The following is a 67,103-nucleotide window of genomic DNA, read 5'->3' on the forward strand; positions in this document are numbered from 1 at the left end:
ACGTTTTTCAAGGACGTGTATGTCTGCAATGAAGGTCACAGTGACCAAAACGCTTAACGCGTGACCGCACTATATCAAAGAGCGGACGTGTAGCACTTCAATTGATTCCTATACTTTTCATCCGTTATAGTATATTTGCCAGTACAGCGGTCATCGAAGTGGGACACCCACCCAGGACAACCATTTGCATAAAATTTGAGGGCCATCCGTTTGACACCTTACGTTCGAAGTGGTGTCAAATGACTTGGCATGTTCCTGAGGATAAACATAACAATTGCAGTGAAGCCAAAAATATGTGTGGGATTCTCAACGACGACCTTTCCGCCCCCCAAGCCGTGTATTCCGACGACCTTCGGACGGCCATTACGGCCGAACCGTTTGTGGCGGGTGGTTCGGGATGATTTCAAACGATTAGATGTGTTGTGATGCACACGTTTATTAAGTTTATTAACTGAGATAACGAGGAAATATACGTGATATGGCGAAGGTGGCTGTAAATCGCAATAGCAACGCAAAATCCACTAAGTAGATGGCGCTGCTTGTGTCTTAGAAGAGATGTTTCCTGGAAGGAAACTAGCGCGGATGGTTGGATTTGGTCTTCTCCACGTTTGCTGAGCACACCAATGTAAACACTTGAAGGTGCCGCAGATTACGCTCTTCTGTCAAACACTGAGGCAGTGTTGGTGGAGAATTTTTTTTTTGTAAGCCGTGGCGCTCGCAAAGGTTGCCCACTCTCCCTGCTTTTGTTTGTCCTGGCATTGCAGCCATTCCTCTTCATTGTACATCGCCATCCTCGTATTAGAGGTTTGCCTTTGCCAGCTTGCGAGATGGTTTGTGTCACAGCATACGCTAATGACATCACACTGTATCTGGGGCGTGAATGGGCCTTCTTTAGGTCTTCTGTCTGTTGGGAGTATACTCCTCGTTGTCTGGGGCTGCTTTGAATTACTCCAGATGCAGTTAGTTTTGGGATCCTCATGGTAACGTATGTCCTCAGCGATCCCCTTACAATGTGTCGCCATCGCGCACTTGTGCGTTCACTCCCGGATACCCTTAGAGCGTGTGGGGGCAGCGGGCTTGGTCTCAAAGGAGATGCCCTCGACTCGGCGTGGCAAGCTCAGCCAGACACCAGCTACCAAGTTTCAAGGTAGGTGGCTCCTTGGGGCCCAGCTTTCGCTGGTCGCGAGCCGGAGAATGGGTCGGAGCTGAAAGGTTCACAAGCAAAACAAATCTATACAGCAAAAAGATAATACAAAGGATTTTCTAATCACTCGTAAAAACACAAAATTATTCTCCAATAGAAGAAAACGCATCTCAAGTAGCACAAGAGAGCTTACAATACAAGAGAGATATTTCACCTAAAGTGCACTAATACATAAGAGAGGGAAACACAAAACAATAAGCTTCAGAGAAGCGCGCCCGCACGACTCCCGTGTCAAGACGACTCGCCCAGCCAAAGGCCAACGAGGCAGCTTGCGCCAGCCTCCTGTGGGACGGCCACGTCGGATTTTTCGGTCGTCGGACTGTCGCGGTGCCCGGTGAACAAAGTCTGTTGAAAATGAAAATTGGTTTTTGGGGAAAGGAAATGGTGCAGTATCTGTCTCACATATCGACGGACACCCTAACCGCACCGTAAGGGAAGGGATAAAGGAGGGATTGAAAGAAGGAAGGAAGTGGTGCCGTAGTGGTGGGCTCCGGAATAATTTCGACCACCTGGAGATCTTTAACGTGCACTGACATCGCACAGAACACGGGCGCCTTAGCGTTTTGCTTGCATAAAAACGCAGTCGGCGCGGTAGGGTTCGATCCTGGGAACTCCGGATCAGTAGCCGAGCGCACTAACCACTGAGCCACCTGGGCGGGTCGAGTGAAAGAAGAAAGGAAGAAAGAGAGGAAGAGGGCGCCTTAGCTTTTGGGATTTTCCATGATTACATAATTGCAATTGGTAGGTTGATTTGCTAAGTCTATTAAAATTCTTCGGGCTCTTCTTTTTTCACCAAAATGCTTTCTGTTACTTTACTTTAAATATTCTCCTCATTTTTATTGATACATTTATCAAAATTCACGCTTGCTGCAAAAATTTTGTTGTAATCTCTGATGAAAATTTTCTTGCTTATGTCACTACACGTTTGCCAATACGCCCATGCTTTACAATAGCTTTACAAGAGAATGCGCAGCTCAATACCATTGATGAGCTGGTGCAGCAGCACCGTGAAGCGCGCAGCCTTAAGGCCAGTCTATCGCACTCCACGCATGCACTGATGACTTATGCAACGTCCCACTCCATTCTTCCCCCTGGAAGTTTGTATAGCTCAGCGACAAGCCAACAGATAATCGCCGGCCAACATCTGCTCATTCGGCATCGTTGCTTCGCCAGAAATTTGAGGAATAAGATGCTTGTCTGCCTGAAGGATCCATTGTTGTCTACGTAGACGCAAGCATACAAGACTGCAAAGCAACAACAGCTATCTACTGCCCGTGCAGACCTGCCCTAAATCAAACCTCTTGGTTTCAGCTTACGGAACCCCCTTCGTCCTTTTGTGCTGAGCTCGTCGCAGTTCAATAATCACTCTGCTCTATGGCCGACATAACTATGCTCCCTGCGGCCCGCGTTGTCATCCGCACTGACGCCCTTCAAGTTGTCCGGTTGCTACGACGTGTTAGCCGCTATCCAACGATATGTCAGGACATCCACCGGCTCGCGGCACGCATCCCGCAGCCAGTACGTATTGAATGGGTCCCACGGCATCTGCTGACCTATCAAAGCCAGGCAGATTTAGCGACCCGCCTTGCGAATAAAAACTCGTCACCGCCTCGGCTTCTTCATTTGGACAATTTTACCCTCCTTTCATCAAGGAAGGAACTCCTCCGGCGCGGCACACGTGCTCTCATCCCTCCGTGTGCGGTAGCCCTCCCCCGCGGTCTTACCCGTGCAGAGGAGGTTGCGCTTAGGAGGATCCGGGTCGGGGTTGCCCTCACACCAGCCATCACTCGGAAGTGGCCTCAGTACCGAGAATTGCTTCCTCGGCCAGGGTGTCCGATATGTAAACACGAGGACATTGAGGCCGACATTCATCACTTATTGTGGGACTGCCCAGCTCTCAAGCCTACAAGGATCCGGCACCTGATGGTAGCAGGTCTTTCACCAAGCAGCCCTGCTTCATACATTGCCTGGACGCAGGGACCGTTTCATCGTTCTCTACTGGACTTCATCAAATCAGCTAACCTTCTTCCATTCATTTAATCTCTACTGCATCATTCATCACACCTTCACCCATCATTGATGGCCTGGGGCAATAAACTTTGCTTTAAAAAAGTATGCCCATCAGGGTATGGACCATTCCTTAAGAGGACGAAGAAGAAGTTTCACCTCGATGGAGGTGAAGCGCTAAGGCGCCCGTGGGCTGTGCGATGTCAGTGCACGTTAAAGATCCCCAGGCGGTCGAAATTATTCCGGAGCCCTCCACTACGGCACCTATTTCTCTCTTTCTTCTTTCACTCCCTCCTTTATTCCTTCCCTTACGGCGTGGTTCAGGTGTCCAACGATATATGAGACAGATACTGCGCCATTTCCTTTCCACCAAAAAACCAATTATTATTATTACGTCACTTTTTTAAATGCTATCGCAAAAACAAGTCGCATGCTTTAACTGCAGCCTCTATAGATTTAAACCCTCGAATATCGCGGAGCTCTCAGAAAGTGATGCTCTTGTCGTTTAAACGGCGGAACGGGCTAACAGACAGCACTGAACGTCTTTATATAGACACGCGCCAGTCTGTTCGCCCTTCCCACCAAGGCAGGCGCGCACATACAAACAGTATTAACTGCACAATTTCCTTCCCATTCTTGCGCCGGTCGAGCGTCGCCATTGGTGAGGCGTGTAGACTGGTTTCCACAGAATTCTAGTCTCCTCTTTCCGACCCACCCTCGCCGGCGTGCGAGCGAAGTGCAGGAGGAATAAACTTTATTAGGCTTCTTTGTCGTCGGTAGCCCACTTTAGCCCCGGTGGCCTCCATGTAGGAGCGACCTCGAGGATCCAATCTGCGATGTTGTCTTGCGTATGATCTTTTTTCAGCTGTCAGCTGAGGGGTATGTAAGTTGCTTTCGGGGGGTAGATTTCCCTCGCATCCCCAGAAAATATTGTCATTATCTGCGGTAAGTTTTTTGTCGCAAATTTGGCAAATAGGGTTAACTTCACCATTTGTAATTAGGGCCAATCGATATGGGCTCAGAAGACTTCGTCAGAGCATCTCGAAGAGGCCTTACCCTAACCAGGGCTTGTGCCCTGGTAATCTCTGGGTGTGTGCGTGGGTAAAGACGTCGGTTTTCTCTATATATGTTTGCAAAATCGTTGTATGTAGTGGGTGGCTCCGCCGGCGGCTCATTCGTGCAGATGGCCCGGTTGGTTAGCGCTCGGGCATATTCGTCCACCTTATCGTTTCCTGAGCAGCCTTAGTGGGCCGGCACCGATACAAGGTTGTTGGTGGATGGAGATGTGCAGTTTTAAAATAGTGACGCGGTGAGTTTACCCACTCTGCCCTTTTGATAGCCGATGATCGCGTATTTTGAGTCACTGACTGTCTTGTTGCGGTGATCCTTAATAGCCAGTGCTATGGCTGCCTCTTCTGCGTATTTGATGGAGGGGGCATGAATTGTCGCTACGTTGATAATTTTGAAATGAGGCGTAATCACACAGACCGTGTACAGTACTCACGGATCGAAATAGGACATTCGGAGCGCGTGGCCGTCGCTGCATGCAGCGCCGCCCGTGGATGCTCATAGAACCAAGGTGGTGCATTGTGGTATAACGCGAGGGGGAGAACATCCACAAAGCAGAATTGTTCCTTCCGGTCGCCAACGAGCCGGCCTGTTGTTTACCTGCCTGCGTGGCGCTGCAAGGCTTGCGCGCCTTCGTGTGCCGACCGAAATGGTTCGGCGGTGCGCACTGCCCGTTTTGCGGCTTCGTCTGCTTGCGCATCTGCGCGGGCAGACGACGCTCTCGTTACATGCGCTTTGGAGATGCGACACGCATGCTGTGCATACGACACACGGGATTCGGCTACGAGATTGCGCCTTACATGCCTTCGTAGATATGATAAACATCGGCACAAAAGAATAACTTATTTCGTGCGAACACCTGTGGAGTAGCCGACGAGAAACTGCCTTCTTTACTTCAGCCTCAAAATGAAAACTCCCGGCATTGTTGTTCGTACTGACGTCAGCAGAAGGCGAGCCACAGGGAGTTATATATGCCGAACACAAGCCGCGCCTCCGTTTCAGACACGAGCAGCAATGCCAGTCGTACCCATCTGGGAACGGTTGCAGATTGTGACTGTCTGCAGCAGGTTTACCGCAGCAACATATCGCCGATATGACCGGACGCTCCCGCTCGTCGGTGAGCAGGATTGTGCGGGGTTTCAGGACGGATGCTGTCTTGACAAATCTGCCCAGAGGAAACCGACGCAGGTGATGACCGACTCTGACGACGAGCGTATAGTTGAAGCAGCGACACGAAACCCGAGGATGACGGCGAAAGAAACACAAAACGACCTGGGGCTCGCAGCCAGCACACTAGTACGCGAGCGCCTTCACATGGGTGGCCTTTCTAGTTGTGTGGCGGCGATTAAGCCCTTCATCTCTTCAGAAAACAGGATTAAAAGCTAGGCTGCTGTTTGCAGAGGAGCATCGGTCCTGGACAGTGGAAGAGTGGCAGAATATCATTTTTACAGACGACAGCACGTTTTACGTCAAAATGAAACCAGCGGCAGCGAGCGTGGAGGACACGAAACACGAGGTAGGTGAACTCCTTCACAAATTCGGGGGTTACACAGCTTCTCTAAAAAAATCCGCCAACGTTTATCTTTCTTTACATTCCCGTAGCGCATGATATATGGTATCGATGGTATGTGGCGGGTAGGTATGTGGTTTCATTAAAAACTGGGTTTTATATTCCATGCGCTCCGCTACCGCGAAGAGAGAGCGCACGGCCAAAAACATTTCACCAGCGCCTTGTTTCGTGCGTTGGACACAAGCATTTCGTAGAAGTTAATTAACTAATTAATTAATATTTCATTCATACACCGGAGTGTACAGGAGGCCAAGGTAAAAGCCATTCTACGACGGATTGAGGGGTCCCTGGCCCCCAAATGCAGTGGCAGCGGAAAGCATAAACACATCAACAAAAAAAGATTACAGCCTTATGCTACTTGTATGTGAGCATTCTCAAACATAGAAAGATTATACAGGGATTATACAGAGAAATTATAAACACAGAGATTATACAGATTATACAGAGAGTATCTATGAAGTACATACATGTATGCACAAAAAACAAGAATAGAAACATCCATGATGACAATCAGTCAATGAATGATCACTAAAGGCAGTGCATTCTGCCAACATTCAAGAGCAGGACCCCATATCGTAGCGGTTATCAATCGCAGTGAGGTAAAATAATGTCTTGTGTTCTTTCCGCTTCCTTCACCCAGGTTCGACGCCCCCAATCGGCATCGTGTAGCAAGCAGTGGTCGATTTAGCGTCAACGTGTAGGGGTGTATTTCTAAAGACGGCTTGGGCCTGCTTGTACGCCTGGACGGCCACTTTAATGCCGCAGCATATTTAGACCTCCTCGATACCGTCCTTATGCCGTACGCCCTGGATGACCCGTTTAAGAACGGCTTGTTTTACTTCCAGCACGACCGTAGCCCAGTTCACACCGCAGCACCTGTGACTCGCCTGCTGGAAGACAGGTATGTGATGGTGTTGAACTGGCCTCCGCAAGGTGCGGACATGAATATCATTGAGAATGTATGGGCTGAAATAAAGAAGGCCCTGTCTCGTCGGCCGCCTCACAGGTGTTCTTCGGACAACCCCTGGGCGGCTGTTCAAGAAGAACGGGAGAAGCTTGCGCGTTCTTCCTTGGCCGATAGCCTCTAATAATAATTAATAATTTGTTTTTGCGGAAAGAAAATGGCACAGTATCTGTCTCATATATCGTTGGACACCTGAACCGCGCCGTAAGAGAAGGTATAAAGGAGGGAGTGAAAGAAGAAAGGAAGAAAGAGGTGCCGTAGTGGAGGGCTCCGGAATAATTTCGACCACCTGGGGACCTTTAACGTGCACTGACATCACACAGCACACGAGCGCCTTAAGCGTTTTTCCTCCATAAAAACGCAGCCACCGTGGTCGGGTTCGAACCCGGGAACTCCGGATCAGTAGGCGAGCGCCCTAACCACTGAGCCACCGCGGCGGGTAACCGATAGCCTCTACGAAAGCTTGCCACGCAGAATGGCCGCCGTATTCGCTGCTAGGGGCGAACCAACAAAATACTGAGACTTCGTTTAAATGTTGCACGAGGACAGGCCTGTGACTGCTTCTTTCCTTTTTTTTGTCGTTACAAAACGGACGGAATAAAGGGACTGGAAAATGTTGTCTCAGATCGACAACAATTTGAGCTGAAATACGTTAAAAGACCGCGGGCAAAGTGGGTGAGGAAACAGACGCGGTTAATGACATCCTAGTCGAAATCAAGAAGAACAAATGGGATTGGGCAGGGAATGTAATGCGAAGGCAAGATAACCGCTGGTCCTTAAGGCTAACGGAGTGGATTCCAAGAGATGGCGAGCGTAGCAGGGGGTGGCAGAAAGTTTGGTGGCCTGATGAGATTAAGAAATTTGCACGCATAGGGTAAGCACAACTGGCAAAGGACAGGGTTAATTTGAGAGACATGGGAGAGGCATTTGACCTGCAGTGGGAGCAGATAGGCTTGAGATGATGATGATGATGATGACCTATTACTTATTGCATCCACATGTTCAAAGTCAATATTGCCGGAACAACAGTGTCAAGTCGCCAAAATTTGCGGTGATAGAGAGAAAAAGAATCCTTTAATGAAGACAGCACCGTTTGGGAAGCGAAGTTCTCAACAAATGCGTATACTGAAGAAAATAGGGGTGCTAATCCACTTTTTCAGTTATTTCAGCAAGTAGAATGTCTCTGAGTTAGTGTGTCAAACCTGCATCGTACCGTAGCGCCCTGGCATTGACTCATGGTAGGTAGGTAGGCCTCAGACGTTGATTTTGACTCATGGGCTTCACGCAAGCTTCGTCAGAGCGAACGACTTGCACCGTCTTCTTTCTCTCCAGCGTACCGTGCCCCGTGGCACGGCTGATGCTAGCGCGTGATCGGTGAAGAAATAGTTGGCGACCGGAGGCGCTGCAGCCTCCAAGAGGCCCGCGTTTCACCGCAAACGTTCTCTGCCTTTCCTCTCACCCCAAGCCCGCCACCCTGAAGCACTGAGGCTGCGTGGGACTGCCGACTTCCAGGCCTGCCTCCATCTCACAGTCGCTTTTTCAACGCTGTTTCTTCGTTTCTGTTCCACCTCAGATAAGGCAAATGGCTCCTCCAGTATTTTGTACATTTAGGGCTTGCTATGGCCACCGCCATCTTAAGGCGGCTCTGCGGTCATGTCAGGCTTGTTTTCTAAATGTCCACTGTGCCCGCGTTACATTTCGCTTTAAATCACCAAAACTAGTAGAATCTGTTCTTTTTTTTAATTACATATGTACAATGGTTTCACCAAGACCCTTTGATCAGGAGTATATGTATGCAAAGCTGAGCTAATCTTATTTTCACGTCTATCTGTGTTTGTCTTCGGTTGCAGAAGACTCGTCAAGATACGGACGTCCCATGGTACCCAACGCTGCCCCCTCTCCGTATGAATTGACTTTGCCGGGTAAGCATGAACATGAGCGAAGATTAACGTAACGAAAAGTAAGCAGCAAGCAATAACACAGCGCAAGACGTTGTTTGTCGGTAAACCAAAAGACAAAATCTGGAGGAATGTTTAAAGGCTTGTCTTGTACACACTGTGCCGCGACGAAGCCATGACGTTTGACTTATACGTAACCACAGCCTTAACGTGTGCTCTTTTTCTATTTATATCGCAGCCGCTGCATACGGCGAACTAGAGTGTAAGTACTATGACAACAGCCTAATGGGATAAGAATCGTAGATTTGTGGGCAGCCTGTCTCCTCAGTTTCCTAGCCATCATCTGTGCTTGTACCTTTGAACGCGAAAATCAATATAGTGCATAAACAACTCAAAATAAGAACTTGTGCCCGGCGTGCCACTGAAATAACGTCGCCATTTTGCGGCTAGCGTTTACTTGATGGCGACAAAAAGCGCCAGCTGTTTTTGTTTGTGCAACGCAGCTCGCGTTAAAGGAACAGCTTCCAAACGTTTGTGTTACTTTGGAAACCCAAACACTGTTTTTCCAAATTTCAGATGACGAAACTGAGTAAGTCATGGCTCAGTTTTTGATATCTGAGCACACCGTGATCTCTGAACTTCCCTGACAAAAGCATTTCAGTGCGAGACCGCAGATACATCCACATACACTTGCTTCACTTGATGTCCTTTGTGCCGCTTACATTGCCTACACACTTGATGGGAACATCTGCCACCTGGGACGACCACACGCCGGGCCTCTTCGCATAGCGGCTATGGGAGGAAGATGAAACAGCAGACTTCAGTGCAGCGTACAATGCTCAAATATAGAGCTGAATAACACAAACCTAGATATTCTGGATGAGCCCGTATTATCAAAGGGAAAATGTTTTGACCTGAATAACACAAACCTAGACATTCTGGACGAGCCCGTATTTTCAAAGGGAAAATGTTTAGAGCCGAGTAACACAAACCTAGACATTCTGGACGAGCCCGTATTTTCAAAGAGAAAATGTTCAGAGCTGAATAAAGCGAACCTAGAAATTCTCGTCGAGTCCGTATATTCAAAGGTAAAATGTTTAGAGCTGAATAACACAAACCTAGATATTCGGGACGAGCCCGTATTTTCAAAGGGTAAATGTTTATGAACGTAATGTGTTCATATGGGCCGTCGCGGTGGCTGAGTGGTTATGGCGCTCGGCTGCCGGCCCGAAAGATGCGGGTTCGATCCCGGCTGCGGCGGTTGAATTTCGATCGAAGCGAAATTCTAGAGGCCCGTGTGCTGTGCTATGTCAGTGCACGTAAAAGAACCCCAGGTGATCGAAATTTCCGGAGCCCTTCACTGCGGCATCCCTCATAGCCTGAGTCGGTTTGGGATGTTAAAAAAATGCGTTCATATATCATAAGACTGTACCATAATTATCAAAATACCTGCACATCCCTCCTCGGGACGCTTGTAGATATCTGCTATGCACTAAAAAACGCACCTTCTTTGCCTTCTATGATATTCTTAACTGTACGGTGCGTGAGAAGGACAAAGTTTGAAATATTTTGCCATGCATCGGAATGTTAGACCATTCTCATCAATGCGTCCACAATAGTGTCTTACAATATTCCGCTCTTTCCTCGCAAATATTGTCAAAAGGCACACGACCTACTTTCCACGGCATTTTTAACTATTCGGCGCGTGCGCAGGATCAACTTTAGAAGAAAGTGTTTACTACGCATTGGAAGGGCCGACCATGGCCATCAGTTTGTTCATAGCAGTATCTTACAGTATTCTACAGTTGTCTCACAATTAAAAGTGGTGTCCAAGAAACTTGCACTTGATAGCAAGCGTGGTGGTCGTCATTCCTGTCCTTCCGACGGGCTGGTGCGCTGCACATTGCTGTATTCCTGACGTGTTCATGCACAAGTGTTACACAGTGCCGCAAGCCTTACGTAGTTTGTCCTGGTAGTTCATTTTGTTGGGGTGTTCCCGCGGGACCTAAAGCCACAGTTGGACGCTAACTGCGCAGGGACTTCGACGCCAAAGCGAGGATCAAAGTCATGGTCTTCTGCCTGCTTCTTGTTGGAGTTGTCGCTCTGGCCATCTTCGTCTACGCAGGAACTATGGGCGCTGGTGAGAACTATATGAGTGTCATCGGAAATGAAAAAGCCTTGTTTAGCTGTGCATCCTACCTTGAACGCCACCTCCAAGATGCCGTGGAGGTTGGCACATTTTTAACAGCCAAAAGCGGGATCACTACGTATTGCAGTTTAGAGCGAGTATAGAATTGTTCAAATCTCCGAGTGATAATAATAATAATAATAATAATAATAATAATAATAATAATAATAATAATAATAATAATAATAATAATAATAATAATAATAATAATAATAATAATTGGTTTTGTGGGGAAAGAGAATGGCAAAATATCTGTCTCATATATCGTTGGACACCTGAACTGCGCTGTAAAGGAAGGGATAAAGGATGGAGTGAAAGAAGAAAGGAAAAACGAGGTGCCGTAGTGGAAGGCTCCAGAATAATTTCGACCACCTGGGGATCTTTAACGTGCACTGACATCGCACAGCACACGGGCGCCTTAGCGTTTTTCCTCCATAAAAACGCAGCCGCCGCGGTCGGGTTCGAACCTGGGAACTCCGGATCAGTAGCCGAGCGCCCTAACCACTGAGCCACCGCGGCGGGGAATCTCCGAGTGGAGTTTTGGAATAGCCTACACGCACTTGAATTCACTGTGTGCGGACACTGCGCAGGATGTTCCGGTGCCTGCAGTAGCCGAAGTTGAAGGTTCGCTGAACTAAGCGATGCAGAATGACGTTCTCCTGACCGGCCGCATGACGTCCTTTCGAGAAGGCTAAAGAACGACTTACATTACTCAGAACACACGCTTTAATGCCTATGGTATAATTACATTTGTATGTCCCAACGTCCCAGCAGAGTTACAAATTGCGAAATGATGGTACGACAACCACCCCTCAAGAAGAATTACAAGTGAAGGCTTTCACTTTCACAATGGACATTGGTGTTACGAACGAGTTTGCTGACAATGGTGATAGTGGCAGTGCAAGTCATGCTGTTCAGCTATAACTGTATAGGATCATCAAAAGATTTACTCTTGAAAAACGTTTAGCAGTCTCTTGCGCATGTATGTGATCTGTCAACTTCATTACGGCGTACTCATACATCAGCTCGCAACGCATAGCCTTAAGGGCTTGGTGAGAGCGCCGGGATAACGAAAATCTCACCAACGTCGGTGGAGTTAAAGCTATAATCAGTTCCTATGAACAAAAAAACACGTCACCACAAGAACGTTGTGATCGCGAAAACAAGTAAAATGTATTTTGTCTATTGCCTGTTCATTTTTTTTTTGGCGTTGGCGATGCGAGTGGGTTCGAAGTCGTGAAGTGCCTTGTATAGCTAATAAAGGTACCGCAAAAAGCAAAGAAAATGACTGCTTTACTTTAGTAGTGTGTCCACTGATTACAAAATCATCGACGTGCTCAGAATAGCACTTTTATTTGGCCTTGATGGAGAGTGGTTGGTCAGATGGTTCTCGATAATCACGATGTGAACAACGAAGGAAAAACCTCAGGGTGCTTACCAACGTGTCTTGCCGAAGAGAACTCTTAGCCCAGACGAAGACAAGTACTCTTGTCGCAACGTCGGCAAGTACCCTGAGGATTTCGCTCCCTTGTTCACATTAGGATTTTATCTCTCCTATAAGAGACACGCGCGATTAACACAAAATATAGGATTCCCAATCCGAGCGTACGCAATGACTAAGCTTCAGTGCTGGGCTCATGTGCAATGCAAAGGCGACCATTTTAAACTGTCACACTTGTTTTTGTGGCTTCCTAGCATATAGGGTGTATAACGGGGAAAACGGTGAAAAGTATAACGGTGAAAAGTTGAAGGAATATCTAATTTGCACATCATCAGCAGCTCTGATTTTCAGTGCTGAAGCTGCGCGCTGTACAACAAAATGGCGCCCGGGATGTCCCGTCTATACCTCGCAGGGCAGGTATCTACATCACTTCACGGGCCACATCAAGTTTGGCAGCGCCCAGCTTCAGGACTGAACGTAAAGGAGGATAAGCAGATTAGATATCCCTGCATGCTTTCGCAGTCCTCCACCTATCAACAAATGGTGGACATTGTGACGTCATGCATATTTTCTATAGAGAGTGTGCACTGACACTGAGCGCTTTACAACAAATTGAGAGGCGTGAAGTGACGTGTACATCTCCTATACTATTATTGCCTGTCATGACGCGGTGCGATGCAGATGATAGCCGCGGTGAAGGCGTGGACGACGAGGTCATTGGGAGCAAAGGCATTGGCGGTGGTCGTTCTGTGCTCGTCGGAGGCAAAGGCTCCATATCGCGACCGACAGGTAAGCCGCTCTTTCTAGAGAGTCATAAAACTTTTTCATACGTTGCGAATTTCAGCCTAAAAAAGTGAGTTTGGTTGCCCTGCGGAATGGCCGTGGCTTTGGTCGTAAACAGGTTGGCCACACTGTAGCCGCGGTCGTAGGAAACACGAAATTTTCTTGTTCGCGAGCAAAGATCAACCGGCCGGCTCTACGTCACCACAAAGGTCAAATGAATGACAGCTCTCGAACAAGGAAGCAGTTTGCCCGCGAAAACGGCTGGCGGCGTCGGTTCACATGTCCAACATGCTTAGGAAAAAATTTGAGAATTTGGAAAATCGTTAGACACTTATGAAAATATTGCAGGTAATGGCCAATTTTTTGAAATATAGCAAGGCCTTTTCTTTAAGTGTTTTCATCTGTGGTATCGAAGAGTTAAGACTGCCATAAAAAACCAATGGTGAACGTTTTTTACGATAGCGAAAACGTTAATAGAAAAAATACAAGAAATCCTTCGGATGATCTGCGGATATATTGATTCTTATAGTGAAATCTTACATTATATGAAAAAGTTTCATAAACGGCTTCCCGCTCACAAATCCTTTTGACCAGAATGTTTGGTCTGGAAACGTTTCTATTCAATGAAAGCACGCCCTCGTCCTGATTAGACAGCGTTAACACATCGATAGAGGCAAACTTCAATTTATTTTCAGATAGCCTTTCTCTTGTGGAACAGCCTGAGGGGCACATGCCGTGTATCTGGGACTAACCTTCCACTCCGTTATACTGCTTCGCCGGCAGTGACCCCAGCGAGCCGAGCCCCAACGCCAGCTGGCTTCACGACTACGCCCAGTCCGAACGGCGCTGAACTCGCGACACGGTTAATCAAGGAGGCGCTCAATAGGAGTTATGCACCATGCGACGACTTCTACAGCTTCGTATGCAGTACATTCTCAGGTGGGCAAGACGTCTTAACGAAGGTGAGTTCGTTTTTGGTCGACCGCTGTTGTGATTTATGTAAAGAAACCAACATTCGGAGAAGTACCCGGGTGCGAACCCGACCGCGGCGGCCGCGTTTTTCGATGGAGGCGAAACGCAAAAGGCCCCCGTTTGCTGTGCGATGTCAGTGCACGTTAAAGATCCCAAGGTGTTCTAAATTATTCAGGAGTCCTCCACTTCGGTACCTCTTTCTTCCTTTCTTCTCATAGTCCCTCCTTTATCCCTTCGCTTACGGCGTGGTTCCAGTGTCCACCGACATATGAGAGAGAATTACTGCGCCATTTGCTTTCCTCAAAAACCAATTTTTCTATTTCATTTTCAGAAGTAGGAGAAGGTGAGGAGGGGGGAAGAAACACAAACTTTTGTTTTTTATAAGGATTTTAATTTGTAATTTCTGAACACCATATTTTTTGTTTGTATGGATTTTGAATTCTCTTTCTCACTTATGTGCATTCGTGTTCAGTTTTCTTTTTAGCTTCTCGCGTTAGATTTATAAAGCTCTCATGCGCTATGTACTTTAGGTGATTTTTGCTATGACAATGGATTTTGTCTTCTGTGTTATGGTATTTCTTGTATATGCTACTTAAATAGTTTTTGGCTGCCTATATTCACTATTATTTATTTGATCAGCTTCTACATTGTTCTGGAATTTCCTTTGTTGACAGGAAGATCTCTTGTCCTGATGGTTGTTTTGATTCGGCAATGTTCCTATTTCCCCTCCCCCAATTGAATTCCTGACTAGGGATTGAGGACATTGAGAACTAAAGATATGTAAATAAATAGTCATTCACTGGAGCAAGCAAGCTATTCTGATCTAAATTTTTACGCCCTGATAAACTGAAATTGTCTGCTATGGTTGGGCATGCCAGCTGGTGGTGGGTATTAGTGCGGTTCCTCATGTAAAATGTCTGTTCACTTCAATTAGGGCAAGTGAGATTGTGCTTAGAACATAATAGCGTGCTCGGGTTACCTACCTTGGCCCGAAAAACTACAAACCTCGACATCCCCTAACGAGCAAGCGCAGCAAAGCAAACAATCTTCACGTCTCTGGCAACTGCTGTTCTTATTCTCCTAACAGATGGGAACCCGCATAAAAGAAGCTATCACACACATGCTGGCCACCATGCACATCCCGCCTAGATTCCAGGGAGCGACGGAAAAGGCGGCTGGCCTGTACCGTGCGTGCGTCGACTTGACATCCGATATAAGGAGATCCGAGGTAGGGGCACATTACGGCTGACATACGAAACGATCTTGCCCTGCTTAATAGGACGTGCTTCCAGCATTCAAATATATAAATACCCTGATGGTTATATATATATATATATATATATATATATATATATATATATATATATATATATATATATATATATATATGACCATAAGTGATTTCTTGGCAGCTGATTGATCAATATAATATAAAATCACCAAAAATGAAAAACAAAACAGGATTTAAGTCACGACGTTTCGGCTGGAGGACCACCCTTTTTGAGAAAGGCTTGTCGTCCTCCAGTCGAAATGTCGTGAATTAAACCCTGTTATGTTTTTGAATTTTGTGTGATTTTACAATATATATATATATATATATATATATATATATATATATATAATAGTAACCAACATATTTCACGTGATAACTCGCTTGAGCTTTTCCTCATGTTGTGTAAGACGTTAGTGGTCATGTGTAATGGCTTTATTGCGAAACATGGCTTTTAGTTCTCGTAGCCCACGGTTCATGCGGCTACTAGCGGAGGCAGTCGCAGCATCTGCGTCAAGAAGTCACTTACATGTTGATGCGCGCGCGTCAACGTGACTAATGCCGACATAACCGCAGCTGCTGGAACAGAACCTTGGAAGATTTTGCGTGCCAGTAAAATTAACAGGACGCATTAAGTTTTTGAGACAAAGGGTATTGATATTGCAGTTTCTTGAAATAAAAGAAGTCCGCACAGAGCCACTTGAATAAATTGGATGTCTAAAAATGCAAGGGCCTTGAAGCATGCATGGAAAAGAAGCGACGTAATGGGTGGCCGTTGCACGTCATAAACAGACGAGTATTATTTTAGAACACAGTCCTGAACGCCCAAGTGGTTAAAATAATCAGCCCTCATGTTACTAAAGTGGAGACGATCCACTGCTTAATTGTTCCGATGAATCAGCAGCGTCTGTTCCTTTCAATCGCCCAGCTAGCGAAGCTGTTAATACTTTTATGAGAGAGCTAAATTCTAAGAAAAGGGGGACAAACATATACTTTGCACCAGAAACGTGCTCTGGAAGACGAAGGGAATCTTAATATAAGCACGTTTCACACTGAGGGATTTAAGGATAGACTGATCAATGTAACGACAAAAGAACAACACTTAAGCCACCGGCTACGTCATGCTAGCTTTGCTTGCTCCTCGATTGCAGGTGGCGGCGGTGAAAGCATTCCTGTCTAAGCTCCGGCTCGACATCTCCAACATTGACCACGACCCGAACTTCAACATCCTGCACCGGCTGGTATACCTGAGCTTTGTGTACGGCTTTCCTGCCTTTGTCAGATTCAGCGCCACCTTGGGTCTCAGTCCGGACCAAATTATAGATGTACGTATTTCTCTACAGGTGTTTTAATATCTGTGTGTACCTCACGGACAGGCGTTTATCATGTCTGTAGGTTCATTACTGACCACAAAATAAGGCTGTGAAGCCGGAGTGGCAGATGGCATAGAGCAAGGAACACACCTTTAATAAATTTCCATCGCTGTGGTGTTAGACTTCAGCAGGTGGGTTCAGCCTGGTGTTCGTTCTGTAACGGTGATTGCAAGACGCATTAGTGACTGGAACCACCAAGACTTGCATAGGATTTGCAGTGCGAAGCTCTTCCTGTAGTCCAAGTTTATCGGAGGAGAAGGCTATGGCGGAGGAGGAAGCATGGGGACCATGGGGACCGCCATAGCCTTCTTTATTTTTATTAGCCCATGGCCATGGCCATGGGCTAATAAAAATGTGCATTATCATCTCGGTCACCACATTCCTAAAAATGTTGGCTGCTGTGGTGGAACGAACAAACGAACAGCTGACCCCAAGCGGGCATAAAACTTTCTTGCTTTTGTCTGATACAGATACAGGCTTTGCTGGAAGTGAACGGCGCGAGGGTTTTCAATCTGGGCTGCTCTATGTCGTTCGTTAGGAAATTGCAGTGCTCCATACCCCTGGAAGGTGACAGGACATGTGACTTTCGTGCCCGAAACTTGGGCCTTGCATAGGTACTACAAGCACCCCTTGACAAGCCTTAGAAGGGGACGCATTAGACAGAAAACTTTGCCGGCGGCTCCGTGTAGGCGGCAGGTGATCATACCAGCCATTCGAGACAAGCGCTAGTGGTTCTATTTTCTTCTGTCACGAGACGCATGGCTTAGAACTTTTAAAAAGCTCGTTGACAGTATCCGTCACGCAAGAGGGAGAATATAGGCTGTTAGGCTTGGCGCCAATGACTAGTCCCGAATTCCTGGTAGTGTTGGGTATGGGGAGAGAAGAGGTGGGGGGGAGGGCTGTCATAGTTCTTTGTATATCTGTCCTGCTCTTGTAGCGTATGTAGGCAGAAGTATATCCATAGGCACTTTGTGAGCGGGCTTCTTATAGGCAACCGAAAAAAACATGCCATTTGTCGCATCTAGACACTCTGTAAAGGTTGTGTAGAGTGCAAGAGCTTCCATTCGGTCACAGCGGAATCCATGTACCTTTAATCAAGAGGGGAACGGATTTCCATTTCAACATACCTCTACATAAAACGTACTGACGAGAAATCGACAAAACAATGGCTTATAAGGAACTTGGTTCTATGAGAGTCCGTCAGCTCCTTCTATAAAGCGCTAATGAATTTTTTGGCCATTGGAGCTTTGACAAATTCCTAGATCACTGTCAAGATAAAGCAAATTTACTTGTCCATCCGATTCGAATCTACGAGGAGACTGCAGTAAATAGGCGTGGAAGAATATAGGAAGTGAATAGTACGTAAAAGTCGCAAAGCACACAATAGACAAATTTCGTAAAAGTGATATTTTTATTGTTTTTATTGCAACTATTTTTCTTCTAGGATTTTCCCAATTTTCTATGCCTGGATCATTCTGCCACATCAACAAACGATAAATGTTTTGGCTTAGTCCGAGATACTTAGCACACTGACTTTGACCTCAGAAATAACATACCGTCCTAATTTTTTCATATTCTTTTAGCAGGTGTTAGGCATCAAATCATCAATGCTAAGCTTGCTTAGCTATGATACCTGACAAAGTGAAAACTCTGCATGAAATAGGCGATTTGAGTGCTCAAGACCACCAGCGCCATGTACAAATATTTGCTATCTTCTCGAATAAACACTGCAGAGGAGTTCTGGTGCTGTCCCTTTCCCAGCGGTATTATCCTGATGTAGACGGCACTTTTAGTCGTTTCTTTCAGGACCGTGGCGTTGAGGTTGCGCTTTTTGAGGCAGCATTAATTATAATAATTGGTTTTTGGGGAAGGAAAATGACGCAGTATCTGTCCCGTATACCGTTGGACACCTGAACCGCGCCGCAAGGGAAGAAATAAAGGAGGGAGTGAAAGAAGAAAGGAAGAAAGAGGTGCCGTAGTGGAGGGCTCCGGAATAATTTCGACCACCTGGGGATCTTTAACGTGCACTGACATCGCACAGCACGCGGGCACCTTAGTCTTCTGCCTCTATAAAAACGCCGCCGCCGCGGTCGGGTTCGAACCCGGGAACTCCGGATCAGTAGCCGAGCGTCCTAACGTCAGAGCCACCGCGGCGGGTTTTTGGAGTTTTTGAGCCAGGAAACTCCACATTCGTCTAATTTACTGCTACTTCTGTCTTGCTAACTTTGCATCACTGAAAACAAAAGCGCTACAACCGAGGTCAAAGAAAGGACGAGGCAGGATATGTGTTGAAGGCTTATACTAGATCATACTTTCTTTGTCCTCGCGTTTAGCGATCTTCTTATTTATGATGCAGAGAAGCCAACTAGTCAGCCTTTCCGCCCTTCCCGCAATCTTTAGTCTCACTTGCTATTCTCGCATCAGCGGCGACGGAGGTTGAGAATATGCGGCTGATTTGGAAACTGTACGCTGCCGCAGATGGCGGTCAACAAAGAGGACGAGAACTGGATGAAGACCTACCACAAGGAAAACAGCGGGTGGAACTTAAACTTCATAACGTACACGAACTATTTGGCGACTTACGACCGAAACCTGGACGCCGCGCCTATCGTCAAGCGTATTATCCGTGCGGAGCTGGTCGGTGGGTACAGCGTGCTGCTTTGCAATTGTCGAAAATATGCCACAAAATTTCCCAACTTAGACAGAACTAGTCGTGCAGATAAGAAAGAATAGCGAGATGTAGCGCGGAAAATGTGTCGCCTGCCAAGTTCAGAGGAAGTCCTTTAAGAATCGGTTTCTGCCGGTTTCGCTTAAAAGCTTCTGTTTTGTTTCAAGGCAATCTCCTTCGTCTGCTGCATCGTTCTCTTCTTCACATTCCTAAACTTTCAAGCTCACGTAAATAGAGTAGAAAATCTGTTCAAGCTTACGCTCCCATGTATGCAATGCATACTGTACGTAGCCATGTAAGGACTGCACGCTTTCAATGAACAGGGTGGTCTTCACTTTTATCCAGGAGACCTGGGATATTGATTCTTGTGAAAGTCGGCTTTGCACAACTACGAGAGAAGTGCTGCCGCCTAGTGCGATGAATAGGTACTGTTTCAATGGGCGCACTTCAATAGCGGATTAAAGCCAGGAGACGAAGCCTTAGAATGCATTCCTGGTGAGGACGAGGCGTGTCTGGTAGCGTTTCTGGAGATAGGCGCCGGATGATCAGTTCCGCCGTCTTGCCCGGCACGAATGAAAGATGATGGCTGACATGCATAGGAAAACCTACGCGTTCAATTCTGCAACCGTCTATGCAGCAAGGCATCAGCAATGGCCGCAACCTTTATGAGTGCTTTGTGTAAGAACGAACCACCGAGACGAGTTGCCATAAAGCTGTCCTCTCTGGACGGTGATTTGTTTTATCGCGCCGTGCTCAAAACTGGGACCATCACAGCAGGTTGCTAAACTTTTGGAGCGCCTGTGACGAAAGTGAAGAACCACTTTCACACGCTGCAACAGTCGACATTGCAAATGCAACTTGATTATTTGGCAGCTACAGCGAATGGCTGAGAGCGGGGGGATTGAAATTGAAATTGAAATTTATTCCGCAACGAAAAGGAATGTTGCGAGGAGGGCAGGTAAAAAGCTCAAAAAAATAGCTTGAGGAGTTCTGACCTCCCAGCATATACAGCAGCGTGCGGCGAAGGCGGTACACATCAACATCAAACCAAGAGCTTATACAGCTTATACAAACAAGGTACGCAATTTCTTTGAAGAAATCGCGGAAATTTCATTATTTGTTTCCATAAAAATATTATTCAAGACCGTCGGCAATGAGTACTGGTCGAGCATGTCATAGAGAATTATTGAACCTGTGTTCTTGTTTATATCAAGAAGGCGTTTTTCAGCGTTCTACGCGCAGCTATGCTAGCGATATGATCACTGATGGCCGAGAGTGCCACCGTCGAAACTTTAGTTTGCAATATCCACCAGGAAAATATGCGTCAGGTCAGAACTGGGGACCTCCTCAGCTACATGAGCACCATTTCTCGAAGCATAGCCAAACGAAGACTTACTGGCGCTCTTGAAAACAGTCCCAGCAGGATAGTCAACGCATGAGCGAAACGTTATAATTTTGCGCGTTTTTCTCTTGCTTTTGTACTTTTTCTTCTGTGCAGCATTACAAAGGTGCGTCAAGCCACTTCCAGGCTTGCATGTCTGCGCCATTTCAAGCTTACCTCTGCACCTTTGAATTCATCGCAGAGTATTCGCTTATGAATGCCTGTTCATTGTGTGAAAGCGGATACACGTATACATAGCAATACTACTTGCGGCAATTTCTCCTTCTACCTTCACGTTTAGTGTTGCGCGCAAATATGAAGTAAGATGTGATTCGCTGTGTCGCGTTCCTGCCGCCACAACTAAACAAGAGCCTCGCAGTTTGGTGCAGCGTTGCTCTCGCTGAAAGTACAAGGTTCCATCGTACACTTTGCCACTTTTTTATTGCAGTGATGGAGTTTTTTCGAACCCTCGGAAAGCGGGCTTTTTTGTTCGTATATGCATCAGTGGGAACATTGGGAAGCTTCACGAAAGGTTACGCTTCAAATGGTGAGTTTTTGTTATCTCTGCAGCTCCATTTATAAATATTAAATGCTTGTCCATCTTGTTGATTCCTTATTTAAAGGCATTGGGTTGTAATATACGTATAACGCACCTTCTGTTTTTGAGTAAATTAGTGAAGCCTAGGCGACGCGTAAAATTTTCAGCTAGTGGTCATATGGACACTATTACCTGCGGATGTGGATGATGCTCAGCGCTTCTCGATTTGTTTTTTTCCTTCATTGAAAATTGTTACCTTTATCACACATATTAATAACCCACCAGGCGATAGATTTTAAGAAAATATGGCGGCTTAGGTGGCATAAAATGGCCTGGCTCTTAATAGTAATCCTTAACATAGGTCACGGCAGCCGCATTTTAATGGAGTGAAATGTAAAAACTCCCTTGTGCTGTGTGATGATAGTGGCGTTAATGCACCCAGAGTTGCCTGAGTTATTTCGAACTCCATCCCTATGGCTTCCGTCACGGCTTCGATTCGATACGATTCATGGCTTCCCTTCGGAACGCTAAGCCGTATACAAATACCACAGCGAAACAAACATGCCTTACCACATTATGTCATACCGTACCATACCATCGATTAGGTATCTGTAGTGATATGGAACTGTCAATGTACTCCCGTCGTCGTGACTTTGGCTGCATAAAAATGAGGTAGAAGAAGTAGGCACAGACAATTTCGCATTACGCTCGTAGATGTGAATATGGTTTGTTTTTTACCCTTCATGGCCCCAATATGCTGAGTTCTTCAGTATGACAGGGCGGCTGTGTGTGCAGGATGTCACGGCGCTCATAGAGAAGTGAAGGTTGCCTTGTGGCCGTGCCCCATGTGTACCAGAAAAGGCACAAAACCTGTGATGCCGCAAGCTTTATTGAGAGTCCCATGGAATAATAATAATAATAATTGTTTTTTTTGGGGGAAAGGAAATGGCGCAGTATCTGTCTCATATATCGTTGGACACCTGAACCGCGCCGTAAGGGAAGGGATAAGGAAGGGAGTGAAAGAAGAAAGGAAGAAAGGGGTGCCGTAGTGGAAGGCTCCGGAATAATTTCGACCACCTGGGGATCTTTAACGTGCACTGACATCGCCATGGAACAGTGAGAAATTTCATTTCAGGGAGACGTCACACCACAAGAAGTATTCATAACATGAAGCCAAAGGTGCGGAGAAGGCTAGAAAAATGAGCAGCTCGTTAAGGCAACCGCATTTAAGGAGCCAACAGTAGCCCAACCCAAGAAAACATAGCTTAATGTTTGTTTGTTTATTCACACTGTCAATCCAAGTAAGAACCTATACAGGAGTGGGAAAAAAAAGGAAAGATAAGATAACAAGTCTCCCTTCAAGTCGAACGAGAAAAGACAATGCAAAACAGTGCCAGTATCTATAAAAAGTGACATGCATTGAACCAAGGCAAAACACACTCGTACTGTGCGCACCAGAAAGAGAATTACATACTAAAACGCTATATCGGAGAAGATGAGAGCCTCTAAACCAGCAGTAAAAGCACTGGCAGCCGAAGATATGGCAACTGGATCTGGCAGTTCGTTCTATTATTTATTCGCCCTTGGAGGGTTAGGTTGAGCAATGGCAAATCACCAGTGTATTAATAATTTTGTGGCTGAAATATAATCGGCCGGAAACTAGAAAAAAAATAAATCACATTTACTTCAGCAGAATCCCAGCTCACGACTTCCGTATTTCATGTATACTGCCCTTCTATCGGAGCTATGGCTGCAGCTGACCAATCCTCTACTCTATTTATGTCGCATTGTACCCAAACTTAAGGGTGCTCACCAGTGCCACCCTCATCCATAGCAGCGGGCATAAAGCTTCCAGCATTTCCGAACGGGTCACGTGTTACGTGGTCGATCAGTGAGGACGGCAGCTGTGTGCGAATTTTGTTATGCTACCTATGGCGTTGAGGCTACCAGGACCGATGCCTTCGTGAAGCCATTGAGTAGGCTAGGATTTGGAAATGAGGGGCTCGTAATGGCAGACGTATTCTTGAAGGTAACAGTCACCAAAAGTAAAGAAAGCGCAGGGATTCCACTGGTGACATGTGGTAGTTTTTCGCTTTCTTTCTAATCACCTATCTTTCAGCAATAAATTAGTTAGTGTTAATTTGTGATTCCTCGACACCACGAAAACAACATGCCGAAACATTTCACTATTCATTCCTTGCTTGCGGTGAATGTTGGTCTCCTTAACACACTAAACCACGGGATGCATCTTTTTATTATGTAACTGCAGCGGTTGCCTACTCGTTGAGCACCCACCTCGCATGTGGGAGGTGCGGGGTTCGATCCCCAGTACCGCAGGGTGCCCACCGGTGATATAACGGGCACAAGCTTTCGCTTGGCTGGCGCTCGGCTTCTTTAAGGTGAAATGCTTGAGATGCCAGTGTCAATGCCAGTGTCTTTATCCCCAAATGCCCTTGCGCCATAAAAATTCATCACAATCATCGTTTTAATGATATACAGTGCTCGAGGGCACATTTTCACCGACGTTTGACGAAAGATATCTTCCTCACTTTTCTTTGGCTGTTATCATTATTGTGCAGATAGTTTTGATGCATGAAGCACAAGATGCGGTTCCTTGAAATCATATTGTAAATTCTGTCCCGAATCTACATATGCAATATGATGGATGTGGTAGTGGACGGCTCCGGAACAAGTTAAATCACCGGTATTGTCCTTTAAACTCCACCAACAAGGCGCAGCATACGGCAGCCTTTTCCGTTAGGCCTCCGTAGAAATGCGGCCGCCGCGACCGGGATTGAACACAGGTCCTCCCGTTCAGTATGCGAGCGCCCTTGCCACCAAGCCACCGTGGTGGATAGCACCGCGGTTAATAGCACATGTTTGGGCTGAATAACAGGTGGCCATTAACAGCGACTTGGTGTTCGATGATTCGGAGTTTGTTCCGGAAGTAACGAAAACATATTGCCGCGCTTCCTCTAGATGACTGGGTGCGCCTGATCGAGCAGGCCACATCCAACAAGTTCAAAGCAAAGAACATAATACTGCTACGAGACAACGTAACGGCACTGGTGGTGTTGCTGCTTGACCGGAAACAAATGTCGCGCGATGATTCTCGGCTTCTGATCTCTTGGAGTCTTGTTCGCCAGCTCCTTCCGCTTGCCGACAGCCAGATGATGAAATCTGAGTCACTGAAAAGATTTCCCAACCAGCGAGACCGCATCAAGCGTTTGTGCTACGAAAATGTCGTCGGAGTGATGCCCCTGGCTGTCTCCCGGCGCTACTTCAGCTCTTGTAAGTAGTAGAACTTCTTTTCTTGCGGCGGAAAAATTAGGAGAATTCGAGGATATTGCGAACGTATACGCCGAACGACGCTGTAGTTCTTGATGGTTTTATTCCTCGCGTATATTCTGATTTGTTTTTTACAATTCTTCCTGTTTTAAATTAAGTCAAGTGGAACGTTTTAGACGCCCGATCCCCTTCGTGCCTAACTTCAGTTAATGGTATGACAACCAAAATAGAGAGGATGAGAGGGCCAGTGCCTCTAAAGTACCAGTTTACGGAAACGCGAAGTTATAATAATAATTGGTTTTTTGGGGAAAGGAAATGGCGCAGTATCTGTCTCATATATCTTTGGACACCTGAACCGCGCCGTAAGGGAAGGGATAAAGGAGGGAGTGAAAGAAGAAAGGAAGAATAGGTGCCGTAGTGGAGGGCTCCGGAATAATTTCGACCACCTGGGGATCTTTAACGTGCACTGACATCGCACAGCACACGGGCGCCCTAGCGTTTTTCCTCCATAAAAACGCAGCCGCCGCGGTCGGGTTCGAACCCGGGAACTCCGGATCAGTAGCCGGAGTTCCCGGGTTCGAACCCGACCGCGGCGGCTGCGTTTTTATGGAGGAAAAACGCTAGGATTCGCTGAAACTGCAGGCGAGTATGAAAACGCTTGGTCGCAGTTTTCACGTCTTAAGTAGGTGAAGTTGCGCTAGTCATCCTGGAAAGAAAGACGATCTCCAGCGATTGGGAAATGAGAAAATATTCCCCAGTGCTCCATAGAATCTCCCTTGAGGCTGAGGAATTCTTGAATAATCCTTTCAGTTTTGATAAATACGCCGAAGCACAGCTTAGCTTCGTCTCCTTACTATCTAACGCTTTCTGATTGTACCAAAAATTCTTATTTCTTCTTGCCTAAATCATGACTTTTTTCTACCACAGCGTTCATGTCGCTCCTGGTCTGTCCACTCGTTTTACGCGGATTAAATTTCTCGTAGTGTTCCCTAATCTTAAGCTTGCTTTTAGTGTTGTGGCTTTAATAGAACATCCAGATAACCATGAAATCATCTGGAGCCGAACAGTTAAAGATTGGCTAAGTGAGTAGTCCATGAACCATGTGCAAGAATATAAATAAATAAATAAATAAATAAATAAATAAATAAATAAAAGATTAATGAGGAGATGACCGTAAATTCACGTTGTTATCCTGTATACAGAACGTCTACACGTTGCGAACACAGAATAAGAGCATGATAACACGGCAGATTTATTCACTCGACCGTATATTCCTTGCTGTGCAATAATAAAAGAAAATCTGCTAGATGTAAAAAAGCCACATTACCTTGCCCTGTCAAGCATGGCTGTGATTACAAAATTCCGCTTCAAGCCAAGCTTTACCAGGCTGCGAAGGCGGCATAGAAATGCTAATGACACAGGCGCTGGCAGCTGAAATGAAAGCCGCGCCAAAATCCTGGTGATGGTCGGATCGCTCGTGACAATAGCGATTTGGCGGAAGCATTTGAGACGGAGGCCCAACGCCAAGTAAACTGGGCTTCGGTTTTTATCTCTCCCCGTTTCCACGAAAAGCATTACCGCAGACGAAAATGTCACTCACGTGAATTTGCACTTAGTCTGCAGGAGTGCCGCTACGCAAATTGCCCTATTATTATTGGAACTAGACAGAGGTCGGTTGAGATTAAGAATGTTTGTCAGGCGGTCGTATGAGAGCATTGCTTTTTAATGTGCGTGAGCGGATGAGTGACGTACGCATTCGTCAATATTTCTTTTTTTTTCCTGGGGGGGGGGGGGTTGTTATTTTATTCATTGGTACGCAATGTTTTCATACTTCGAAATCAGCTAGTCGGTGTCCAATCAATATTCGGAACACCTAATGAGTCTTGCGCATGAGAAATATCAAACAGTTAAAAAATTATGCATTCCGCCTGAATAATTTCTCATCGTTTGATAATAACTGATAGTAGTAAGAAGGGCCACGCTGTATTTTGTAAACTACAGCCTCAGTTGCATCTTTGTCATTAGCCCCAAAATACTACAATTCTATTGCTATGACAATGAGCAAGCCTTGCCTGCAGAATTCGGCATTAGGACTTTTTTTTGAAAAATTTGAAGACAGCTTGCCGTGAATACGCCAACCTGCTTTGTGTTCCTCGATCCTTTTTGTATGACACCTCACGCATGATCTGTCATTCTTCGACGGGCCTGCTGTGCCTCAGATCTCCCGCCTTCCGCGCTGGCATCCGTCAGTCGTGTGGTTGCGGATGTGAAGCAAGCCCTTATGGAGAAGCTCAATAAGACCGAGTGGATCCAGGGTCCCATGTGGTGCATGATGTATGAGAAAGCCCAGCAGACGAGGGTTACTGTGGCGTACCCGGAAGCCGTCAGCACGGAGTCGCTGATTGAAGACTTCTATCGTGAGTATCGACTACCCGTTTGTGGTATGGCTATATCACTATTTACCCGTATCCATTGAATTATGATTCTGCTGTTCCCATGCTGGAGAGATTGTTCTACTCACTGTGAACATTGTTTGGTTTGGTTTAAGGGGGTTTAACGTCCCAAAGCTACTCAGGCTATGAGAGACGCCGTAGTGAAGGGCTCCGGAAATTTCGACCTCTTGGGTTTCTTTAACGTGCACTGACATCGCACAGTACACGGGCCTCTAGAATTTAGCCTCCATAGAAATTCGACCGCCGCGGCCGGGATCGAACCCGCGTCTTTTGGGCCAGCAGCCGAGCGCCGTAACCACTCTGCCACCGCGGCGGCTCACTGTGAACATTGTCAGGTGGTGAACAGTTCAACTGACGGAATCGACTAAAGGGTCCTTGACAAAATGCTTACTTCGACATTAGGTCTCTCCTCCTCCCCAAAGCAAAAAAGCAAGCTATGTATTTCATCTTGATGCCTAGCCCTTAAACCAGGAGTTATCGGCTAGATGTTAAGATCAAAGGCTAGGCATAGGCATGACCTTGAACTTTGCTAGGCATAGCCTGCTTTGCGTCGAAGACGCACTTTACGGCTCTTCGGAGCTGTGTGCCGCCATTTTGAAAGGTCTGGCCGTGTGTCCGCTTTGCCGGCAACAGCATATGCTCGTCATCAAAGTGCAACTTTCTTACTCGGTGCCTTCAGCAGCTAAGCGAGCGAATAAGAAGGCTATGCTGTAGTAGGCACACGTTTGAATGCGATGGGGTTCGAGTTCTCACTCCAAAACCCAGACGATATCATTTGTGCAAAATTCGCTGATTGGTCGTCAGGTCAGCTGACCTCGTTACATCATAACCTGCCCAGCGGTGCGGGTAGTAATTAAAAAGAAAGATTTGTCGAGAGAGGTCATATCACCTTGTGACGTCATTGCAATCTGCCCACCTGACCGCTTGCAACCTGGTTTATAGACAGCAACCTTAGGTGAGGAATCGGGAAAAAAATTATAATTGCGAAATGGCACCATCACAGCATGCGGATAACTTCTGCAGCTAGCGGTTTGAATTCGGTGGTTGATGGACCGTCAAATGCAAAGAAACTGATGCAAATAGACACAAAATTGCAACAGGTTCTGCGACATTTCTGAAAACGAATGCTATCGCATTACACTGTGAAGATAACCAAAGCGTGCCCATAGTTTGCTAGCATCACATTCTCAACTTCTACCCGCTGCTTCTCACTAATTATTGCTGGCCTTACGTCATAGAATTCGTGATGAGTTTAAGCCAAAACACTTTACCTCGCGCTTTGGCGACAAGAAAAATACACGATTAAGTCCCGATAGGGGAATGAGCAACTGTCAGAGACACGTTTTTTGGCTGCGGGGTCAAGAGCGGCTGCCAAGTTAATGCGGCGTGGTATAAGATATTGCGACGAGCTGGATGCTGCTTTGCCACGGCAGGTTTAATCGTCTCTCGCGAACTAACCCCAGTTTTTGGAATGTAGTTATCTTTCTCAAAATCCCATTGCAGAAAACGAACCTCTGCCGCTGGGCGCTGGGCGCTGGGCGCCACTGTCGTTTCTGTAGCTGATTGCTGAGAACTCGTTTTGATTGCCAGTCTCCGTGATATTCAGCCTGACAGGAATGGAGATGGCTCTCAACAGTGGGGGAGCAGGACGGACTTAGAAGAAACCGAGAGGGCCCGCTACATGATTGCCAATGAATGTGCTATTATTGGCTATAGTAGTTCGTGGGTTCGAAAAAAAACAACTAATCTGACTACTTTGGTGCACCCAGCAGAGCTTATCAATCGTTGTCAACCCATCCAGCGACCCTTGCTACGTCAAAATGTTATAGGCATCGCAGTGTTTTTTTCTTACATGTATCTGCCTTCACATCTACGGCCAGCAGCCAAGTGCGACGGTCTTGTTCCCGCTATGCCTTCAGTGGAAACACTTTTAGTTGTGCCTAACTCATCTCCAACAATTGCAGCTGAGAAATGACGAGAACAGCGCCATGATATGCTTGCATAAATTTCGTAATGCCGCAAGAAGCGTGTCTTAGGTGTTCGGCTTGAACCCATAGAATCACCGAATCCATTTGTTCGGATGCGTGCACAAGCAGTGTAGACGTAATTGGGTTTGTGTCGATTGCGACGGCTTATTTTTAACTTACCGATAACAATCTGTACTAATACGATATTCTAATTTTGCTAATGTAAACAGAAAACCTTTATTCTTAAGCTCATCCCCCATGTGATGAACGGCACTTTCCTGGTCGACGCGGGTGCAGTGGACGTGCCGGATATAGGCGGTAACTTCACCGCTCCTTACCTAACTGCACGGCGTGTCTCGACGTTGGACGCATTCAGGCGGGATTTCAACGTGAGCTTCGACACAGCCAACGTGAACGCTTACTACAGTCCACGCGGGAAAAGGGTCCGTATCATGGGTGGCCTTCTACAACCGCCAGTGTTCATCCTCGGTGCTCCGGCCGCCTTCAACTACGGTAGTATTGGACAGGTACGTTTCCCGCAGGCATACGGAGCTGGAGAAGAGATTACACAGCGCAAGAGAGTCACGAAAAAACTGAATAATAAAAAAACCTGTAATCAGCACCGCGATGCAATAATCTAAGGCTAAAAAGGCCTCTTGAAGAGTTCAGATAAGCTGGAAAATTGCAGGAGTAGGCGATCTCTTGGCAGCTGACAGCTTGCTGGCACCTCTTCGGGGTGGAACTGTACTTGCATCGTTGCTCAGACGGATAGGCCGTTATATGCGGCAAGTTTCCTCCCATCAAAAGCTTAAATAGAAATAGTCTTTGTTTTGTCCAGAACTTTAGATGCAATGTTGTGCTAAAATGAAACAACGGCCGTCTTTAGCGATTGTACATCAGTGTTCCTTGTTGGTGCAGAAGAAATCACTGGAAAATCTATGCGCTTGCCCGGAGAGTGTGTTCAGTGGATCAGCATATTGGCGAAGAGTCTGCTAGCACGAAGCCAAACATCCAATGCTTTTTGACCTGATAGTTCTAATTATGTTCAAGTTGCAGGGGATGCAAATAGTATCCTGAAAAGAGGCGCTGCTTTTGTGAAGACGAGTAAAGCGGTGGCACATAGCGGCTTCTCAAAGTACAGAGGTGCCCTCTCTGGTTGCTACAAGTGCCCCGTGGAACATATAAAAGGCTGGAAATGTGTGCATAGCTGCAGGGCAATGATAACTGCACGTAGGTTCTCAGAGGGCACTGCACTTTCCAAAAGTAACCAGGTTCCCTTAACAGTTCTCACGAAGGAATAGGTTCCCGTCAGACAAGATATCAACCCTGCGGGACAAAGTTGGCAGCCGCAGCGAAGACACCCCGCGGTCAGTCCAATTTTCTTTTGTCACAGCAGGCTGATGATGTTTGACGATGATGGTATGTCTCAAGATTACAGTTTCATTGTTTCTTAAAAAACTTCTTTCTGTGAAGAGGTCTGCATGTGCCACGTTACCCTCACTTGTCAATGTTTGAAGAATTGCCGCCCTCAGAAGGTGTCCCCTGAAACCAAATCTTTCTGATGCTAACATTGCAGAATCCAGCATCTCGGATATATGCACCTCAACTACACTTCGATGCGACTGAAAGCAGGAGTGTCAATCCGTGTTGTATCTTTCAACCTCGCTCTTAATGGAAATAAATCCTTGTTTCTTTTCGTTGTCGGAACATTCGTTTCACTTAATGTGTTCCCTTCGCTGTTCGCAGATTGGCGGCCACGAACTTATGCACGCCTTTGACGTTGGAGGCATGACATTGAACGCCTGGATAAGACTGGTCAACCTCGAAAACACTACAGCGAAACAGCTTTACACATCGAAAGTGCTGTGCCTCCGAGCGTCTTACAATCAGGTACGTAACCAAACTAGAGATTCAATGCGTGTGCGTTTAATACAGTGTGTTCAGGGAAAACGCCAGTGGTGTCTGACATTCAAGTCCAAAACAGTAATTATCTCCACGTTGGTTAGAACTTGACATTGTTGCAACGGAGAAAATAAGGGAACTGAAAAAATGACGTGTTAAATTGTGCTACGATTTAGTTAAAAATTCAGGTGCTCATTGTTGTCCTAAAGTGCGGTGAGGCGAAAGCCTTTAGCGCGGTGTTGCTTCTTGTGTCACTGATGTGTGGTCAAGATGTTGATTAAGTACAGAATTGTTTGTGCATATTGAATGATGGAGACACTGGAGGGCGTTTGGGAGGCATCCGTCTGATTCGGCGGCTTTCCGCTAACATTCTCCAGCGTCCTATATACAAGCAGAACTACATATGCGTTGGCAGGAAATAGCGCAGTACAATAAAAAAAAAAGGAAGTAGCGCTGTCGTTAGCGCGCTCGGGTGCGGAACGGAAGGATGGTGGTTCGAATCCAATCGCACACGAATATTTTTTTTTCGAGTTGAAAAGCGTAACGGACGGGCGGACGTATGACGTCACTTTCGTTGTCGTGACTTCCGGTTGGCGATGTAACGGACAGACAGGTTCTTGACAGGGAGTATGAGCTATTAAAGGCTTTCGCCTTAAAACATCGTTGAACAAGATGGTTACAATTTAACAGGGCTGAAACAGGAAAAAAGGTGATGAAAAACTACAGGTTAAGCTGAGCCACGGTTTAGTTAAACAATCGGCGAAGGCCGTCATCTTCTTTCGTTTTCCACCAAGGCATAATTCTCGTTTTTTTTGTTATTCATCGTTTTCTTTGTCTCTTGTCCTCCTGGCCTTGATTGACATTAATTAGTTTGGATTGGCTCAGAGCGGTGACAAAAACTAGAACGCTCTTCAGTCACACGACCACTCAGGGTGGGCTCCCAATAACTTCTCCCGCCATAATTGTAGGATAAACCCTACAGAGAAGCGTAAAACAGGAGTTGGGGAAACATAGCTACGAACTTGTTATAAAGGGGCGCCGCCTTTATAAGCGTCAATAAATATTCGCTACAAATTTACGGGTCACCGGCAGCAATAAAACATCATTGGCAACTGGCGTGTGGAAGTGATTGCGCTGTTTCAGAAATTTTCTCAGCACGAGGTTGATCGGTCACTCTTGATTAGACCTCGCCAGACCACGCTTAGGCCATCGTGGCTTGCGGAATTGATTGCACTGCAGTCGAGCACATTACAACGGCCATGACGGTGGCACTAATTGCGTTACTTATGTTATAAGTTAGTAGTAGGTGGACTTGTAATATATCTTGAAATGCTAAATGACGCCAAATTGGCGCTTTATCATCATCATCAGTGTTGCTTATTTTTCTCTATATCTGTATGCACGTGCGCTTTACAAGCTCTCCAGCGCGGTCTTATGCTCGTTGCGAAGATCCTCGCCGACGGAAAGTGTGCCCAACACTCAATGTAACTAATCGCTGTTGAAGCGCTCACACGAAATGGCGCCAACGTGGTCTTGCTTCTTAGGTATATGGTTTGCGAAGGGGCGGAAGACAGGGTAGGGAGCTTGGCACGGACATGAATTTTTTTACGACCATTGAAATCAATGTGCAGTTGTTGCCTATAGCTCTCTGAATTCGCTTAGCGGATGGCGAATGGCAGTGTTCAGTAAGTCACGGGTTAAGCTGGCGATAATAGGAGTGGTGTGAACGTCAAAACACCACGGTTGCGCTTGATTATAAAAAAAAATGGAGTAAGCCAGTCGCGAGTAAAACTGGCATTGAGTCGACGGGCACCACTCTCCCATTTCCAACGTTGAAGGGGAAATGGGAGAGTGGTGCCCGTGGAATAACCACTCTCCCATTTCTCCTTGACCATTGAGCCAGCCATTTCCAACGGTCAAGTGTCAATGGTCAAGTGTCAATTCAAACGGTCAATCGGTATAGCACTCGGCAGTTGACCCGAAAGACGCAGGTTGGATCCCGGCCGCGGCGGTCGAATTTCGATGTAGGCGAAATTCTAGAGGCCCGTGTACTGTGTGATGTCAGTGCACGTTAAAGAACGCCAGGTGGTCAAAAATGCCGGAGCCCTTCACTACGGCGTCCCTCTTAGCCCGAGTCGCTTTGGGGCGTTAAACCTTCATACAATATAAAACATACAACGGTCAAGGTCATTGAGATTCTGCTGCATTCCCAGTAGCAGCACGGCAGATGTAAACACAGTTCGAGGCCTGGTTTGCAAGGCGATCAAAACCTGGAACACATGCAAGCCTTGAGGCAACTTACAAATGAATCAAGCAAGAAATGATTTTATGGTGAAATTCAGAAAGGTGTTGCCTCATATTTACAAGGCCGCGCGTTGATACATTGATGAGAGATGTTTTGTCGCTTTATTGTAGTCGAAGCGACGTGCTTGACTCAGAGATTATAATGACTGGTGTGTTCTGTCACCTTAAAAAATAGGTAGAATTTCAAACACATAGTTTTTGCTTACTTAAAGTTGTGTGTTGTTATGGCTTACGGTGCCTTAAACCTGCCTTTCAGGTTACTGGTATAATTTGAAACGCGCATCGCGTTACGTCTTCGAGTTGAAGTGATTCGAGTTATTATTAGCTGACTCGACAGATATCTACATTTGTCATTCTCTAACGTCAGTCAATCACTCGCTGTTATGAAGGGCACGTCCTGCCAGCTACGAAGACTCCGGGGCGGGCGAAAACCGGTTTAGGTGCGTATAACTTGGGAGTATCGTGTCTCAAATAAAACTTTGCTTTCATAATTTCTTCATAGGAGTGATATGACCCAACCTGTGCTTTGGCCGATTCAGTGATAAATAACGGTTCTATACAAGGCTTAAGATAAAGTGTGAGCCTGCCTGTTTGCCTGTATCGAGTGCCATTGCCGTCGGTCGCTGCACTGACACTTCGGGTAAAGAACGCCAGTCGTTTCTTTCTACCTTGAAAAAGCTAGCCGTACATCAGGACGTTGCATGCTGGGAGGGGCGCTTCTCGCTGTCAGATCTTGCAAGAGCTTTTCTAAACGTCCAGGCTGAATCCGAATCAAGGGATAGAACTCTGGACTCGAGGACCGACTCGGAAGGTTTCGTCGACTTCGTGGGCATCCAGATAGCTTACGCCGCCTATCGGAGTCTTCCGGTTGCGGAGCGCCGGGAGACCTTGCCAGGAGTCGACCTCACCGCCGAGCAGATTTTCTTTGTTTCGCATTGCCTCAAGTGGTGCTCCTCAGTTCCAGGCACTAAGCGTGCGCCAGGTGGTCTCTACTGGCACAGCCGGTCACGCTGCATTGTGCCACTGAGAAACATGGCCCAGTTCGCCGAGGCGTTCTCTTGCAAACGGGGTGACCCCATGAACCCCGTCAAGAAGTGCAGCTTCTTTTAGAGTCGTGAGACTAGAATGAACTCTGCTGTGGTTCACGCAAATCGGCCTCGATTACATGAATAATGCGCTTTTCGTTGAAATTGTTAGCACTACAGTAAACAATTTGAATATGAGTGCAAGCATATTTCCTTAATTCCTTTCAGTGCTTAAGCACTAATCCGATGGGATGCCCAAGTGGCACCCGATGGGATGCCCAAGTGGCATGTTAAACACACGCTGTCACGAGTCGTTGGCTTGACTAATATAAACAAACATATTTTCCCTACCAAGGTTAAAACTATATTATACCATGCGTTGTTCTACTCGCACTTAAAACATTGTCACTTGGTCTGGGGAACGACAATCCTAAGTAACATGCATAAAATATATGGAGTGCAGAAAAGGATGCTAAGAAATATTTCTAACGTTGCTTATGACCAACCGTCTCTCCCGCTATTTCAGAGACATAACATAATGACCATATATGATATATACGCTTACCACTTAGCTTTAGCCTATACAAAGGAAATTAAAAACAGTGTAGATTTTTTGAACGAGCTGGCTTCCTTACTGAGAAAAGTGGCGCATTATGCTGCCCGTAAGTTCGTAACCAACACATATGAAATAAAGTGTTATGTCGCACAAATTATCGACAACAGATCATACTGTATCACCTACCAAACTTGTTGAATTCACTACATAAACATGGCCTTCAACTCCAGCGAGCATCGAAAGCTGATATCAAATTAGTTTTATCTGCGGCTGAACCTATTTCTTGATATGCTCTCGTTATGTTCCACTATTCAATGTTTTTGCTTGTTTTAATTTGCCGTGATCATGATTCTTCGTTCTTTTCCTTTATGCAAAACCTGCATTTTTTAAATCTAAAAAAGTGGTAGCTGTATTGTTGCATTTCCTTATTTTCAGAGTGAGAAATTTGGAAAACTGTTCAAGGCTCTGAACTTTCACTTTGTCTCACTATTTTGCTACTAGTGGAAACAAAATCGGCCCTCTTTTGTTTTTTCTCTTTTTCTTGCGTAATATGTGACCTCGCTTGTTTTGTTTTTTTTTTGACGAACGAAATTTCTGCGCACGTTTCGTGCAAATGTGGTCATTTTGTTTCTGTGAATCTTGTGCTGACAATCCATGAATGTGTCGTCGAGTCACTTTTATTTTCTGTGCACGCTGCACTGTTCTGCTGATGCCTTTTTTTCTACTTTTATTTATTTCTGGGGGGGGGGGGGAGCCTCGTCAAGCCGATTGCCCGGCTTTATCTCCCTACGTCCCCCATCACAATTATGGAAAATAAAGGTATTATTATTATTAATATTATTATTATTATTTGTAAGGATTGTAACTTGTGTTGTCTGTTCTCAGTTGGCTCAGCGTGAGCGCTCCGTTAACGGTAGTAACAGAAATGACGTTACTAGTCACTTCCACATTGGTCTGCAGAGTCGCGACATCATTCAACCACTAATGCATGCCTGGGAAGAAATAACAGCTATTGCGCTGAAAAGAAAAAAAAATATTTCAGTCCATTTGGGTAATTCGGCCGGATGAAGGTATGCGCGCTAGCACGACGTGAATTTTCCGTTGGAGCTACGACATGCTAGGTGGTATCACGGTACCGCCTAATTACCGTCCCAACTTCTTTGTTTAGCTGCTCTGCAAGCATCATTCGAATCACGTTCTCCTCCTAACCATCTACTGCTCATTCCGCTTTGCTCGATGCGCTTAGGGGCGGTGCCACCTAATTAGCGCGCCAGGCTCTCACCAGGTTACCACCGGCTACAACGCGGCAAGTAAGCCACCCAGTGGGCCCGTGAGCAGTGGCGCATTGGCACAAGGCCATTGTTATAGCAGGTGTTGCCACCGGTGGGACTTGGGTTCGGTTGCAACCCAGGTGGTTGTTCCCGACCAGCGCCTCACGATTTAATTGGCAGCCGCCTGACACCGTGGGCAGGTTGCCCACCACCCGGTGGGCAGGTGATCGGCCTGCCGGATAACCGGCTTCAGAACAGACAGAGAAAAAAATTCAGGGGGTCACTTTGTTGACCTAAAGTGCGGTGAGGCTAAAGCCCTTAGCGCGGTGTTGCTGTTTGTGTCACTGATGCGTAGTTAAGATGTTGATTAATTACACAATTGTTTGTGAATATTAAATGCTGGATACACTGGAGGGCGTTTGGGAGGCATACGTCTGATTCGGTACCAACAAGACTTGCTGCTCTTCACGGAAGATATTTCGAATTACTAGAGAGAGAGAGAGAGAGAGAGAGAGAGAGAGAGAGAGATAAGGAGCAAGAATGAAGGCAGTGATTTCGTATAAGGTCTTACGGCAGCAGTCACCCAGTCGAAGCTTGGGGCCGCTAAAAGCTACCGCTGGCGCACTGTAGGCCTCTTCAAGACGCAGCTGTACGGAAGAGTGGACGGAGGCGCCTCATCACAGCTTACCTAGTGGGTGCTGAGATGGGAGCGCCGCAAAGAAGAGTGCGGAGACAACGTGGTAGACGCAAAGGGGCTACAAAGGACTAACGATGAATGCAATTTAGTACCGACAATAATTATGTCTGAAAAAAAGAACCTTTACAAACAGTTTTTTTTACTAAAGCTTAAAGGTCACAGTGTCACTTGCTTCAAATTATTCGTGTAAGAGAGATTTCAAAATAAAGAAGTCGGCTAAGGCTGCGCGTTGGGATCTCCTGCGACTCTATAAAGCTTTGAGAATGCAAAGTCCACAGATGGCGCTGCTATAAGCGCCGAGCTAGCGGTTAGGCACAGGCGACAACCACCGTACAAGTGAGAAATAATTAAAGCCTACAGATTGACATCGTGGCGTTAATCTGTCAGTTTTCATAACATGCCCGTTTCTTGTGCGCATCCACCTTCTTGCGACAGTAATTCAACGGCTGGTTGACCTGGCCGATCCCTGCGCCATACAGCGCGTGAAAGATGTGGACACAACGAAGACTTGACATTGCAGCTGACAAACACCCATCTGAATCACAAGCACCTGTAAGTGGCCACGCGTTAAGTTAAGAAGGGCCAAGAAAGAAGGCCAGCGAAGAAAAACGCGTGGTCTGTGATCACCTAGGGGACATTACCTAGTAGTGTTTTACTGGTGCTAGAATGTGGTAGGCCAGACATGCAAGTACATTCACTCTGACACTTATATTAGCCGAAGAAGTAGATTACAAAAATTTTGATGAAAACTTTCTTTAAAACTAAGGCATCCTAATGCTCAACCTTCATATCTGACAATAAGTACTGAATAATTTGATGATTCTTTTCCAGGTTGCCCATCTTAAACGTCCTTTGAATGCTTCTTTCTAGACAGTTAAGAAGGCATTGGTATTTATGGAGTAATGGTTTGCCACCTTTGAGAGTTATGAAAATAAAAGAATTTAGTGTTAGTAACTTTACTTGCATATTATACTTTGATTTTGCGGAAAGCCTCCGACGTGCCACCTTCCATTTCTTTTAAGGCGAAAGCCTTTAATGCCTCAAACTGACGGCGCCCGGTGTCTGGTCACACTATAGCTGTCAATCAAATGACTTCCACTCGACAAGAAAAAAAATCCTTGTGCCCGGCATTATTCAAACCACCCCCCTTCGTTCCGCAGCCGAGTGTGCTAACGAACTACACTACTTCCAGCCAATCCTTATGTAGGTCTCCTTGAGCAGTATTAGCAAGGCGAAAGCCCAAAATGCCTTGTACTTACGGCGTCCGGTCACACATAGTTGTCAATCAAATGACTTCCACTCGACAAAAAAAAAAACCCCTTGTGCCCGGCGGTATTGGAACCACCATCCTTCGTTCCGCAGCCGAGCGTGCTAACGACTACGCTTTTTTTCCCTTATAGCCTCACTTCGGCAAGAGCAACAATACACAAATACACCTACACGGCACAATGAGCAATAATTAACAACACACTCCGCCTGGTCAGTTGTGGGTTCGTCATGTTAAAACTCTTTAAGCGCCACCAAAGGCTCCACTCTTTCGAGCCACTCGGGAGCTTCAGGAGCAAATTTATGAGTTTCAGTGTACATATGCATACACTCCCGAAAATAGATCCGTGCTGGCCGTTCATCAGATTTGCCACGATATTCTGCCATTCTGGAGCGCCAAATACGGGGTAGGCTCATTAGCATAATAAGGTCGAATGGTGTCCCATCTTCACTCTCTACAGGCAAGTACCGAATACCGGGAGAATCTAGCGGAAATTCCTTTTTTAAAGAGTTTTGCAAGATGTCCCAAAAGTACACCCTCTCCCAACATCGCAAAAAAACACGTGCTCTATTATTTCCGGTTGTTTACAGATTAAACAATGTGATCCCCAAGGTAGAAATAAATGCTTCCCCACAAAATACTTCTTTACTGCTGGTGTTCCGGTATATAACTTAAAGAGGAACGTTTTTGGATTTGGCGGCACCTGCATCGCCTTCACACGCTTAAGTGCGTCGCGTCCTACGCCTTCACTGTACACGGCCCTGCGTGCTAACGACTACGCTACTTCCTGCCAATGCATAAGTAGTTCTCCTTGGGCAGCGTTATCAAGGCGAAAGCCCTTAGCGCCTCATACTCACGGCGTCCTGCCACACATAGCTGTCAATCGAATGACTTCCAGTCGACAAGAAAAAAAATACTTGTGCACGGCGATATTACAACCACCACCCTCCTGTTCCGCAGCCGAGCGTGCTATCGACTACGCTACATTTTTTTCTTTATTGCCTGGCTTAGGTACGTAACACTGAAGCAAACAAACAATAAATAAAAACATACAACAAGCTTCGTAGATACGACACGACCGTGATCAGCCAGCGTGAGTCTGGCTTGGTCATATTAAAATTCCCGTTACATGCACAACGGCTGTACTCTTGAGAGCCACTCAGGAGGCTCCCCAGCGGCTTTCTGGATGGCAAGAAACCAGGCCATAATTTCCCGAAAATAAATTCGGGCAGGTCGTGCATCTGTATCACAATGACAGCCTGCCATTCTGGAGCGCCATATACCGTGGATTCTCATCAGTATAATTATGTCAAGCGGTACCCCGCCTCATTTTCTACGCATAAGTGCCGGATGCCATACGAGCCTAGCGGCAATTCTTTCTTTAGGGTTCTCTGCAATACATCCAAAAAAATAAACCCCCTCCCAACAGTGTAAAAAAAAATTGGCGGTGGTTTAGCTCTGATTGAATCTGGAGTGACGCAATAGCTACAGCTGGCCGAGTGGAACTTTACTGGTTCAATTGCAAAGTCAGTCTTTCGCCGCTCCGTTTCTTCTTCTTCTTCTTCGTCCTCTTAAGGCATGGCACATACCCACATGGGGTATTGACCAAAGTGTAGTGGCATAAACAAGGAAATTTCCATAGGAGATTACGACAAAACCATGCCAGCGTGAATTTTGAAAAACGTATCAATGAAAATGACAGAAGAATATTTAAAGTAAAATAACAGACAGCATTTTGGCGAAAAAAGAAAACCTGGGCTTTCCTTCTTCATCTTCGTCCCACTTGACACGGCGATTGCGCACAACTGTGGCAGCTCGGTTTCGCCGGCGCTCCGCGCCGCCGGCAGCAGGAGCTGCTCTGCACAAAGTGGTTGGTCACGTGACCAACCCCGTGATCAGCTACGCGCCGGCAGCTGCTCCGCACCACGTGACCAACCATGTGACAGCGTGGCGGCGTCGCCAGGCTGAAGGCTCGAAATGCTACCGTAATGTAGCTATCGCTACAAAACGTGGTCTATTGTTTCCCGCTTTCTGCACATTAAACAGTGAGATCCCCAGAGTAAAAATAATTCCTTTCTATCTAAAGATTTTTTAACCGGTAAAGTTCCGGTGTGCAACTTAAAAAGGTTTTTGTTCCCGGTGGAACCGGCATTTTTTTTTTACCCGGTTACATCTCTGCCTGGGCCTCCACTGTACAAAGCCCTGCACAAGGGTACTGGGAGAACAATGTCGCACAAAGCACGGTACAGCTTCTTCCGTTTCTCCGTAGACAGAAAATGAAACGAAAACCGTGCCAAAAAAAAATCATACACTAGCTACAATTTCCCGGTAAAAACCCCTGATCCCACCAGAAACCTCCGTAGTTGCGACCGCGTAGTCCAGAAGCAGGTGCCGCAGTCTAACTTGGCATACGGTGCGCAAGAACGAGTCCATTGTGTCCCGAAAAAACAAGAAACGACTGACTAGCTGTCGCAAAAACAGATGGCCCTGTCCAACCGTCCATCTTGTACCAGCCGGAACAACTTGGTCCGGCTACAGTGCTCCCATTGAGACGACGAAATAAAGACGGCAAAAATCCTGTGCAGCCTTTGAATGATCGACCGTGAACATTGCACCATGAGAAAAGGAGCGGGAAAACGACGACGGACGAAGACAGAACACACAGCACGAGCGCTAACTTCCGACTAAAGGAAAAACACAAAACCATGTCGACCGGGACTTGAGCCTAACTACCAAGCGCATGCGCCAAGGCTGGGAAGCGGAAAAAAATTCTAAGGAAAAAATTCACAGGAAAAATGGCATAAGAAGATAAAGGTTGTTGCAAACCTAGGAATCTCAATTCACGTTTCGATAAGAATATAGAAGGCTCGCTGACACACAGATCACGCAAAGTAGCTATCTGTGTAGATTCAAGGATTTCTCTTGTCAATTTATCTCTGCTTCTGGCAACGACAGAGCATTTATCCAGAAATGGCTCAAGTCCCGGTCGACAAGGTTTTGTGTTTTTCCTTTACTCGGAAGCTAGTGCTCGTGCTTTGTGTTCTGTCTTCGTCCGTCGTCTTGCTTTCGTGCTCCTTTTCTCATGGATCAATACCGACTCGCCCAACATTCCACCCTTGTGAACATTGCAACACCTGCGTTATGTACCAGATCATGCTGATAATGAACAAGTTGCAAACAGTGGATCTGGAATAAATCGGTGGTCTATTTCCACTTCTCCGCTCTGTCCCGTATCTCTTTGACCTGCCCTTTCCGGTTCACTGTCACGGTAAGCATCCAGCGGAATTCTTCCGTGTACTTATCTGGTGTCGTCGTCCAAGGCGCACTGGCGAATCGTACAGGCGTAGTTGGCCACCTTTCATGCCAAAGCCCGACACACTTCGACCATTAACCCTGCTCCCGGTGACTTGGCTGAATTCGTGTACACCTTTAACTGCATCACTTATGCTTGCCTCATCAACTGCAAACACAGCGATATCTTCTGCGTAGGCCAAGAGCTTAACTTCGGCTGCTTGCAATCTAAGCCCATTAATGCTGCCGGTTTTGAGTATTTTCAAACAAAGGGTTTCAATATAAATACAAGATAAAAGAGGGTTAGGGGGGGGGGGGGGCAGCCCTGGCGCGCTGAACGCTGCAAGCTAATGGGGGCCCCAAACTCTTGTTAACGATCAATCTCGCCGTGCAGTTCCGGTACGCCAGGGCGACGCCCTCGCAGTTAACAGAACATAAATTCACGTTGTCCAATACGGCAAACAAAAGTTCATGGGCGACGCAGTCAAATGGTTTTCTAGATCAATCTGGAGAATGACCACGTGACCATTATTGTCACCATAGCATTCCAAGACATTGCGCGCCTTGTGGACGTTGGAAAAAATCGACCGGCTTTTAATACCACAGGTCTGGGGGGGGACCAACTACGTCATGAATCATGGTCTGCAACCTTCGCCCCAATACCTTCATAAAAATTTTATACTCAAAGTTAGTGAGTGCTATAGGTCGGTATGATGTAACCAGTCGTAATTTGTCTATGTCGCCTGTTTTGGGAATCAGCACAGTGTGGGACGACCCATAGGACGGTGGCCGTGCGCTTTACTTTAAAGGCTTCATTAAAGATTGCATTCAAGATCGGGGTAATTTCATGCTTGAATTTTTTTATAAAAACCCGCGCTCAACCGGTCTGGTCCAGGCGATTTAACGAGGTTTAAACTATCTATTGCGTGCTCCACTTCCCCTTCAGTTATGTCCTGCTGTGATCTGTCTTTTGTTTTGTCGTCGAGACGCGGTGTCTCGGCCAGAAGCACGTCCTTAAATCTGACAGCATCCACCGGATGCGATGCGAAGAGCGCCTGGTAATGCTCGAAAAAGGTTCCTTGATATGGCTGACGTCTGCGGTTAATACCCCTCCCCATTCTATTTCGTTATTGTTTATTATTTTCCGCATGGTATTTTCTAAACCAAGCGCTTGTTTCGTTGGCGCTTCTCCTGCCGCTGTGTCTTCTGCCCTCGCCCTCACCAGCGCTTCCCGATAACGTTTTTCTTTGATTAGCTCTATCTCTTGTTTGGTTTTTCTTATGTCTTCTATCCATTTCCCAGGCGCTCGGCATTCCTGTTTTAGCATTTTATGAAGCAGAGCCCTTAGCTCTGTTTTCTTTTGCTTCTCTTCATGACCTATACAGCTGGCTCTTTCTATTGCTTTTAATTTTAAAGTTTCTTAGTGAGCTCCCACTGCTGCCAAATCCTCATGTTTCTACTTGGTTCTATTTTTGCTATTTCTTGTGTTACAGTTTGATTATAATATTCGTCCTGACGTAGCTGGTCATTTAACTTCCCGATTTCCTATGAAAAATCATTCCCCTTCGTAACGGTTCCTATGCAGCATTGAACCAAACAATGGTCTGAAAAAGATACCGGCACTACTCGCTGTCACCACTTCGAGCACTTTAGCGTGCACTCCCAGACACCCTTAGAGCGTGTGGGGGTAGCGGTCTCGGTCACAAAGGAGATGCCCTCGACTCAGCGTGGCAAGCTCAGCCGGAGACCAGCCACCAAGTGACAAGAGGGTTGGTCGTTTGGTGCCCAGCTTTCGCCGGTCGCAAGCCAAAGAATGGGTCGGAGCCAAAGGTTCACAAACAAAACAAAGTTTATACCGCAAAGAGACTATACAGAGGACTTCACAATTACCCGCACGAGCACATACGAAGTGAATTACAAATACAATGCAACTCGTGCAACGTAACATCTGAGAGAGATCACAATTCAACAGAATCTTTGCACCTAAAGTGCACTAACAAAGAGACAAAAAGTATGGTGGGGCAGCCAGAAAAAGAATGTAAACCAATATGCCCCTGCCTGTACCACTAAGTATAACAGGCTTATTAACAAAGAGACAAACAAACTAAACATAATTTGTTCACCGGGCACTGCGACAGCCCGACGACGACCTGAGGAGCATGACTAGGCCGATCCGCAGACTGGCGCACCTTGCCTCGCTGGTCCGTGGCTGGGCGAGTGGTGTTCTCCCGGGAGTCGAGCGGGCACGCTTCTCGGAAGCTTAAACGGCGGCTCGGGCTAACCGACAACGGTTACAGCCCCTCATTTATAGACACGGTCCTCGTCTGTTCGTTCTTCGCGCCAAGGCAGGCGCGCACATACACGCAGTAGCAACTGCACAATTTCCTTCTCCTTCTCACTCACACCCGGCGCGCGACTCGATTGGTCGAGCGCGGAAACCGCTTTCGAGAAGATTCTGGGTCCTTCTTGCGATGCGAAGACGCCGGCGCGAGAGCGAAGGGGAGAGGGTATCACTTTAGCACGGTCAAGGTTACGCCCTCTCCGTCGACTATGAGTAGAAACTACTCTGATGTTCTAGAAAAATCGACGGCTGGCGCGGTCATGTTTCCTTGGGCGCCGAGCCGGCGAGCCGAGTGGAAATGGCAGCAGCACACGCAACGTTACGCGCTCTCCGGGGTTTCTTCCCCGCTGGATTTGTTTTATTTTACCGCGCCGGCGCGATTGCTTATGCGCAGCGCCGGTCTTCCGAATATGTGCCGAATTTTGTGACACTCGGTAACTATTGCATTTAGGTACGGCATCCACAGGTGCACGTTAAAGAACCCCAGGTGGTCGAAATTTCCGGAGCCCTTCACTAAGGCGTCCCTCATAGCCTTAGTCGCTTCGAGACGTTAAAACCTCATAAACCAAACCAAACCACAGATGCATAAATGTGGTCCAGCCGTGCATGACTTGAGCCCTCGAATCGGGTGTACTTTACAGCACGTGTTCCTTCGAGACACCCTGCCACATCCTCAAGGTTGCAGTTCTTCGAGACGTTAAAACCTCATAAACCAAACCAAACCACAGATGCATAAATGCGGTCCAGCCGTGCATGACTTGAGCCCTCGAATCGGGTGCACTTTACAGTACGTGTTCCTTCGAGACACTCTGCTACATCCTCGAGGTTGCAGTTCGCAGTCATTCGCAGCAGCACTTCAGTGCTCTTGTCTCGAAAACCTCGGGTGCTTGTCTTCTCGCGCGCGCTCAGGACAGTTATAATCGCCCATAACAATGAGCCATCTGCCCGTACGAAGCCGTTATTCTACATTCCCAAAAACACATGGCTCAGTCATCAAGCGCATGAGGCGCGTACATGCAAACAGTACGACACTCAATTTTGTTCAGCGAGAAATCGAGGGACACATCTCGACCCGAAATGCACGATTGATGACCGTGTACCTCTAGCCCCGGTACCTTCTTTAAAAAGAAGAACACAGCCAGCAGATGTGCCCACAGCATGGCTATTGACGGCAAAAAACCTAGACGTGAAACGCTGCACCATGATTACGCTACTTCCTGCCAATGGATAAGAAGTTCTCCTTGGGCAACATTATCAAGGCGAATGCCTTTAATGCCTCATACTCACGGCGTCCGATCACACACAGCTGTCAATCAAATTACTTCCACTCGGCAAGGAAAAATATCCTTCTGCACGGCGGTGTTCGAACCACCATCCTTCCTTTCCGCAGCCGAGCGTGCTAAAGACTAAGCTACTTCCTGCCAATGCATATGAAGTTCTCCTTGGGCAACATTATCAAGGCCAAAGCCTTTAATGCCTCATACGGCGTCCGGCTTCCGGTCACACTATAGCTGTCAATCAAATGGCGTCAACCGAAACCGAGTCTAACCGAAACTTTCGCCAACAGCCAACATTAGCCAGTAGCCAAGTCACTAGTAGCCAGTAGTCACAACTGCGGCGGTCTCGCACTGCGCATGCGTCGAGAGTGGCGCCGCTGTCGCGTGAACCCTTTCGTCGGCAGACGCTCCTTGGCAGTCGAAGCAGCCGGATGCCTCCTTGCGCGCTCCCCTTTCACCATCAACGCAGCGCGAGGTTCTTAAAGGCTCTTGCCTTGCGCACTTAAGCTGGTCAATGTGCCCCTGAAGTTTTTTTATTGTCGCCTTACCCACGTGAAAACCCTCTTTAAAGCTGAAGGGTACATTGCAAGAATAAAAATAACACTTTACAAGCAAATGGCAAGCATCATTATTAGAAAGTACAGAAAAATAGATTAAAGGAATGAAGGTTGCACGACTTATTCAGTTTTTACTGTCGCGGTAAAAATTCAGCCATAAGCTCTTCGTTTACATAGTATTCGACTACAATTAATTCGGACCGCTGCGGCGTTCACTTCAGTCTCACGACTCTACCAGAAGCTGCACTTCTTGACGGGGTTCATAGGGTCACCCCGTTTGCAAGAGAACGCCTCGGCGAACTGGGCCATGTTTCTCAATGGCACAATGCAGCGTGACCGGCTGTGCCAGTACAGACCACCTGGCGCACGCTTAGTTCCTGGAACTGAGGAGCACCACTTGAGGCAGTACGAAACAAAGAAAATCTGTTCGGCGGTGAGGTCGACTCCTGGCAAGGTCTCCCGGCGCTCCGCATCCGGAAGACTCCGAAAGGCGGCGTACGCCAGCTGGACGCCCATGCAGTCGACCAACCCTTCCGAGTCGGTCCGCGTGTCCAGAGTTCTATCTCTTGTTTCAGATTCAGCCTGCACGTTGAGAAAAGGTCTTGCAAGCACTAAAAGCGAAAAGGACACCTTTCGACGCACATGGTTCAGACGGTAGTGATTTAAAGCAAGAAAGAAACGACTAGCTTTGGATACCTGAAGCATCAACGCAGAGGGCGCAAACACCATACTCAACAATTCTGGACAAAATTTTTTTGAGTGGGAAACCTTTTATGAATGCGATTTTTTTTATAACGCAAGATTTCACTATAACAATCAATATAATGGCAGATCAACCGACGGCAGTCTTGCATGGTTTTATATTAATGTTTTTGCTATCGTCAAAAGTTTTCACCATCAGTTTTCTATGGCAGTCTGTACTGCTCGACGCGATCGGCTGAACACTATAAAACAATAATTTTTCTTGATATCTGAACAATAGACCATACATTTCAATATTTCCATAACAGTATCGCAGAATTTTTCCATTTTGAAATTTTTTGTCCGAAAATGTTGAACATGCCATGAACAGAGCCGACAAAAAGGCAAGCTGACAACTGTGTCCTATTGTACTATAGCACAGAAACGATACTGAGGGCGGAGCCTACATGAGCGTAATTTGCGTAAAAAAAAATATCAAGAAAGGGTGAGACAATTTTTTTTATTCCAGACATGAAGCTCCAAACACGCACTGGAAAAATTCTAAGCACCTGCTTGCATATGAACCTTGAAGTATAGCGAACGGAGTGAAGTCTGCGATATGTGGTCATGCGCTGTTGCACCGTAGTGAAAAGTCTCCACGATACCTGATTTGCTAGATAAGCCAATAGGTTGGTTTATGCCACGTTGGTCGAGACTGCACGTATAATAGTCAACCCACGAGTCGCGACAGCACATGTAATATTCAAGACTTATGTACTGTAAAGCGTCGTAGGGAAATTAGATGAACGCTGTAAACTATAAGATCTAGAAACCTAAATCAGTTTTTTTTTCGTCCTGCAGACTTCGTCGCCAATAGAACATATGTCATTCATGAAAGCGACAAATGGTGAGCTTAGTCGCTCCAAATAATAATACGTCGTACCAGCCATCACTCAGAAGTGGCCTCAGTACCGAGAATTGTTTCCTCGGCCAGGGTGTCCGATATGTAAACACGAGGACATTGAGGCCGGCATTCATCACTTAATGTGGGACTGCCCAGCTCTCAAGCCTACAAGGATCCGGCACCTGATGGTAGCAGGTCTTTCACCAAGCAACCCTGCTTCATACATTGTCTGGACGCAGGGACCGTACCATCCTTCTCTACTGGACATCATCAAATCAGCTAAATTTTTTCTATTCTTTTTAATCTCTACTACATCATTCGTCACACCTTCACTCATCATTGATGCCCTGGGGCAATACATTTCGCTTAAAAAGAAGCACTTCACTTTGCTTCGACATATTATTAGCTTTAGTAACGACTGCCTTATTCAGACTATACAACCGTGTTGGTGCGACATGCACATCAATCGCCGAGCTCTCTCATTATCACCAGGTGTGTTTACGACTATGAAAGCCCTGCCATTCGCCTGTCACTTAGTGAATCTGGAAGCCTTTTGGCAATGACTTCTCATGGTTTCGACCGGTCAAAGCTAAAGGAAAATTCCTGTCCGTGCAGACCTCCATCTACCAGGAGCTACGCGTCCCCTTGGATTGCCTCTGCACAGGAAGCAAGGGCGACCTGTCACCAGTTGCCGTGAACGCTTCTGCCGTGCTTAGCTGCATCGCGTCTTAGATCAACTTTTCGTCAGCAAGGATCTTGTGAAGGAGCAAAAGGAGGCGCTGAAGAGCTCCGAACGCGCAGTTATATATGCTGCTTTGTTTTGCATGCGAATCAAAACACCACATATAACTGCACGTTCGGAGCTCTAAAAAAGAGAAGCGCCGCTTTGGTCGCTGTTAGCATTTTAGCTGCAATATTAGGAAGCCCGTTTGCTGCGAACTTCAGACACAACGAAGGCCACCCCTAAAACCATCTTATTTTTTATAAGTGAGCTCGAACGCGGTGCAGTCATTTCCGCACGTCGCGATGGTCTAAGAATGAACGGTCCGGCAAAGCCGATTCGAGAGAGTTCGATCGACTTAGGGCTGAAATACGATTCGGGGATTTCAATCCACCCGCCGTGGTGGCTCAGTGGTTAGGGCGCTCGGCTACTGATCCGGAGTTCCCGGGTTCGAACCCGACCGCGGCGGCGGTGTTTTTATGGAGGCGAAACGCTAAGGCGCCCGTGTGCTGTGCGATGTCAGTGCACGTTAAAGATCCCCAGGTGGTCGAAGTTATTCCGGAGCCCTCCACTACAACACCTCTCTCTTCCTTTCTTCTTTCACTCCCTCCTTTATCCCTTCCCTTACGGCGCGGTTCAGGTGTCCAACGATATATGTGACAGAGACTGCGCCATTTCCTTTCCCTAAAAACAAATTATTGTTATTATTAATATTATCATTATTACTATTTCAATCCCTTATGTACGCTGTGTGCCAAGGATGTTTTACTGAAGCGAAAGCTTTACTAGGCTAATAATGATAATAATAATAATTGGTTTTGGGGGGGAAAGGAAATGGCGCAGTATCTGTCTCATATATCGTTGGACACCTGAACCGCGCCGTAAGGGGAGGGTAAAGGAGGGAGTGAAAGAAGAAAGGAAGAGAGAGGTGCCGTAGTGGAGGGCTCCGGAATAATTTCGACCACCTGGGGATCTTTAACGTGCACTGACATCGCACAGCACACGGGCGCCTTAGCGTTTTACTAGGCTATGTAGGCGGTTTGGCGTCATCAAAACATGTCCGTAGCCATTGTGCGGAACTATAAATAGAGAACGTCTGAAAAGTGGTTATGATCGAAGGAGGATGATGTGAAGATGCGGTGCAAATATTTGGTGACGATCTAATGAGTAGTTAGTTAATTAGAGCCAAAAACGCGCAAAAAGTGGTCGGGGCCACAGTAAAAGTGACGCCAAATTTGAAACGCCGGAAGTGTAGTACCACGTGACCGGAAGTGTGGACGGAGCCAACACGCGGCGCCAAATTTGAAAGTTTGGAACGAAACATGGGAGGAGGGGGGATTAGACGAATTGCACGAATTCCCAGGCAAATTGGGGCAATAGAGGAAAAGAGGAGCAAATAGGGGCAAAGAGGAGCAAATAGAGGCGACGAGTGCCAATGAGGTGTCAATGCTTTCGCGTTACACCGATGCGGGTCACTTCAGTGATCTCGAACTTTTTCCTGCCAAATGGAACTAAATTCTTAGGGAATGTTTAATAACGCTATTAAATGCGGCGCCCATGTGATCAGTTCCTTAGTTGTATTTCCCAACTATGCGTTTTTCGCCCTAACTTGATGTACGATATTGTTTCAACAGCGCCAGGGAGGAGAAAATGAAGGCAAGACACATAGATCTATGTTTCCTTCTTTTCCTGCCATTCAGGCTGGGGCCGTTATTTGGAGCTCAACTTCAGCCCTCGTGGGACTGAAGATCGTTGTAGCTGTTTGCCCCGCTCGAAGCCAATCCAAGGTGCTTAAAACACATTCATGCCAATCAAATTAAAGGCAGGAGAAAAATCAGAACTAGAAAGAAGAGTGCAAGAAGTGGACAAGAAGAAGAGAAGAAGGATATAGAGAAAACAGAAGGAAGCCGGTGTGTATAGTGAACTAGAATAGTGGTCTAGTGGCGCGAGCGTAGGCGCGCGGCAGCAGATCGGCTGAAGCAAAACGCCTCTCTTCGCCGCAAGGGGCGCTACCGCGCCTTTTTAAGCTCCGCCCCTCTGCCGCCATGCTGGCCGGGTCCAGTAGGAACGGCTCAGCACTTGCTTTTTCGCGGCTCACTGCTGGTGTTCTAGGTCCCAATTCTGCATCTGTTAGGCTTCATTTATTTCTGTCACACCTAGCTGAGTGCGTGGGAAAACCAGACTAATGGAATGAAAGGCTTTCATATGCTAGTCTACAGTTACAGGAGTGCGTGTGACACTGTCTAGCGTACGTGTTGTCACTGTTGGAGCACCTAATAAAACGTGTAGGTTGCAGTTACCTGACGGCAAGTAGAGTGAGCCAGGATCCAACCGGGCATCTTAACAGAATTGTGCGCCAGTCTTCGTTCTGGCTGCAATACCCATACCCTGCGCCTGAGCAGACGTTCCTAGTTATACTGGAATCTGCCTTGCATTTAACAACCTTTCCCACTCAGTTTCTGCGGGAAACCTGGAGCCTGGCATCCTCATTGCCATTTTGTACGCAGATGCTGGCCATCAAAGCTGTCCCAGTGGCACGCAGCAGCTTGATAAATTCTAGATGCAGGCAACATGCAGATGAAGCAGGCGCAGCACTTAATTCTGAAAATACCGCCATACCATTCCACTTGAAGTCTAGAGTCGGACGGAAACCCGTCTGGTCGGGATGGTACATGACGAAAGAAGAAGGCGCCGACCAAAAGAAAAGATGGGATGACGTTTCGGCTCCCCCACGGGAGCCTTGTTCACAATGAGGCATAACGTAGCTTCGCTCTTTATTTATACACGGTGCATGAGCGACCCCAGACACCTGGCGTAGATTGGGGGCAAGTTCCCGTCATTTAGATTGAGCGTGTGCGCTGTCGTCTGAATAATCAGTGATTCCAGATAGAGCCGTGACTTGCTGTCCCTTTCAATCAACGCCGGAGAAATCATGGTTTCATTCGACGTAAAGTCACTCTTCGCAAGTGTGCCGATTGACCTTGCAGTGGAAGCATGCACCGCTTCCCTTGAATCAGACCCATCACTACCAGAAAGAACCCCGATAGATGTGCATTACCTGACCCGCCTTCTGAGATTTTGCCTGTCAAACACGTACTTCACTTTTGAGGATGTCCCGTTCAGGCAGATTCACGGAGCCGCCATGGGTGCATCGATTTCTGTGACAGTTGCGAACTTGGCCATGGAAGAAATCGAAGGCCGTGCTCTTGCATCCTTCACGCCTGCCCCTAATGTATTCCTGAGGTACGTGGACGACTGCTTTTGCATCCTGAAGAAAGAAGAATTGCATGACTTTACTACTCACCTCAACAGTTTGGAGCCTAGCATACAGTTCACCGTTGAAGAGGAAATCAACGGCCGCCTCCCATTTTTAGATATACTCGTTTCCAGACAGTCCTCACGTCTAAATTTCACCATTTACAGAAAACCCACGCACACCGGCCGGTACCTACATTTTAAGTCCGTTCACCCTGATTGCCAGAAACGTTCTGTGGTGTCATCGCTCCTCCGACGAAAAGAAATGGGTTCCAGAGGAGAAGACAAGATTGCTGAAGATGTGCGTGTACGGCGTGACTTGTCCACATGTGGCTATCCTGTACACGTCATGGACTCCGTACAGCGCCAAATGGAACGTCCTAGGCTGCAAGCTAGTCCCGCTACCGAGAAACGAGCCGCGATTCCATATGTTCCTGGCATCAGCGAACCTTTGGCGCGCATAATTTGGTCCTACGAAGTTAAGACCGCGCATGTGCCAGCTCGAAAACTGAGGAGTCAGCTTGTGCACGTCAAAGACAAGCTAAAGAAAGAAAGGTTCCCAGGTGTCGTGTATTCGATACTCTGTGCGGACTGCCCATCTGTGTATATCGGCGAGTCGGGTGACTTTGAACGAAGAATACGGGATCACCAGAGTGACGTCAGAAACCGGCGCGCAGGTCAAAATGCGCTTGCCGAGCACTCGGTTTCCGCCGCACACAACATAGACTGGGCCGAGGCACGTGTGAATGCAAAAGAAAGGGACAGCAAGTCACGGCTCTATCTGGAATCACTGATTATTCAGACGACAGCGCACACGCTCAATCGAAATGACGGGAACTTGCCCCCCAATCTACGCCAGGTGTCTGGGGTCGCTCATGCGCCGTGTATAAATAAAGGACGAAGCTACGTTTTGCCTCATTGTGAACAAGGCTCCCGTGGGGGAGCCGAAACGTCATCCCATCTTTTCTTTTGGTCGGCGCCTTCTTCTTTCGTCACCATTCCACTTGCACTGCAGAATAAAGTGACAGGCGGCAAATATTCGAAAGGAGAAGCTTGGGCGTGTTTGGTGGTGGATCATTCTTAAAACACAGCGTATGACAATTCGAGGGTGCAGAGACAGCAGGTAAGGGGCGATCGAAAGAAACGCGAACAGAGCGGAGCCTATAGGCGCTCCGCTGTTCGCATTTCTTTTGATCGCGATTTTACTTCGGTGGTAACTAAAAGACGCCAGAGTCGTCCGTAATGCTTTCTAGGATGACTCTAACGTCTTTTTCTTACCACCGAGGTAAAAGCGCGATGAAAATGAATTCCAACAGTGGAGAGCGTAGGCGCCGGGTTGTTCGCGTTTCTTTCCATCGCGATCGACAGCACACACGAGCGCTCATGTGTACGTCTCGTCTATGTGCGCTCGTATTGTTAGCTGTGCGGTTATGTAGCAAAAAAGAAAGATGGCATCTTGAAGACAGGCTGTGAAGGTTATCTGAATTAGCTTCTTAATGACCAAAGAAGCGACAGCAAACTCCAGCTAGCCAGTTCACTCGCATGAACGACAAGAGTGACTCGTCCCTCTGCAGGGCCCCCTCTACAAATTGTAGCTGACCTGGAAAATACTTGCATGGCATGCTTTAGCCTCTTATAAAGCTACATGCAGACAGTACCCGTGATACTGTACAGGTCTTTAAGGCAAAAAGAGATTCTGGCTCTCTGGCTACTGTGAAAATTTGGCAGCCGAGCTCACTGCTGTAGTGCCTAGCTACCACTACTTTTTACATACCACAACCGCCTTCCATTTTTGAACGACCGAAAGTAAAAAAGATTCTGAGTACCAGGCCTGGAAAGGACCTGTTAAGGTGAAATTTCATTGCACATAATTTCGGCTGGTTGCTCGAAGAATGCGCCCGCTAGGAAGCCAAGATTTGCTATAATTTTTATTTTGCAAATATCTGCACTTACAAGGCAAGCCTTCCCTAAAATTGGGGTGAAAATGTTTTTATTCGTTGGTAAACTTTTGTGAATAAAATGTGTTTCTGAGGCCGCTGAACCACTTCAGGAAAAGTTATTTAGGAGATAACTCGAACAGTGTCCTCACAGATGAATCACTAGGGTAGCTCAATAGTCGCATGTAAACAAAATTAGCTCAGTAAGAGATGCACCTAAATAAAATTACGTCCACGAGCAAAACTATGATCAATTCGCATTGCACTTTGTCGGTAGCAGACGACATAGAGCGACGCGATTTTTAATCATCGCCAAAATGCTCAAAGGGGCATGGTGAGAAAGAAAAAAGGTGCCTAGGAGGTTTTGTTGAAGTTAGTTGAAGCTAATGGCATGCAAGTTGCTTAACTAGGAGCGTATTATGCACTTCACCGTTACGACGATGCCGAGAAACATACAAAAGTTCCTGAAGCAGCAGCGACGGCGCCGCTACAAAAAGTTGCAGTGGCGTCATCTGGTGGCTTCTACGCCAAAGAGTACGTCCGCGCCCTCCCGTTCGCGCCACTAGACCAGTATTCTAGTTCACTATACCGGTGTGGAAGGAGCAACCAACATGATGGCGCTCGCCAACTCTTTTCTGTAGGCCGCAGCGCAGTTTACTCAGCACTTTTTTCTCTCGCCTTTTGAGCTGTCGCGGCAGTATCAGCTCAAAACAATTTCTCTACATTTTCCGGTCTCAAGAGTAATTGCTATGCTGCCTTTTGATGTCAGAATGCTCTGCCGTCTCCCCTCAACACATTATCTTAAACCCGTATGTGTTGAACGCCCAGGATAGTTACGTACCTGAATATAAGACGACCGGAGGCACAGCACTTTCGATGCGTACAGCTGATGCGTTGTAGTGTTCTTCAATTTGAACCATTCTAACCAGGTGCTCACTTCTACGTTTGAAACATCAAATGCGTGCGTCAGTTCATGGGCAGCGATCTGCGAACGCCGCGTAATGAACAGGCAATCAAACGCCTACTTCGAAAACGAAAGAAACAGAGGATACTATGTGATAAGACGCTGGATAAACGATAAAGCGGCCACATGTCACAACACGGATCTTTATCTACAGCGTTCAATCACGGCGAGGTGAATTGAGGTGGGTGTATCTGAGAAGTTGGTTTCTAGAACAATAGCGTCAAAGAAATTGGGCATCAGGGCCTGCCTTCTGTGAATGGCGACGCTTGAAACAATTAAATGTGCCAGTTAACAGGGCACAACTAAGGAGTCGCTTTCAAAGAAAGGCGTCCTTTAAGAAGCAACGAAACTGTGATCGCGTGATGCTGTTCGGTCTGTTCACAGGATGCGAATGCTTACGACGCCATATGCACGTGCAAACGTACCTGCCCAATACCTCCGTAGTTGAACGCTGCCGGAGCACCGGGAATGAACACCGGTGGCTGTAGCATGGCGCCCATGACGCGGACACTTCTCCGTCGACGATCGTAGTAAGCGTTCGCGAGGATTGGGTTGAAGCCTAAGCTGTAATCCCACCAGTACGCGTTCATCGTCGTGACACGCCGCGCGGCCAGATAAGGAGCGGTGAAGTTCCCGCCAACATCCGGGACCTCCTCTGCACCCACGTCGACCAACAAAGTGCCACTCAGTCAACTGGAGATAAGCTTAGCAGCAAATATTTTCTGCGTACATTAGTAAAACAAAAATATATTAAGATTTAGAGAGTGGAAACAGTAAAAAACATTTATTTCGGGAGAGAAGATTTAAGGCGTAGGGAATGAGGGAGAGACAGATTTGGAGCTTCAGTGGTCGGTACTCCCTATTCTAGCATCCCGTTGGCCTCCTACGTGCTCGGGCTACAGTAAGTAAGGAGGGCATCCCACTGCTCTATTGACTAGGGTTAGTTATCTTGGGTAGTAAATGGCTTTTTTCACAGGCCCAGTTGACCTGGTACATCGTGGCGTAGCCCCACATAGCACGCATTCTTTCTCACACCTCTTCGGCCATATTTTATGACGACTCTGATCGGGTAATTGTTCGCAGTCGTCTGAGCGTGGTGCCCTGCTCTCTGCTGAGGTTGTCCGCCGGGGCCTTGTACTTGTATCGCGCTTCAAACAGCGCCTCCATTGCCTCCCCGTAAGCAATTCAGGGGCACTTTGGCGATATAAATTGCGCGAGGCGAAAGCCTTTACCGCGCCACTTTGACTGCCTCTGTTTTGCGAATGAAGTTAGCGGTTACAGTGAAAACTGCGCATGCGCCGTGTGTGTATGGCTTGTCACCTTTATGCACCACTTTGACTGCTTCTGTTGCTGATTTTGGGGGCGGGTGGGCCGAATTTGGGGGTCACCATGGTGCTCGCCATAGTCGAATTAGGCTGGACATCTATTTGGTGCAAACCGGCCAAGGTCAAATTTCGGGGGTGGGTGGGCCAGTTCGGGGCTGATCCGGGCCGAATTTTGGCTCGCCATGGTGTTTGCCGCAGTCAAATTAGGATGGACATTTATTTGGGTGCAAATCGGCGAAGGTCAAATTTCGGGGGTGACCTGGGCCAAATTTTGCGGTCACGATAGCGTTTGTCAAACTCAAATTAGGCTGGACATTGATTTTGTTGCAAATTGGGCAAGGTAAAATTACAGGTGTGACCCGGGCCAATTTTGCGGGTCGCCCGTGTCAAATTTGGGGGGTTATCATGGATTTTGGTGCAAATTGGCCAAGATAAAAGTGTGGGTATGACGCCGCTTCCGTTGTCGCGACTTTCGGCTGCCAATGTAACGGACGGACAGGATCTCGACCCGGAGTGTGAGCCACTAAAGGCTTTTGCCTTAATATTCTGGCGTGCTTAAGGGATCGACCGGCAAACCCGTCCTCCGGTGTGTAAACCTTTGGACAACGGTGTCTACGATGGCATTTCCCTCAACCCCATTGTCGGGTATCCAAATGATGCTGTTGAATGTTTGTGTTGTTAGTTCCGCGTCTGTGTTGTTTTAAAGCGAAAACTTTACAAGCCTTGTCAAGCCAAGGCCATCGGCAAAGGCCATCGGCACCACAATTTGAATTTCATGTGGAGGCGCGGTGGAGATGTGGCAGCCAAGTGACATAGCACGTCACTCGCCACAGCAGCCATCCACCTGACGGAAGCAGTCTCGAGGATTCAAAACCTCTTTGCCTGCTTCTAATCGCGAGGCCCCAGCCCCCGTCACTCAGGCCTGTGTGCCGGGAATGGGGAGTAGGGGGCCTCATTATCTGGTGGAAAATACAGTTGGTATCGTGATCATCATCGTCTGCAACCGCGCACCGCCGCCGGGCCGACCGCTGCGCGTACCGCCGCCTTGGCAGCTGTGGCCGCGTGACTAACCACGTGACTTGCCGTCCGGAACTGGGAACTGCAAGGCATCATCATCATCAGCCTGACTACACCCACTGCAGGCAAAGGCCTCTCCCACGTCTCACCAATTAACACGGTTTTTTGACAGCTGCGCCCACCCTATGCCTGTGAAGTTCTTAATCTCATTCGCCCACCTAGCCTTCGGCCGTCCCCTCCTACGCTTGCCTTCTCATGGAATCCACTCCGTTACCCTTAAGGACCAGCGGTTGTCTTGCTTTCGCATCACATGCCCTGCCCAAGCACATTTCCTCCTCTTTATTTCGACTAGGATGTCATTGACCCGCGTTTGTTCCCTCACCCACGCTGCCCGTTACCGGTCCCTTAACGTTACACCTATCATTTTTCTTTCCGTGGCTCGCTGAGTTGTCCTTTGGAACCCTTTTCGGTAGCCTCCACGTTTCTGCCCCGTAGGTGAGTTCTGGCAAGCGGTTGTACAGTTTTCTTATGAGGCATATCGGTAAAGTGCTATTCATGATCTGAAAGAACCTGCCATATGCGCACCACCCCATTCTTATCCTTCTAGTTATTAACGCGATAGCGTTGAAGCCTCGTGTCGCAGGAAAGCCGGTGTCGTCGGCGTCGGCATCTTTGGCCGTGAGCGATAAATGCCGCCATTCGGCGGACACCTGAAACGCGCCGTAAGGGGAGGGATTTTAACGCGACAGCGCCAAGGATTGGTTGAATGATGAATGGATAGATTGATTGATCGATTGAATGAATGAATGATTGATTCATTGATTGATAGATCGATTATTTGATGTATTGATCGATCGATCGATTTTTCCTTCCCTTACGGCGCGATACAGGTGTCCAGCGAGAAATGTGAGACAGGTGTGATTTCTTTTCCTTAAAAGCAATTGTTAATTTCATTTCCCTTCCCTCACAGCCCGGGTCGGATGTCCGCCGAGATATGTGCGACAGGCGTCCTTTCCTTAAATTGTCCAACGGGCTACGCGTCGCGCTGAACGGGCGATGGCGTTCCCTGTACTCCTCGACAACGCTGCGACACGCTGTCGCGTCTCACTCTTAAAGACGAAGCTTAAGCGTCCTCCAATTCTTTTTCCCTCTCATGATCCAGATCAGCTGTCATTAGACGTGTGTGTTTCTTTACCACTTCCAGCACCTCGCTTCATATTGTTCCCTTGCTAGGCTGTTGAATTACAAGGCGCGGTGCCGTAAACTAGGGTCCCCGAGGAACGCTCTCTGTCCTCTGTACGCTGTCTGTCCTCTGTCTACATTCCGGCTGTCCCGCTGTGATCAACAAAGCACAGCCAACGGACGCAGCTCGACGGTTTCCCGGTCAACTTCCAGAAACCGACAGAACAGCAGTAAAAACTCCTCGCGTTTCACTTGGGTAGACCACGTTTCTGGCAACGCCACCCGTCATGCGCCGCCACCCAAGTCCTCCCAAGGAGATCCGAGAGACCAGGAACTCTGGGCCTTGTGCGACGAGATGAGCCGTCTCTTCTTCCTTCTAAGCACTCCCACCACTCCTCTACCTACTAAGCTTGCACCCTCTCTCATTAATCCGACCTCCTCATTCACAGACACTTCGAGCACCCCTCCTGCAAAGAAGCAGTGCTCCTCAGACGCCACACCGCCTCCCATACCCCCGGAAATAGACGCTAAATTCGCCGCACTCGATGAGAAATTTGACCACAAACTAAAAGGGCTTGACGCCCGCCTTGAGGCCAGATTCAATCACCTTGCCTCCACTTTCAGCGAAAAACTTGAGCAGCGCATGGACGCTATGCTTACCGAGATGGTGGAGCTCATCGAACATAACCTTACCCATCGCTTCGCCCAACTTCAGACCACCTCTACTCCTCCCACCCTACCCCCTTAATCACAAACCCCCTTTCCTGAACAACAGATAAAAATTGGCACCCGTCGCACTCCCCTCCTCAACCCCCCCCCCCCCACTGTCCAATATGGCGAAACGGAACACTAATTTTCTCCCCATTTTAAGTTTGAACTGCCGTGGTTTCCGGGCCAAGCCGCACCTCTGCAACTTCTTCCCATCCTCACGCCCACTCCTCACATGCTTCTTCTCCAGGAGTCTGCACACCGGGCAATCCTCCCCAGTTGCACATCTACATACACAAACGTGTATGCGTGATCACTGAACTTATACATCACACACATACACTTGCTTCAATCTTTATAGCAAATATATACCACCTCGGGCCCCAGCCGATGGCCTTGTGAGAATCACTTCTGCGAGAGCTACACCCCATAGCAGAGAAACATCGTCTGCTAATCGGTGGGCACTTCAACAGTCAGCAGACTGACTGGTGATACACAACCAGGACGCATCGAGGTCGCAGGCTCTGGCTGCTCCTGCAGAACCTCCAACTTACTGTTCACAACACGTTTCAGATGGCCACGCGGATCGGCAACAATGTCAGCATGGACACGAGTCCGGACCTGACGCTGAGCCGCTATACTCGCGGTTTTACGTTTAACAGAACTCAACATACATTGGGCAGTGATCATTACATTATACAAATCACAGTCCCGTACAAACCACTCCGTCACGCCTATACAACACACAAACTGCCTAACTGGGATGGACTTCGCGCTGCCCTCGCCACCCACCTAGAAACTTCCTTCACAGACATCGACGCCTGGATGCAATCACTCAAGCATGACGTTCACCACAACACATAACACATTGAAACGACCACGGAAACCCCTACCTTGGACACCTGCCTAGCACACCTCTGGGAGGCTTATCACAGCCTCCTGGAACGCTGGAAAGGAAATAAATATAACAAGACACTTAAAAAACGGCGGGCCGCGCTGCAGACACAACTCCAACAACACTCGGAGGAGCTCTGCCGATCCATCTGGGGACAGATATGTGACGGCATCGCCGGAAAACTGTCCAGCAAACGCGCATGGCATCCCGTCCGACACCTCATCGACCCCACAGACACCAAACCATCAACACAACACCACGTGACACGCCTCACACACCAACACATTGACAATCCCGAGGCCCTCATAAACACACTCCAGAACACATACACCTCTCCGGGTGCCCCCGCACTTCAACCCCCCTACGCAGGATAATAATAATAATAATAATAATAATAATAATAATAATAATAATAATAATAATAATAATAATAATAATAATAATAATAATAATAATAATAATAATAATAATAATAATAATAATAATAATAATAATAATAATAATAATAATAATAATAATAATATTAATAATAATAATAATAATAATAATAATAATAATAATTGGTTTTTGGGAAAGGAATTGGCGCAGTATCTGTCTCATATATGGTTGGACACCTGAACCGCGTCGTAAGGGAAGGGACCAGCCAATCCTACACTCGACACAGACATCACTGAGACGGAAGTCAGAGCGGCCTTCCTGACTCTCCGGAGCAACTCTGTGGTTTGGTCTGCACCTGATGCAAACTCCGTGCTCCGTAATCTGGACGGCCAATAGATCGTCCAAATTACGCTATACTTAAACGAATTCTGGAGTGAGCGTATCCTCCCACAGTCCTGGCGCCACGCGAAGGTAATACTCATACCCAAACTCAAGAAACCACCTACATTCCAAAACCTTCGCCCGATTTCGTTAACTTCATGCCTCGGGAAGGTGCTTGAGCATGTTGTGTTAGCAAGACTCACAACACACATGATGGACAACAATCTATACCCGCATAGCATGGTGGGATTCCGCCCCATCTGTCCGCACAGGACGCCATGCTGCAACTGACACACGACATTTTCGACTCGCTTCTGCCTGGTCACAGCAAAGCAGTCTTAGCTTTGGATCTCTCTAAAGCTTTTGATCGCATCGAACATCAGGCGATCATGACTGCCTTATCTCCATTGAATGTGGGTGCGCGCACGAACGCCTACATTCAAGCATTCCTCACTGACCGCACGGCTGAGATACATTTTGGTCCCCTCTCTTCACCCTCCTACACGCTTCAGAGCATCGGAACCCCTCAAGGGTTCGTCCTCTTCCCCTTCCTTTTTAATATCACCCTCATTCCCCTCGCCCGAAAATTGGCAACTGTTTCTCACCTCAAGCACACTATTTATGCCGACGACATCACATTGTGGACCACCCACGGCAGCGACGACGACATCGAGAACTCCTTATAGGAAGCAGCCACCCTCACCCAAAATTATGCACGGAGCATCGAAGTGTCTTGCTCGCCACAGAAGCCTGAACTTCTCCTTATCCGGCCTAAGAACCAAAGCTCACCCCGCTCCCCCATTGCCATCGAACTGAATGGGGACCGGTGCCGGAGGTTGACACCCTCCGCGTATTGGGCCGGATACCCAGAACGATGGAAAAACACCACCACCCTCAAGAAACTCGAGCAAGTTGCAGGCGCGATATCGCATCTCATTCGCAGAGTTTCGGGCCATAATAGAGGCATGAAGGAACGCGACCTCTGTCGCCTCATCCACGCCTTCGTCCTCACCCGTGTGTTCTACACTACCCCATACCTGCAACTATCCAAACACGACATAAATTTGAATGCCCTGACCCGCAAGGCATTCAAGGTCACACTTCATCCCCTCAAAACCACCACAGGCAGATTACTTGGCCTGGGCCTCGACATTACGATCGGGGAACTCCTGGAGGCCCACCGACAGGCCCAATACATAAGGCTTACGCAAACCTCCACAGGCCGATATATCCTGGACTCCCTCGGAATCAGAATATCGGCCAACAACCAAACCCACCTCCCCATTCCTCGACCCCTTCACCGAAAGCTGGTCATCAAGCCACTGCCAAGAAATATATACCCCTCCCACCATGAGCACCGCCGCAGAGCCCGTGCGAAGGCATTCCGTCGAATGTACGGCTCCGAGCCGGATGCCGTATGGGTGGACGCTGCCTGCACGGGTGATGAAGCAACCGCCGCAGTGGTGGACTCCTCTTCATCCGCCCTCCTCACGCTACATCTCCCCCCAGACACCACCGCAGACGCTGCAGATGAAGCCGCCCTACCAATTGCCATCACTCGCACGGAAGCCCGGCAGATTTTAACAGACTCTAAAACTGCAATTCTAAATTTTGCATGAGGCCGAGTCCACGTTTATGCTTTTGGCATACTAGGCTCGCCAGATGGACCCCCACCCCGCCATGTTGAGCTTATATGGGTCCCTGCGCACTCCGCGAATCCCGGAAACGAGGCCGGCAACCTGTTACACGAGGTACACACGCGCACACACACACACACACACACACACACACACACACACACACACACACACACACACACACACACACACACACACACACACACACACACACACACACACACACACACACACACACACACACACACACACACACACACACACACACACACACACACACACACACACACACACACACACACACACACACACACACACGCACACACACACACACACACACACACGCACACGCGCACACACACACACACACACACACACACACACACACACACACGCACACGCACACGCACACACACACACACACACACACACGCACGCACGCACGCACACACACACACACACACGCACGCACGCACACACACGCACACGCACACACACACACACGCACACGCACACGCATACAAACACCACACCCGCGCACACACACACACACACACACACACACACACACACACACACACACACACACACACACACACACACACACACACACACACACACACACACACACACACACACACACACACACACACACACACACACACACGGGACATACAATTGAGTGCAGTGGGGTTGTGCGGGAACCCATCAATCCCTCTCAACCAATAATATTTTTTTCTCTCACTATGGACGGAGTGAGTAGGCCGGAGCCCTCTACGTCGTCTTGACGATTTTGCTAAACCATGCTTAGCTGAGCTGAACTGCAACCATTTTTTGTTAGGACAGGATTCTAGCGGCGCTTATGCCGATCCTTCTGTGTTTGTGCCCTAGCTGCATCTTAAAATTTCATCGCTATACATTAACTCAGTTCCTGCCGATTGGCCTTAGTCAGGGCTAGAGCTATGGCGATCTCTTCCGCTACGTGTGTTGCCTTAGTGCGCAATGACGCAACACTGATTATTTTTCCTTTGACGTTGACTAATGCTCCCGCATTCGCGTTTTCCTCCGTTCTGTACTTGGACGCGTCCACAAGAGATTGTTACAAGTCAGTTAAAACTTATCCGCCGCGGTGGCTCAATGATAAGGGCGCTCGGCTACTGATCCGGAGTTCCTGGGTCCAAATCCGACCGCGGCGGTTGCGTTTCGATGGAGGCGAAACGCTAAGGCGCCCGTGTGCTGTGCGATTTCTGTGTACTTTAAACATCTCCAGGTGGTCGAAATTATTCCGGAGCCTTTCGCTGTGGTACCTCTTGCTTCCTTTCTTCTTTCACTTCCTCCTTTATACCTTCCCATACGGCGCAGTTCAGGTGTCCGCCGATATATGAAGGAGACACTGCGCCATTTCGTTTCCCCCAAAACGAACTCACCACGTTAAAGCTTAAATATGACTGGTAGCATATAAACACACTTTATGTCTAATCGGCTCGTGCTCGCCTTCCCATAAACGGACTCAGTGGTGGTAGTGCTCTCTACCGCAGGTTTCAGCCGATCAATTAGAACAGGCTACTCACTGCTTTATGACACATTATGAAACCTATGTAAAAATGGGTGTGGTTTGGCTCTGGTTAAACCTGGAGTGACAAGATAGCTACAGCAAGCCTAGCGGAACTCGCTCAGTCGAATTGCAAACACAGACTTTCGCCGCCAGAGCCGTGTCGCGCCCGTTTTGCCGCCAGTGTGTCCGTGCCGTAATGTTGGCGCGCGGTGAGCACATCAGCTGCGTGCGCTGACCTCACTCCGCGCATGCGCACAATTGACTAGGCGGGCGACGCCTGCGTCGCCGTTGGCACACGGGCGAGGCGCGTGGCGTGCAGACCAGCTACGGGCTATGATGTCACTCCGCGCATGCGCACAGCTGGCGGAGCGGTGGTGCCATTGCTCAGCGCGCAGCCACACTGACCTCGCGATGGGGTTGGCGTAGTATAGCTATCGCTACAAAAGTAGAATAGCGGTGTTCCGGGAGGAGTCGCGATACACAGAACTAAAAGTGTTTCCTTTGAAGCCACAGCTGGCTGCGCACCGTCGTTTTTTTGCTGCGGCCCGTAGGTGTGAAGACAGGCACACGAGAAAAAAAAAACAGTGAGATGCCTTTCACATTTTGGTGTTGCAAGATTCGCTAGATCGGTTCGCATTTATTAAGCAGCTAGCGCTCTACGCCTGCAAAAAGCTACGAAAAACCCCACCTAGTGTTTTGGGCACCTACGATCAGCTGCAGCCAATAAAAGCGCAGACAGCGCCACTCCCGTGACAACCTAGTGGGCACCCTTAGTTTCTCCTAAGCCCAGCCGCCTCCTTGCCCGTTTTCGCATCCAACACACCACTCTCATGGAAGAGCGCGTACGTATTCCATCCCTGTGGAGATGCGCCCATCACGTGCACCCTCTTCCCGCGAACATGAACCATGAGGAACATAATGGCCGGCGCCTGGCGCGGGTGGAAGCCCTGGCTCGCCACTGGATGGAAACCCGGCGTATTCTACGTGGATGCAACCGGCCCCCACTATGAGGGATGGTACACGGTGGCAGTCGTACAACAATCTAAAACAGTAAACGGGCTTACTTTCAGCGCCCGTGACATAAAACATAAGCAGGAGGTCGCCATTGCGTTCGCTGCGTCTCATCCAACTTCCAAAACAATTATTTCCGACTGTCGAGGGGCCAGTCAGGACCTTGAGTAGGGCTCGGTAGTGTACCTCGCCTACCGCCTTCTCCAAAACAGCGTCTACACCGGGGACCCCGCTCACCGGAATATTGTCCGGGCTCCTGCTCACATGGGCCTTGAGAGAAACGAGGCAGGTGACGCTGCCGCCCGCGCGGTCTCTCACCGGGCATTCCCCTCTGACCCCGACGATAAGGATATCGAACTCACTCCGGCTTACTCCTTCAAAGACATTGTTTCAGTCTATCAATCTGGCCACGGCCTATATATACCCCGTGTAAAGGTCTCGCAAAGGCGAAGGAGCGGCTTCTGCTCCGCCTGTATACTAATACTTTGCGGTTCCCGACTGCTCTCGAACTCCTCAACCGTTTTTTTCTTGGGCAGCTGCCCGCAATGTGCGGAGAAGTCTTCAGACATGCACCACATGCTGTGGGCCTGTACCTCCAACCCTGTTATCCCCCATCACCCCAACCCCACCCGGGAGGACAAGGAGGCAACCCCGCTCGGCTGCTCTGACCTACAGGCCCAAAGGTTCCTGGTTGAGCGCGCCAGGGCAGCGGCCAACGCCAATGGGGTCCCGTACATTGGCCCCAACTAGTGTTTGTGAGAGCCGGCCCCTCAAGAGTCGGTCCAATCATACCTCCCTGCGCCTTTTCTCGAGGCAACAAAAATCATTCACCCCTAATTTACGTTTGGAGCAATCATCCTTCTTCTCACGCTGAATATAACACAGGCGTGTGTGTAAGAAGGAGTTCACAGGATTCTGCTTCAGAGACGGCATTGGCGCCGAGCGGGGACAGGGAATAAAAGTGTTCCGCTTTCTCTATTCGGATTTTAGAAAGAAAATATAATTCCAAATACTGCAACACATTCGCGCGCTGTGCATTGCGCATCGTCTTCTTCATAAAATAATAGTACTGTTAAACTAATATTCACGCTTATGCTATGTGGCGGTAGTGTCAGAAACTCGTGCGTTGCATGCGTTGGCGTGGACAATATGTGGCATAAACACTGCACTTAAGCAAAACGTGTTGGCGTGGACGAAATTGCTGCAGAATCGCGGCACTGGAGTGTATGCTTCCGGCGCACATTGAGTAAATTGACACTAATAAGGAATAAATACAAAACGCATAATAACCCATTCAGGTACGTGGCGGTGGTGTCCACCTGCAGAAAATTGTGCGGAGAAATGGGGAACTGGCGTAATGTCTAAGTAAGATAGCTGTCCATGACCCACTAGTCAATCTACTCAACGAAACTGCTACTCGCCTGACAATTTTGAAAATAACTGTAAGAAAATATCCCGAGTAGAAGCACCCCAGCCATGGCTTAACGCATCAGTGCGGAGCTTCGCAGAACAAAAGGACACGCGGGTCACAAAACACTCACGGAAGAAGCCTTCAACTAGTGATTCTGTGCTGATCGCTTCCGGAATGCCCAGCATAAACTTCAGCCGCTGGGCCTTCTCAAACATCAAACACCAAATGGGGCCCTGGATCCATTCGGTGTCATTGATCTTCTCCATAAGCGTTCGCTTCACATTCCCAGCCAGCCGAAAGATGGAAGCCAGCACTGAAGGCGGGAGCACTGAGGTGCAGCAGACCCGTGGAAGTGCCAAGAGCATGCGTGAGGTGTCATGAAAACAGAACAGAGAAACACATTGTAGGATGACATCTTCACCGCAAGCTACCTTCAAAACTTTAAGGAAGTCCCAGTGGCGAATTTTGAAGTCAAGGTTTTCTAACTTCACTATAGTCAGACACAACTCAAGTACGAAGTGGCTTTTTCCCGACAAAGAACCTGCTTCCAGCCAATGGTGTCGGGCAATTTCCATGAGCCTATTAACGCGACAATGCGAAGAGCGGCGTGGCAATGTAGGGCGGGGCTATCCCGGCCATTGGATGGAAGGGACTATGCCCTTCGATCTGCCTGCCCCTCTGCATTGCCGCTCTAGCAGGCTCGTGAGAATCAGCCGACGCCATTGGCTGGAAGGGGGACGTTTGACGGGGAAAAGCAGCTTAATTCATGAGTTGTACTCAAATATAGGTGTAGTATTCTCTTATCTTATTAGTTACTGCGTCATTTCCTTTCCTGAAAACCAATTTTCCATTTTCCGGTTTTTTGGGAAAAGGAAATGGCGCAGTATCTGTCACATATATCGTTGGACACCTGAACCGCGCCGTAAGGCAAGGGATAAAGGAGGGAGTGTAAGAAGAAAGGAAGAAGAGGTGCCGTAGTGGAGGGCTCCGGAATAAATTCTAGCACCTGGTGATCATTAACGTGCACTGACATCGCACAGCACACAGACGGCTTAGCGTTTCGCCTCCGTCGAAACGCAGCCGCCGCGGTCGGATTCGAACCCGGGAACTCCGGATCAGTAGCCAAGCGCTCTAACCACTGAGCCACCGCGGCGGGTGGTGATGCGTTGGAAGGGCATAATTCTGTGGCCTTCGCAGCCGATGAGAGCTGGGTTAGAAGCGAGATTCTTTGACGACATCCGCGCTCGAGGGTGTTCCTCTCAGCCTCACGACTGCTTATTTAAGAACTTTTCTTTATATCTTCTATATTTTCTCTTCTCGTAAATGAGTAAATTAAGCGATAAAGTGAAGACATATCCTGGACAATCATATGCGGTTACCCTGGATACACAACGCTTCCGAGAGTCACCCACGGATGCCTTTTTTTTACATTTGTCGCACGGACCATGGATTCCTAATTTATCAAATCTTTCTCGGTCCGGCATCAAGTAAACTTATCGGTACGTGTTTTTTTTTCATATAAAGACATATAAAGCGGTTTCATATGCTATCACTGCGCAGGCGGACGCCATGTCACCCCCTTTCTATACTTTGCTTATCTCTTCGCATTGTTATACACTG

General features: G+C 47.7%; 2 protein-coding genes across 2 annotated transcripts; one reads left to right on the forward strand and one right to left on the reverse strand.

The window, feature by feature from the left end:
• The first annotated feature begins 13,002 nt into the window (after nucleotides 1-13,002).
• LOC144134388 (neprilysin-1-like) lies at nucleotides 13,003-34,503 on the forward strand. The gene is made up of 11 exons (XM_077667310.1): nucleotides 13,003-13,129; nucleotides 13,907-14,085; nucleotides 15,183-15,323; nucleotides 16,517-16,690; nucleotides 19,217-19,379; nucleotides 21,236-21,334; nucleotides 24,305-24,616; nucleotides 26,833-27,030; nucleotides 29,331-29,560; nucleotides 30,780-30,923; nucleotides 33,999-34,503. The coding sequence occupies exons 1-11, from the start codon at nucleotides 13,003-13,005 to the stop codon at nucleotides 34,347-34,349; spliced, it is 2,118 nt and encodes a 705-aa protein (XP_077523436.1). The 3' UTR covers nucleotides 34,350-34,503.
• An 11,246-nt stretch (nucleotides 34,504-45,749) lies between these two features.
• On the reverse strand, nucleotides 45,750-54,540 carry LOC144135337 (membrane metallo-endopeptidase-like 1). The gene is made up of 3 exons (XM_077668034.1): nucleotides 54,409-54,540; nucleotides 53,861-54,004; nucleotides 45,750-46,103 (listed from the first exon to the last, which is right to left on the reverse strand). The coding sequence occupies exons 1-3, from the start codon at nucleotides 54,481-54,483 to the stop codon at nucleotides 45,753-45,755; spliced, it is 570 nt and encodes a 189-aa protein (XP_077524160.1). The 5' UTR covers nucleotides 54,484-54,540; the 3' UTR covers nucleotides 45,750-45,752.
• Between the last annotated feature and the right edge of the window lie 12,563 nt (nucleotides 54,541-67,103).

Source organism: Amblyomma americanum, chromosome 5 (genome assembly GCF_052857255.1).
Source record: "Amblyomma americanum isolate KBUSLIRL-KWMA chromosome 5, ASM5285725v1, whole genome shotgun sequence".
Lineage (NCBI taxonomy): Eukaryota > Metazoa > Arthropoda > Arachnida > Ixodida > Ixodidae > Amblyomma > Amblyomma americanum.

Bases quoted from the DNA above. Each gene is read 5' to 3' on its own strand.
- LOC144135337 (XM_077668034.1), bottom strand. From the start codon at position 54,483: ATGGGCGCCATGCTACAGCCACCGGTGTTCATTCCCGGTGCTCCGGCA. The intron at 54,005-54,408 runs GTACGTTTGCAC...CGGCGTTCGCAG, and splicing joins ACTACGGAGGTATTGGGCAG to ATCGCTGCCCATGAACTGAC. The intron at 46,104-53,860 runs GTACGTAACTAT...CTCAACGTGCAG, and splicing joins TCCGGTCGTCTTATATTCAG to GCTGAATCTGAAACAAGAGA.
- LOC144134388 (XM_077667310.1), top strand. From the start codon at position 13,003: ATGACGCGGTGCGATGCAGATGATAGCCGCGGTGAAGGCGTGGACGAC. The intron at 13,130-13,906 runs GTAAGCCGCTCT...CTTCGCCGGCAG, and splicing joins CTCCATATCGCGACCGACAG to TGACCCCAGCGAGCCGAGCC. The intron at 16,691-19,216 runs GTACGTATTTCT...ACGCTGCCGCAG, and splicing joins GTCCGGACCAAATTATAGAT to ATGGCGGTCAACAAAGAGGA.